Below are 70,107 nucleotides of genomic sequence, written 5' to 3' on the forward strand. Positions count from 1 at the left end.
AACTTCCCTCCCTCAAGATTTGAAAGTATCCTGTCTCCTGATTGGTTCTCTGGTCAGCTGACAGCCAGGCTTACTGAACTTGTTAACCCTTTATAGTCAAAGAGATGTAAAGTACTTCTGTGCTATTAACTTTTCTTATCTGTTTATGACAGTAGTAATCTAGTTTATTTTTATTTCTGTGACAAAAAGTAGCATTCATCTGCTTAGATTCTTCTTACCATGAAGACCTATGAAAGACCTAACAGATGACATGATTAACTTTATGTCTTCTTCCTCAATTTGCATTACCTCTCCTCTCCCCCGAACCCTTTGGTTTTTCATGATTTCAATCCCAAGTGAATCATGTGTATCTAAGTTTTGCCTTGAATATTTTTTATACCACAATGATGTATATGTTACAAACACTTAGCTAGATAGAATCCAAAAAGTATAATACGGGGCTCTCTAGCATGCAAACCCATGCAGATGGAAATAAGCAAAATAAATGAATGTTTAAATCCACTGAAAATCAGAAGTGTCAAATTTTAAACAGATCTATTATCATAGATTAGAGATTTTAAGACCAGAAGGAGTCATTGGATCATCTAGTTTAGTTTCCTATATATCACAGACCATTACATTTCCCCAGTTACTCCTATATCGAGTTCAATAGTTTGTTTGATATCTTCCAGCATGGCATCCAGTCTTATTATTTATTTGTATTACTAGAATATGCAAAAACCTTGATTTGAAGACAGCAAGAGATGTTTAATCCATCATTTCCTTTAGTACACCTCTACCCCAAAGTGGTCCGATATAATGCGAATTCGGATATAATGCAGTAAAGCAGCACTTCGAGGGACGGGGCTGCTTTACCTCGTTATATCCAAATTCATGTTACCGCAAGCGGTTCCTCTGCGCCCCCTTGTTACTTGTTGTGGCCTCCCACCCACCTCACCTCCACTCCACCTCCTTCCACAAGCGCACCACAGCTCTGCTTCTCCCTCCTCCGTCCCAGGCTTGCCTTGCAAAATAGCTGATTGGCGCAGCAAGCCTGGGAAGGAGTGGGGAGAAGTGGAGCTGCCGCGTGCTTGTGAGAGGAGGAGGAGGAGGCAGAGCGGGGTGAGGTGAGCTGGGGCAGGGAGTGGTTCCTCTGCGCCTCCCCCCTTACTTGCTGCAGCTCTCCTGTCCCAGCTCACCTCTGCCTCTGCCTCCACCTCCTCCCATGAACACGTCGTTCAGCTCCGCTTCTCCTCCCTCCCAGGCTTGCCGCACAAAACAGCTGATTGGCATGGCATGGCAAGCCTGGGAGGGAGGGGGGAGGTGGAGCTGCGGCGCACTTGTGGGAGGAGACGGAGTGGACGTGAGCTGTGGGGGAGGGCCGGGGAGGGCCACAGCAAGTAACGGGAGGATGCAGAGGAACCACTCCCCGCTCCAGCTCATCTCTGCCTCTTCCTCTGAGCGTGCCACCACTGCTCCGCATCCCCACCCCTCCTTCTAGGCTTGCTGGGCCAAACAGCTGATTGGCATGGCAAGGGAGAAGCTGGGTGGGGGAAGCAGTAAAAGCAGTTCCTCTCCCTACCCCGATGTAACATGGTCTCATCTATGACATGGTAAGATTTTTTAACTTCCAAGGACCACATTATATCAGGGTAGAGGTTCACCCACTGGTTAACCACCCTTGCAAGCTATTACTTTATTTACAATATTTTCCAAAAGTTTTCAGTTTTAAGTTCTCTGCACTGTAGATGTAACTAGGCTCTCAACCTAGTGTTAAATGGTAGCCCACTTTAGTGGTTAATGTGTGGATCAATCCAGTATATCTAGGTGCTTTAAAAGGCCCAAATTCCTGAAGCTGAAAACTTAAACTAAATTGATATGATACTCTTAAATTGAAATAAATATTCCAAACAACAGAGTTGTGCCTATTTAAAACAGTTTCTAAACCAATTTAAACAAATTGGTACAATTTTTTCATACACAATGTCTTTCCCCAGGTTTTCCTATCTGTCACAGTAATCATTGGAGTGAGTGGATACTAATCTTTGCCATTTGACCAGGAGTATAGCCTTTTGTAATCCTGACCCATATGATGGGTACCAGCTAAAGAAAATCAGTTTCTTACTAGTACTCCTGTATGTCACACTTTTACTCCAGCATACTTCTGGAACAATCCCTCATTTCAGTGCTGAAGAAAGTAGCCAACTTACCCACACAAACCACAGAATCCTGCACATTTCAGAATTTTTCACAGTGCAAAGAACAAAGTATTTATCACTGTTAGCTCTTCATATTGAAAGTGCTCTACAAATTAAATTTTGTCACACAATTACATTATTTCATGTCTTCTGATGGAGATGTTTTATCACTGATGCAAAAGGAACGCCAAATTCTGTTGGGCCTGCCTTGCAAGATACGTTTTGGAGATCCTATCAAATTAACTGGTTCATTTTAAATAAAAGGGTAAAGGAAAGATCTGTGGGTGACTGTCAACCTACTCTTTCTTTCCAGCCTTTTTTTACTATGGTTCATGCTACATCTTCACCCCATTTACCAGAAACCTGAAGATAAGCCATCACCTCCACTGTCTTCCCCTCTCAACGGCTGTAGGGCATGTTGGTAACTAAGGGTATGTCTACACTATGGAATTAGGTCGATTTTATAGAAGTCAATCTTTAGAAAGCGATTTTATATAATCGATTGTGTGTGCCCCGCTAAGCACATTAAGTCAGCGGAGTGCATCCTCAATACTGTGTCTAGCATCAACTCACAGAGCAGAGCACTGTGGGTTACTATCCCACAGTCCCCTCAGTCTCTGCTGCCCATTGGAATTATGGGTTAAGCTCCCAATGCCTGATGGGGCAAAAACATTGTCGCGGGTGGTTTTGGGTATGTCATCAGTCTCCAGAGGTGAAAGTAAGCAGGTACGGGCCGGTATAGAGGACCAGTAAGAAAAGGAGACTGGCTGAGGGAGAGAGAAGCCTACCCCCTGCATAAGAATAGTTTAAACTCAGCTATTCCCTGAGCAGTTCAGCCCTTGGGGTTAGGAGTGGTGTCTGGCATCGTTGTTAATTTCACTCACAGTAACTGGGGGGAGTGGGGAGGGTGTGTTTGACCATGGCAGGGACAGTGCTTGTCTGCCCCCAGGATGAGGGGATCTTGTCTCCAATACTAATATACACAACAAATACAAGCATTTGGCTGCACAGCTTAAATCCAGAGCTATTAAAAGCAGGTGGAAGGGGAAAACTCACTGTCACATTGGTTTCTCGTCTCCTTCCTCCCTCCCTCTCCTCCAGCCAGGCTGCAGACAAGGCTCTGCATTCCTCCCCCGCTCCCCACCCAGCAGGGGTTCTCCTCTAGGCTCTAGCTTGCAGGGTTAGAAGCCGTTTCTGGCATCCTTGTTAATTTCACTCCCAGTTTGTTGTTGTTGGGAGACTGGGGGGAAGGCTGTATATGACCATGGCAGGGGCAGTTCTTTTCTGCCCCTGGGATGAGGGGATCTCCTATACACAAAAAAACACAATCAAAATCAGGAACCATTTCCAAGTTCAAATGTATCGCATTCCCTCCCCAGCAGAGGATCCTGATTGTGGTGTCCAAACTGCTTGCAGATCTTCTTTGAAATGTTACTGAACCGTACAGGCAACAGTTGAGTTTAAACTGTTCTTATGCAGGAAGCAGGCTTCTCCCTCTCTCAGTCAGTCTCCCTGCTCCCTGCTGCAAGCTAGAGGTAGCCCCTGCAGCTGCTGCTCAGTGCCAGGCAGGGAGAAAGCATGGAGCCTAGTGTCCACAGCCTGGCTGGAGGAGGAGGGAAGACACGGAGAAAAATGTGACAGTGAGTTTTCACTTCTTCAGGCGTATTCCAATAGTAAAGTTTTATTACAGACAGTACTGATAGTAGTAATAGTAGCTTTATTTTCTCTATCTATGTCATGCAACGGGAGGGATCCATGAAGTACATAGGAGAGGTGGGTTGCTTGCGATTGGACCATATGGGTAAGAAATGTAAATTTCTTTCAGCCCTGCCCAAACCCCAGGGCTCCCAGCTGCCTCTGCAGCTGGTAGCTCTGGGGGTGATTTAAAGGGCCCAGCTCCTAGCTTCAGCTGAATCCCTGAGCCCTTTAAATCCTGAGTTAAAAGCCCTGGAATTTAAAGGCCCCACCTCTTCTGATAGAGGCCATGCCTCTTCCGGTTGAGGCCCCCTCCCCCTCTGCAGGACTCTGGAGTGCCGGCAAGTCCTTTAAGTTACTTTCACCCATTAGTCTCCCTTCCCTCCCTCTCTTCCTCCCTCCGTGAAAGCAACAGCAGACAATCATTTTGCGCCTTTTTGCCTGGCTTACCTGTGCAGATGCCATAGCACGGCAAGCGTGGAGCCTGCTCAGCTCACCGCTGCTGTTGTGAGCATTGTAAACACCTCACACATTATCCTGCAGTATGTGCAGAACCTGGCTAGGAGCCACCAGCACGAGGACAATTGTGAGGAGTACATGGACACAGAAAGCATGGGATGTGGCAAGGGGGACATCATGGTGTCAGTGGGGCAGGTTGGTACAGAGGAACGCCAATTCTAGGCTTGGCAAACAAGCATAGACTGGTGGGACCACATAGTTTTGCAGGTGTGGGACGATTCCCAGTGGCTGCGAAACTTTCGCATGCGTGAGGCCACTTTCCTGGAATTCTGTGAGTTGCTTTCCCCCACCCTGAAGCACAGGAATACCAAGATGAGAGCTGCCCTGACAGTTGAGAAGCAAGTGGCAATAGCCCTGTGGAAGTTTGCAACACCTGACTACTACTGGTCAGTCAGGAATCAATTAGGAGTGGACCAATCTACTGTGGGAACTGCTGTGATTCAAGTAGCCAATGCAATCACTGACGTTCTGCTATCAAGGGTAGTGACTCTGGGAAATGTGCAGGTCATAGGGGATGGCTTTGCTGCAATGGGGTTCCCTAACTGTGGTGGGGCGATAAACGGAATGCATATCCCTATCTTGGCACTGGAGCACCTTGCTATCCAGTATGTAAACCGCAAGGGGTATTTCTCAATGGTGCTGCAAGCACTGGTGGATCACAAGGGACATTTCACCGACATCAGTTTGAGATGGCTGGGAAAAGTGCATGACACTCACATCTTTAGGAACTCCAGGCTGTTTGAACAGCTGCAAGAAGGGACTTACTTCCCAGACCAGAAAATTACTGTTGGGGAAGTTGAAATGCCAATAGTTATCCTTGGAGACTCAGCCTACCCCTTGCTCCTATGGCTCATGAAGCCGTACACAGGCAGCCTGGACAGTAGTAAGGATCAGTTCAACTCTAGGCTGAGCAAGTGCAGAATTGTGGTAGAATGGATGTTTAAAAGCTCGCTGGCACTGTATGCTGACTAGGTTAGACCTCAGCACAACCAATATTCCCATTGATATTACTGCTCGTTGTGTGCTCCATAATATCTGTGAGAGTAAGAGGGAGATGTTTATGGCGGGGTGGGAGGTTGAGGTAAATCGCCTAGCGTCCGATTTTGAGCAGCCAGACACCAGGGCGATTAGAATAGCACAGTTAGGCATGCTGTGCATCAGAGATGGGCTTTGAAAACCAGTTTCATGACTGGCCAGGCTACGGTATGACAGTTGTGTGCATTTCTCGTTGATGCAAACCTGCCCCCTTTGTTGATTTTAATTCCCTGTAACCCAGCCACCCTCCTTCCTTCGATCACAGCTGGCAAAGGAAATGAAGTCACTACTGTTTTAAAACCATGCATTCTTTCTTTATTAATTAAAAAAAAAAAGTGAGATAACTGACAAGGTAGCCTGGGTGAGGTGGGGTGGGGGAGGAGGGAAGGACATGGCCGCATTGCTTATTGTAGCCACGCTACAAATCAAAATTGTTTGAATGACAGCCTTCTGTTGCTTGGGCCATCCTCTGGAGTCGAGTGGTGGGGTCCCTGGAGCTGCCTCCCTCCTCCTCTGCGTGTTCGTGGGCATCTGGATGAGGAGGATATGGAACTTGGGGAGAAGGGCAGGCGGTTGTACAGTGGATGCAGCAGCAGTCTGTGCTCTTGTTGGCTTTCCTGCAGCTTCACCAGACTCCTGAGCATGACCGTTTGCTCCCGCATTAGCCTCAGCATCGCCTCCTGCCTTTTCTCATGATGCTCACTGTATGCTTTCCTGGCCTCTGTCACTATATGCCTCCATGCATTCAGCTGTGCTCTATCAGTGTGGGAGGACTGCATGAGCTCGGAAAACATGTCATCGCGAGTGCATTTTTTTCACCTTCTAATCTGCGGTAACCTCAGGGACGGAGATGATAGGGGGAGCATAGAAACATTTGCACCTGCAGGGGGATAAAAGGGAGAATAAAATTTAATATGATAGATTTCTGAGAACAAAGGGGAGACTCTTTCACAGTGAATCGAGCAATTCACAGGAGACAGCACATGCTTTAGGTACAAGGTCGCATTTTGCCTTTTATATTGAGTGCCTGCCGGTATGGTGATACATCACACATGGCTGGGGAACAGAATTCGGTTTCCAGGCAGCCATGGTAAGCCAAAGGGTATGCAGGGTTGGCTTCTTCCACCTTCATAACGTGGGAATGGTTTCAAACTACGGCACCCTTCTTTCCAATAGCAGACTTTTCTAGTAGCTGTATTGGCCGCGAATGCATCCCAAGTCTTCAGGGCAAATCAAACATTAAACACTATTACTTTTAAACCCTGTAGTGTAGTTACAAATGTACACTCAACAAATATGCCTTCTCCGGCTTCAGGGTCCGGGAACCTGCCTTGAGAGGGTATTGGCTTCAGGGTGATGAAAAGATCCTGAATGCCAGGGAGGATGGATTCTCCGCTTGCCTGCTGCACATTCTTCTCCTCCTCCTCTTCCTCATCCACAAAATCCTCCTCTGTATTGTGTATGGGGCTCTGACCTGGAGCGACCGTTTGCTTCCTTTGTCTTTTGGTAGGCTTGCCTGAGCACCTTAACTTTCACACGGCACTGCTGTGTGTCACTGTTGTAGCCTTTCTCTACCATGCCCTGTGTGATTTTGACATATATATTAGCATTTCTTCTTTTTGATCGGAGCTTGGCCTGCACAGATTCTTCTCTCCATACGGAAATCAGATCCAGTGTCTCCTGTTCGGTCCATGCTGGAGCTTGTTCTCGATTCTGGGGGGGACTGCATGGTCACCTGTGCTGCTGAGCTCACCACAGTGACCAAACAGGAAATGAAATTCAAAATGTCCCGGGGCTTTTCCTGTGTACCTGGCTAGTGCATCAGAGCTGAAAGTGCCGTCCAGAGCGGTCATATTGGAGCACTCTGAGATAGATCCTGGAGGCCAATACGGTCGAATTGCATCTACATTACCTCAAATTTGACCCAGCAAGATCGATTTTAGCACTACTCCCCTCGCCGGGAGGAGTACAGCGATCAATTTTAAGAGCCCTTTAGGGCAATGGAACAGGGTTGTTTGTGAAGACGCATTGCTTATAAAATTGACCTAAATGCACGTAAATTCAACCTAACCACACAGTGTAGACTAGGGCTGAGAGTCAGATAACCAATGGCCTTAACGCTGCCAGATCAAGCCTAACTGAAGCTTCCCTATAAATTACCCACACCAATAAAACCACCAAAGACGTATGGCAATGTGGCTTTGTGACTCCAAAAAAACAGCCTTGGGGGACTGATCTGTAAATAACCAATGATTTTTAAGGAAAAATTCCAATGACAAACTTTCAATCCTAGCGATAGCCTTCAAAGTATAAATCAAACTTGCTTGTGAAAAGGGAAATGCTGATCAGCACTGACACTGCAGAGGGTAGTCCCCCCAATAATTCAGGGTTAGCCCCAAAGGTGGGCCTGCCACTTCACCTGGTATTTCTAGGTGTTGCAATCTTATCTTAAATTAGGTTCTGCATATTTTGTACCACAGCCTTTCTGCCATCCCTGTAATTGTATGGTGCACTTTGAAATACTTTATTTGTTTATATGCTACCACAGATTTAAATTCCTCTAAATTAAACTGTCACAGAGTCTTAAAATGGGATGATAAATCTTCTTTGCATGTTTTGTTTGTTCTCACTTTGTCTCCATTGATTTTACACATTAATCTATTTATTGTATGTCCTAATAAAAAAATTAATTGAAAATTGCATTTTATATCTATATTAAATACGGATTTATCCAATTTCTTGTGGACTGACTGTATGTTCCTTCAGAGAATTCTAGAAGCCATTTAATCACAATTTGATTCATTATGGGATGTCAAAGTATAGCCAGCAAGCAGGACTGCAAAACAACTTTTAAAAACATAAAGAGGTGAAGAAATGTGTTAATGTGTTGAATTTTGTTCTCATGCTGGATAGTGGGGATATGTAGCATATAGGATTGATATTTTGGTGCAAGCTTTTTTATTTCCGTATATACATTGATAATGTCAGAGTATGTATAAAAACTACTGCTCATAAAAGTATATGAGGAATGAGCAATTTTTTTAATGCTATGGGCCAAATTCTGCCTTTGGATGCTTTAAAGGATAGAATTTGGCCCTGTATTTTTAACTGTTGGTCTATTATATAAATACAGATGTCTAGAAATTTTTCAGAATATACATGATCTGGATGATATGTTTTAGTCTAGGCTCTAATTTGACAAAATGGATCCCAATTTTTTGATTGGGGGTGGGGGGCACTCCATCTATCTCAGTAGTTGGAAAATCTCTTTGTAGGGAGGAGAGAATTTCATGAATCACCTATACTCACAACCTTCCCCACCATATTTTCTATTTTTGTCCCTAGCACTGGTACTTTGAGAACCACTGGCCTATCATGTGAACCTACATTTAGAGGGTATCAACTCTTTAGTCATAAACCTCGTACACTGTAATAATACCTTCAGTTAATGAGTATCTTACTTCCATTTAATATACAGCTTGAAAGACAACTGACAATAGTCATCAAGGGTGATTGTATAGTAGTGCCTACTTTGTCTGCATTAAAAAAAAACCTGCCTATTCCATGCAACTGGGAATTGTGGTTAGTGATATGATAATAAATAGATAGACCTTGACATCCACATACAATTTGGATCACCACTTAGTGCTGTTTGGTGGATTGCCTACTGATGCTGTGGCAGTTTGATAGCACGGTGAGTTGATACTGCACTGGCTGATAGCAGTTCACATGATAGTGACAGCATGGTACTGGAACCAAAAGGTCCTGTCTACTAGAACATCTTGGTTCACAAAAGTATTGGAGATGATGGAAAAGATAATACACCAGGTACATAAGTATACAGCCAGGGAGACAAAAAGAAGACAAATATTTAGTGATGGTTTCCCTTAATTGAATATTTGGATTAATTTCACTTTCCAATGATAAGCCAAAAAGTGAGTAATTAAAAAAAAATATTAATGATGATAAATGGTCATTCAAAGAAGTACTAAATAGACATACAGGTTCAAGCAGGAGAATTAAATCCTGAGTTATCTGAAAAAGAAAATAACAGGATAAAAATATATAGGGTTGAACAATAGAGGGTTATCAGTTATATTAAACATGTTAATGTAAAGGCTTTTCTTTTTTTTTAGATGTCTACATTGAACATGCTTAATGTTTGTGCTTATGAATCTCCTGGATTTGTTACTTCTTTTCCAAATATTGAATAAATGAAAAGTTTAAGTGGGAGCTGAGGGTCCAAATTCTGAAAATCTGGCACTAGACATCTCTAGTTGGGCACCCCAAAATAAACACAGCACTTAGAATTAGTGAAAGCTTCTGACAGTTAAGCTGTTCACATGAATATACATCCATGTATACACACTCTTCCTTCCATAGGCAACAAGTGTTTAAAATAGGCTGTTAATGATTCCTGCTCTGATGGGAGTTTTAGGACGTGCTTAGTACACTGGGCACTAGGGGCCTGAATAGAAGAAACAGTAGCAAAATCAAAAATTGAAGCTCCAGGCAGTCTGAAAACCAGGGGAATATCCATTACCTGACATTATTTACCTCTTTATATGGTGATTTCAGTTCTGCCACACCCTTTATGGTGATCAACCTCTTGTGCTCCTAATGGATGCTTTCCTTCCTATCCCTGAGGATAGGGATGTAAATTTCCATTTCTAAAAGCAGGGAGAAAGGAAAGATGAGCTACCACCTATTCTCCTTCATTGGCTCCATTCTTCTAGACACCTTTTAAAGTAATAAAACCTGCACTTGATGTAATCCAAACAGATTTTCCTAGGAATGGAAAATAGTATTATTTCCCCTTTTATATCTTACCGTGAAGATCTATTTCACTTTAAGCTGAAAGGCTTGATCCCTTCACAATGCTTTTTAAAAGATAGAGCTCTTTAGCCACTAGCCTTCATTATACAGAACTCAAATGTTTTCTTCAAAGTGGTCATCTGAGAATAGAAATGACAGTTGTTAAGAAAAGGGTGCGAAAGGAAAACCAAGTCTGCTGTAATACTGTCACCAAATTATCTAAGAAAAGAGATAAAGGCAGTCCAGCCTTGTAGCATTTGGCTTTTCATTGTCTAAAAGTTACCAAATGAAACTTTAAAAAAAATGATGTGGTTTCAAAGCAGTCTGTATCTAGACTCATTATTCTACACAATTTGAAAATGATGTAACTTAAAACAGGGATGTTTTCTCTGTCAGCTGAATTGAGAATAATGTACAGGAAAAGGTGATGTAATGATCATATCACTTACATTATTCTCTCCCTAATGAATAATCTTCTACACGGTGGATGAGCTCATTTACTATTATAGGAATCGCATCTGTAAGCCACAGTACACTGCTGACTATACAAATGGTTTGGTGCTCTACAGTCAACCTATAGCTAACAGTTTTCATTAGATTTGCTAAAATTATTGTATGTACTACATATGAAGTAATTTTGTCTGGGAGATGAATGCAACAGAATGAGAGAAACCATAGCTTTTATTTGCAGGAATTATACACAGGACTCTCACCCTTTCTAAGCACAGCTATCTTGCTCTGTAAAAACCAGTGCTAGACTATTATTAGTTTGGAACATCTGAAACATGTGAGAAATGTTTCTAACCTCACTTCAGCTAGAGGTCATGTGCTCTCTCTCTGTTCCTATTCACAGCTGCCAGGCAGGCATTCCATATAGACAATTGTGAAACTGGCCTTATAACTTATCTAATATATTTTCTGTAAATGTTGAATCATAAGCTTATTTAAACCTGCTAATGAATAAGACTGGGAGTCAATTTGGGATTAAAGAAATAACATAGGTCATTGGCTAAATTTGCTAAGACAGTATTATGGATGTCTTGAATATACAAGCTTGTATTAATATTATTTAAGCATGAATAACCAGAAAAAATGTGTTTGTGTCTCTCTCTCTCAAGGGAGAGTCATTCAGTTAGAAGGGGAACATCATCTTGCTGATACCAATATGACATGCCCTTCCTGCTCATCATTTGCATTACTAGTAATTAGGTTCCTGATTCAGGAAAGGACTTAAGCATGTGCTTAAAATTAAGCATGTGCTAAGTACTTTCCTGAACATGATGCTTTCCTGAATCAGAGCCCTAATGCGTAACATATATCTAGCATACAAAAAGACTCTTTCGATACTGAAATATATCTGTAGATGGAGTAGCAGTAGAGACTCCATAGCTAAAATTATGTTGAGATTTTCATTTAAATCATTTCCTTTCACCCAGCTAAACAATCTTAGTCACCACAAAGCCACAAGTCCACACATCTGTTATCATTCTATCCCAGATGCAGGATATTTTTCCAACGTTACAGTTGATTAGGAAAAAGTGAATCCTTCTTATTCAAACTTTTTTATGTAAGCTAAGAAAAAACAATGGAGATATATGTATCCACCATCTATTCCTCTTCTCTGATGCTGTCTAGCCAGCCTTCCTACTTCCTCTATTCTGCTTCTTACATAGACAGAGGTGAAAGTAAGCCAGTACAAGGTACTGGCAAGAGCGGGTGTGCCGTACTGGGGCGGCCCAGCTTCCCCAGGTGGCAATTAAAGGGCCTGGGGCTCCCAGCAGTGGCTGGAGCCCCAGGCCCTTTAAATTGTCACCAAGCCCTGCTGCTGGAGCCCTGGGGTAGTGGCAGCGGGGCTCCGGGGGTTATTTAAAAGGCCCAGGGCTCCCGCTGCCTCTACGGCCCCTGCCCTTTAAATAGCCGCCGGAGCCCTGCTGCCAGAGTTATGGAGTAGCAGCGGCAGCCAGGGGCTCCGGCAGCAGTTTAAAAGGCTCGGGGCAATTTCGGTGGCTGAGCCCTGAGCCCTTTAAACTGCTGCTGCAGCCCCTGGGTGCTGCTGCTACCCCGGCGGGGGAGGGAGAGGGCACTTACCAGTACAGGGGGGCCAGGGCTGGCTCTGACCCCCGCATACTCACCCCTGGACCCACCCCTTCTGGGGGCCAGAGCCGGCCCCAACCCAGCCCCATAGCAGTAAGTCCCTATTTCTACTTTCACCCCTGCACATAGACCACCTTCACCCTTAGTCCTGGAGAGGCAGGGAGATAAGTTGAGATGCAGGGAGTCCTGCTGCCCAGTCCATATCCATCCTTGCTCTCTGTGCCTTTCCAGCTTCTTCTGAGACATGATATGCATTTCTTTGGTTAGCCAGCTGGCTATTACGACTACCTGCTGTTCATGATGAGATCTTCCCCCGAGCCTAGGATTCTTTTATTTTAAAAATGAGCTACAACTCACTTACATCCAGAAGTTCCCTCTCATTGTTTCTTTTGTATAGCAATAATTTAAATAGCTTTGTCACAATCCTCTAAGAACTTTGCTTTCTTCCTTGCTTGTAATATTTTGAGGTATTTTTAAGTTACACATGTCTATGTATATAATGAATGAGTAGATGATTTTATATGGCAAGTCATTGTCACTTGGTTTCTTATAATAAGAGGGCCAGATTCTGTCCCCTGCTTCAGCCCCTGTATGCCATTCTGTTGGTAAGCTGGGGCCATAAAGTGGCCATAGTGGGAGAAGTCCTTGTCATATGGATGTGCTGAGGATGGGAGCGTGAGGGGCAGGAGTGCTATGATCCAGTTATTCTGGTCTACAGAAAACCCCATTGGTAGCTGTAGAAAGGCTGCTGCAAGAGCAGCCTGTGTGGCTATTCTCACTTATCCTGAGGGCTGGACCAGCCCCGGCAGCTGGCAGAGAGGAATGATAGTCTAGTGGTTAGAGCATTAACCTGAGCTCAGTTCCCTGCTGTGCCACAAACTCCCTGTGTGACCTTGGGTAAGTCACAGCCAGATTTTCAAATATATTTAGGTGCCTAAAGATGCAGAAAGGTGCCTTAGCAGGTTAGGCACTTTTTAAAATCCCACTTGGCATCCCTCTGCGTCTTTAGATTCCTAAATAAATAACTTTGAAAACCTGGTCTCTAGTCTCTCTCCATCTGCATTCCTCATCTGTAAAATGGGGAACACAGGACTTCTCTACCTCTCAGGGTGTTGTGAGGATAAATACATTACAGATTGCCATAGTATCTGAGAGCCTCACAATGGGGGGCATGTAAATACCTCAGATAGCCCAGAACCTGGGAGACAAAAAAAGGTGGCCTAAAGCCATCTTTGCTACACTCCTTTTGAGACATGCCTTTTGTCTTGCACCTCCTGAGAGCCACAGCACTGAATCTAGCCCAGAGATGGTCTATGACAATTAAAATCACCATCAATAGGGATTCTAAACTGGCCTCAGTTAGAGATTTTAATCTGATTGCTACTTTTAGAAGTTTGACTTGCACTCAGATGCAGTAAAACTTTGCCTTCCAATCTCACCTTTAACCTAGGAGCTTTCTCCCATCCCCATCTGAATACATTTCCATCAGTAATTATTAGGATACATATGATTCTTCCAGGTGTATTAAATGAGGCACGAACAGCTGTCCTAATAAATGGCATGAAAGTTTTTGTTCTGTTTCTGTCAGCTCTGTGCTTTTTTTTCCAAGCCATGCACGGCACCTTTTCCTTTGAGAAGTCCCAAAAATTTTTCTGGTTCCCCATTTCATGGGCTCTTTAATTCCCACACATTCCAAGAGCTTAACCCATAATGATTCACTCAGCCTACTGATGTGACCCAGGAGTAGGAACAAGTCATTACAACCCTCATCACTGTTAGTCATTTAATTGCTCAATTTACCACTCAGTTTGCTTAAAGATGCATCATGTTTATCAAAATAGCAGGTGACAGGAATTCTGTTAAATGAATAGCCAAATAAAACATGTCCATTCTTGTCTATACATGGAAAATTGAAACTTAAAAATACATTAACCTCCTCAGTGTAGATTCACTGATAACTAGTGTTTCAGTGCATCCTACCATGTCTGTGTCTGCCTTTTAGATTGTAAATTCCTTGAGCAAGACCATTTAATTGCATCTTGTTCCACGCCAAGTGTATTGTCAGCCCCTAACTGACAAGCCTATGAACAACTAGGTTCTATTCTCTCTTTCAGACTGCAGACCAGTCAAAACTTTAATAAAGTCAAGTTTTATTACCACAAAATACAAAGTAGATATTTTTGAAAGGGACTGCGGTCTCTAAACAAAAGCAATTCCGGGCAATAGGTGCAGACACAACAAAACAAAAAAGTACAGCACCATTGTAATTTTCACAGTAATACAAATGGAAGTTCACTTTCCCACAGCATAAGAGAAACAACAAATGTAGTAACAGAAACCTCCTTAGTACAGAGAAATATTCTGTCTAAATGAAGCAATATTTAGCATAAAGTGTCCCAGGTATCAGGAGTTTTCCTCAGCAGACATGGATTTTAAACACTTCTTATTTTTGTTTTTAAATTGTGTTTTAACTTGGAAAAGAATAAATATTTAGACACCAAAAGAGTGCACTAGAAGGGGAGGAGGAAGTAAATTCTAAAAGCAAAGGAAATAGTAAGGAAAGAGAAGTGATTCTGAGGTATTGATCAGTTCAGTCTTGTACTGCTTACTCCCATTTTAATAGTTACGGCCATGCTGTACTCCAGTGCTGAGAACTGAACTGTGGTCTGCAGGAGTTCCTGGAAATTGTTTCTTCTTGATTTGAACTCTGAGATGTTGCCTCTTAGTAAAGGAATAGACAACAGGGAAGATGTCTCTAGATCATACATTCTGATCATATTAATGTGATTGAAGGACAAAATCCTTGTTAGTTACAAGTAACTGGAATAAATAAACTTTTAGAGGTTGTTTGCTCTTGCTCTCATCTATTTAGAGTATATAAGAAAGGACAGTACAAATATCAAGTTAAATCACAGCAGTTCTGGTATTGCTTTAATAAGGAGATAAATCTCTAACCTTAACAGATTTACAGGTTCAGCTTCCAATTAGGATCCAGAAGCTTGAATTCTTCTCTGACAGGCATCTGAACTCTTTGATTTGGAAATCAGGCTGGAGGAAACCTCAAGACAACAAACCTTTGTGTGATTTCAAATACCGGTACATTCTGATTTCATTTGGGTTGGAACTACCACTGGAATTATTCATTCTTTATCTTGGTATTTCAGTACAGTTCCCAGTCAATGTTAAAAAGAGATACGTGAATCATTGTTTAATGTTAACAATACAAATCCAGCAAATTTCTGGGATTAAATATGGTAGATGTTTATTAGTGCATAATAGTTTATAACCAGAAATAAAGAACAGTATATCAACGGAATGTAATTATCCAAATGAATTTGTTTGGTTTAGCAGAAAATAAACCCCTACTCATTCAAAAAGTACCATCAATCTTTAAAGACCACAGGTGAGCAGGAACCCAGTTTTATATCATCTTCAAAAGACAACACTTCCAGAAGCACAAAACTTTCTGAATTCAAGATATGCTCAGAGAGAACAACAAGCCGAGGATGGGTTAAGGCACTGGCATTATAAGCCCATTCCTACAGCCCCAGCTTTTAGAGTCCTATGATTACATCAGAGTCTCAGCTTTCCTTTAACAAAAGAGAGTTTCTAGTAGGGCTGTCAAGCGATTAAAAAAACTAATTGCGATTAATGGCATGATCAAAAAAATTAATCAGGATTACTCATACTGTTAAACAACAATAGAATACTATTTAATTATTTTTGGATGTTTTCTACATTTTCAAATATATTGATTTCAATTACAACACAGAATACAAAGTGTACAGTTTTCGCTTTATATTTATTTTTGATTACAGGTGTATGGACTGTAAAAAAAAATAGTATTTTTCAATGCACCTAATACAAGTACTGTAGTGCTATCTCGTTATCATGAAAGTTGAACTTACAAATATAGAATTATGCACAAAAACCTGCATTCAGAAATAAAACAATGTAAAATTTTAGAGCTTGCAAGTCCATTCAGTCCTACTTTTTGTTCAGGCCAATCGCTCAGACAAACAAGTTTGGTTACAATTTGCAGGAGATAATGCTGCCCATTTCTTGTTTACAACGTCCCCTGAAAGTGAGAACAGGCATTCTCATAGCACTGTTGTAGCCAGTGTTGCAAGATATTTACGTGCTAGATGTGCTATAGATTCATATGTCCCTTCTTGCTTTAACCACCATTACAGGAGACATGCGTCCATGATGATGACAGGTTCTGCTCGATAACAATCCAAAGCATTGTAGACCAATGCATGTTCATTTTCATTATCTGAGTCAGATGCCACCAGCAGAAGGTTGATTTTCTTTTTTGGTAGTTTGGGTTCTGTAGTTTCCGCACTGGACTGTTGCTCTTTTAAGACTTCTGAAAGCATGCTCCCTACCTTGTCCCGCTCAGATTTTGGAAGACACTTCAGATTCTTAAATCTTGGGTTGAGTGCTGTGGCTATCTTTACAAATCTCACATTGGTGCCTCCTTTGTGTTTTGTCAAATCTGCAGTGAAAGTGTTCTTAAAACGAACAGCAACATGTGCTGGGTCATCATCCAAGACTGCCAAACATGAAATATATGGCAGAATGTGGGTAAAACAGAGCAGGGGACGTACAATTCTCCCCCAAGGAATTCAGTCACAAATTTAATTAACGTATTATTTTTTAACAAGCGTCATCAGTATCACCATCCCTGTAACCAAGGAGCAATGGGAAACCACCTTTCCAAATGTGGAACCGGCCTGACCCTGTTTAGCTGGTGAGCTGTCAACTGGATCCGAGCACAGAGCAATATAACTTCAAGCTATATTTAATTGGAGTGAGGGACTGCGGTTACTGCTCACAGATAGGATAGTAAGGGCAGTCTCTCAGTTCAAAAGAGGTGCCATTGGGGACCAGATCAAGGTCAGATAGGCACAGGAGCTCCTACTGCATTTTTGATGTTATTATTTGGGTTTATTATTTACCAGGAAATTATCTACATTTTCCAGCTCTCATTTTACTGCACTTATGTGGGCTAAAAAACCACAACAAATTCCCAGGAATTAATTGTACACAAGTGGACTTTCAATCCTAAATGAAACAGACAAATCAAAACAGTTGGTCTCACACACATACAAAACCATATGCGTGAGCAAGCTGAAAGTTTTATTTTTAGTTCTATTGTTTTCAAAATGTTTAGAGACAAAACACTTGAGATAATGTATGGAGAAATCTGAGTAAAAAGAGCAGATTTTTGAATACATTCTCTGTACTTTGAATGAATTAAAATCTGAGCCTGCTTGTCTCTAGTAATCACTTGGAGGAACTGTACACCTGCTGACTGTAAGTACCAGCCCCTCCTTATATGTACTGGAAAAATAACTGCAGCTCTAATTACATGAGTGACCTGATGCCCTGAAAAAACAAAGCTTTGTAATTCTGGTAACAATTCCCTAGATAATAGAGAATTTGGTTTGAGAACTTTTGTATTTATATTATTTGTTTTGGTCTAGTGGAAGCCTAAGCATCTGAGTCTTGTTGTGTTTTCATTTTGGCCAACCTTTCCACTTTGACCTCCCACACAACTCTTTTTCTACTCACTTCCCGTTATGACTCCTGAACTCTGGGGGAGAAGAAAATATTTGGACTTCCCTATGGATTAGTTGGTAGAAAAGCACCAATATCCATGCAGCGATTGAAAACATCCTTCTCTCCCAACACAGAATCTTACTTTCTAATCACAGAGTATGAATAAATCATCTAAGAGATATGATTTAGGGAACTACCAGAGAATTTAGGAAACATTGGAGCCACTTTTCCTGGGTCTATCAGTTATCCATTGATTTTCCCTCCAGTAGTCCAACAAAATTCTCATCAGATGTGATCAGCTGGATTTTGCAGCCTAGGGGGAGGTGACACAGAGAATCCATTCATCCAAATGATCCTGCTCTAACAGGCCAGGGGAATTGTAACTCCCCAGCTGAGACCTCCAGGCTGGTTAGAACGCCATATGGTAGACATTTGGATGATGTGAACCAACTAAAATTTGGGGAGAAAAAAAAAAGTGCTTTCCTTTTCTTTCCCCTTCACTATGCAGCACCATAGTTGTAATGATGCAGTACTAGTGATGTGGAACCCAAAGCTTATTTGATATCATAGCAGTATCAACAAAGAGTTTTATGTACTTTTTCCTGCCTGCTCAGTAGTTTGTAAAGGATGAAGCTGACTGCTGGGTATGGACTGAAGTGGCAATACAGGAAACTAGCAGTAATAAACTTGTAAATAGAAACATTTTCTATAAACCAGGCTGAATATATGCAGAAGCCCTTTCACATGAATTCTTTACTAAAAGAAGCATACATATTAAACAATATAAAATTTCCAGTACACTATAATCTGACTCCCTTTTCCCTTGGATTCTTTTCCCTAGGTTTAAGCATATATGGGATAGTGTATTTAGGACTAAAATGAAATTATCCAGGAAAGATACTGGCTGATTATTATTTATTGTCCTAGTTACCATTCAATGAAAACACAGGAAAAGGATCTCTCGAGATGGAAAATAGCAAAACCACATCTCTTTATCTACCTTTTTGAGCAACAACATGCCAAAAACTGGACAGAAGGAAGACAGACACAATTGGTTGGACTCATAGGAACTTTAGTCTCTTGCTTTGTTCATTTTACAGGTAAGTGTCTCCATATAACATATGGTAAAGAGATGAAACAAATGAATGCCTTTCAGGTATTTTCCTTACCATCACTCTTTCTATGCTATGTTATATAATGTTATTTTATATCAAATTTAGGTTTCTTATATAAACTACTTATATAAAAAAGCAAAAAAATCCAGTGCAATTAATAAATCAAACAAAGAAATGTAAAGAAATAGATATGGCAGAGTGAATGTGGTATAATTAATAGAGAAACGGATTGGGGGGTGTGGTGGGGCAACGACTCACTGGTGCGGCGCCTCCTGCTGGTTGTCCAGGAAATTAGCTCTTTTCCAGCTCTGGAGCCCCCTCTGCTGGCTGATATCTTGCCTGCTGTTGGCCCTGTATCGCTCCCAGACCCCAGTGCCTTTTGCTCAGGGGTTCTGCCCACCGCAGTACCCCCTCACTCTGGGTCTCCCCTCCCTGGGGAACCCCCAACCGCCATCCTCACCTTGCCTTGGTGTCTACTGCCAGTCTCCATTTAGCCCCTGCTCACTGGGGCAGACGGCAGTCTGTAAACTACTCATCATCAGCAAGAGAGGTTGGACCAGCTGCCTCGCCTATTCCTGGGCTGCCCTTCTGCTCTTCCCTAGGTACCCTCCTCAGCTTCCTAGGCAGCCAGGTCCTTCTCTCTCTGAAGCTAGAGAGAGTGTGTCCCCCAGCCTCTGGCCCTCAGCCCTCTTATAGTGCCAGCTGTGGTCTGATTGGGGCATGGCCCCACCTGTGGCTGCTTCTCCCAACCAGACTAGTCTCCCCCCCGCCCAGCCCTCTCCAGGGCTGCTTTAACCCCTTCAGGGCTGGAGCAGGGTAACCACCCCACTACAGGGGGTCAGGATTCCTCAGTTCTGTTTGTGGCTCCAGACTGACTGTGTGTATGATCTGAGGCACAGAGATGTAACTGCTCTATGTTTCAGTGTCTCCATCTGTAGCATGGGTAGTACTATTTATCACCCTGATAGTGGCATTTTGAGGATTTGTATTTGTACAGATTCTGACATCCTTAGAAAAGAAACAGTGCAGACAAATCCTGATTTAATGAACTCAAATTTTTTCAAAATTCCCTCTTATTAGAAGTTCATCTGTGTTCCCCAGGCTTCATTCTAGACCAGGGTTCATTGTACCACAACCCCCTTCTGACAACAAAAATTATTACACCACCCCAGAAGGGGGGACCAAAGCCTGAACCAAAGCCCGAGCCCCACTGCCCCATGCAGGGAGGCCAAAGCCAAAGCCCAAGCATTTCAGGCCCAGCAGGGAGCCTGTAACCCAAGCCCCACCACTCAGGGCAAAAGTGGGTGGTGGGTCTCAGGCGTTGGCTCTGGCCTTGGGCCCCAGCAAGCCTAAGTTAGCCCTGGTGACCCCTTAAAATGGGGTCCCAACCCACTTTGGGGTCCCAACCCACAGTTTGAGAACCGCTGTCCTAGACTATTGTAATCTTCATGAATTTTTATGAAACCCAATTTTATTAATGTTGTGGGTATCCCCCAGACCTTTGTAAGATTCTTGGCTTATCTGTATAAGTACAAAGTAGAACAGGGCTGAAATCTGACCTGCCTCCATCAAATTTCACAGGATGGGGATAGGGCTTGGATTTCAACCCCTGAATCCAAACCCACAGCTATGTTTTTGAGTCTGAGACATTCAGAACTAGAATGAGCCTGTTTATCAGATCCAGTTCAGATATGTTTCAGGATGGTAGAAAGCCATCAGAATATCCACTGGTTTGAGACAAAACCTCACAGAAAGCACTTACGAAATTTCAACATAGTCAAACCCTATCTCAAATTTGACTTCAAATCCCAACATCCCATTTTACCCACAGCCTAATCCTAGTCTTGGTACAGAGCTCAACAGTGGTACCTCATCACATCTTCAGTGTAAAACGTATATGGAAGACTCTTGCAGAAATGGAGAACAGAGGAGCCAGGATGTTGAGACAAGAATCATGCAGCTCTACAAAGAGCAGCAGCACCCTACAAGCCTGAACTGCAGTTAGACTTAAAGAGAGTACAGCAGAACAGTCTTTAACACACACACATCAGACCACTAGGATGTTTGACATGGGCCTTGTAGGCCTAATGGATAGTCAGGTCCTGCCTTACACTTGCATTATTGAACTCTTAAAAATAATGATTGAACTAACCTCGTTATCTCTAGCTTGCTTGCTAGCATATATATACCTACCCCTGGAAATTTCCACTACCTGCATCTGACGAAGTGGGTATTCACCCACAAAAGCTCACGCTCCAAAACATCTGTTAGTCTATAAGGTGCCACAGGATTCTCTGCTGCTTTTAAAAATAAGAGTTATAGAAGAAACAGTGATTCTGACTTAATTATTGCAAGAACATGAGGTGCCACTATAATGCAGAACATATTGTAGATAAATCTTTTCATGCCAGATGGCAAACTGCACAATGAGGGGCATGCTAGGCTTATTGATGTATGTCTGAGACAGGATTCATGCTTTTCATTGGACTGGCAGAGTTTGATGAGCAAATCAATCTGGTTGCTATGGTTTCCCTGTTGAATGCGCTGATAAGTGAAGGGCTGGTAGCTAATGTCATGCAGATACTCACATTTGGGGAACGTCCTGATTAGCTACATTTGTGTTCTCTAAAAGGTGCTGCACCTTTAAAACTGTCAACAGGAGAGCAATAAGTATGGAGGGAAAAGTCAAAAATACGTATGGATTATGGGCACCTTCCCCTGCACCTAGTTGTGAAGTTCTGTGAAAGCATTTAATGGTGGCTCCCCTAAATAAATATATAATTGTGTTAGGGTGACGAGACAGCAAGCGAGAAAAATTGGGACAAAGGGGTTAATAGGACCCTATATAAGAAAAAGACCTCAAAATCAGGACTGCCCTATAAAATTGGGACATGTAGTCACCCTAAATTGTGTGGTCCTCATCATGATCTAAAATTTCCAGATAAATGAAAAGCTGTCTCAGAAATGAAAAATACTTCACACAAACTTCCTTGTGCATCTGTGAGTTTGCAGTCATTCACACTGCACTGTCATTAGCAGGGGCGGCTCTAGACATTTCGCCGCCCCAACCACAGCGGCATGCTGCGGGGGGTGCTCTGCCGGTCGCCAGTCCCGTGGCTCCGGTGGACCCTCCGCAGGCACGCCTGCAGGAGGTCCATCGAAGCCATGGGACCAGTGGACCCTCCGCAGACATGCCATCAAAGGCTGCCTGCCTGCCGCCCTCCCAGCGACCGGCAGAGCGCCCCCCGTGGCTTGCCACCCCAAGCACGTGCTTGGCGTGCTGGGGCCTGGAGCTGCCCCTGGTCATTAGTGAGAGTCTCAAGAACTGGTTGTTTTCTCTGAGTTGGCACAGATAGGTGTGATCTATAGTATCATTACACCTTATGGGTTACATTCTTCTCACACTTCAGTTTTATATCTGTATAACTGAGAACAGACCCAGACTAACATCCCTCAAAGTGATTTGGCATATACTGTAAATAATTGGCTAGATCTTCAGCTTGTATACATTGGTATTGCTCCAGTATCTTCAGCCTTTCAAATTAAAGACATAAGAGTTTGGTTTGGATATAAAGAAATGTCACAATTGGCTGATCCCCCTGAATTTGTTTTTGTTTAATGTTAAAAAAACCCACAAAAGCCTGACAATCTTCATGTGGCAGACACACAAACTAAAGATGTGGGCCTTTAAGAGCTCCTGCTCTTATAAATTCTTATTGCCAAAAAGGACTAGAACTGAAATATGAGTCCCCTATAGACATCATATGGCAGAAAGGGTTTCTGCGTCCTTGTGTGAGAAAGCTGCAGTGCTGAATTTGTGCCAGGGCTTGCCACGTTTGAGCCCCGGCATCTCTAGAGTTGGCAGTTCCTAGCCCTGGCACCACTGAGCTTACTGCATCAGTTATGAATGTAAAGAAATTGTTTGAGCCCTAGCACCTCTTTCATTACAAATTAAGCACTGAAAGGCTATGTTCCAGCCACCAGTTTCTCTTTTCCTGTTTTAACCTTTTATGAAGAATCCATTGGTACAAATGTAATATTTGAACATTGATGGGGAAGAAAACCTCAGCTGTCATTATTTCAATCACAGAAGGCTGTTTTGTGCCTTCTTTATACTGAATAGTATTCACCACAAGTAATTCATAAAGCTACTTGTGAAGCAAGGTACTACTCAATGTAAGTGCAGCAGTATCAGACTATGGAAGTTCATAACATACAGGACAACTATTTTACTTTCTCTAATGTAAAAATAAGCTCCTATTTTATATATAAATGAATTTATAGACTCCCTTGTCTCCATATATTCATATCACAAAAACACTACATACTTCAGCACAGTTCTGCACAATGAACAATCTCTACTCACAAGAAGCACAAGACAACAATAGTAGGAATCTTGCAAGCCAGGACTGAGAATAGATGCCTCAGCAGAGTTGTGTGGGCATGCACAGAATCTGTCTGCACTAGGCTTGGCTCAAGCCACTACTATGAGTCACTGACAAATTTAAACAAAGTGTTGCTGAAGATTAAACAGAGAATGAGTAAGGAGCATACATAATTTGCCCTGTGTATTCAAGATCCCCTGCATTTTACTTCAGACTAACAAACTAAACAAAACAAAAGGGATAATAAGCATTTAAGACAAATAAAAATATGTGGCAGTCCCCCCAAAATATTTGAAGGCAGCTAAAAAGATTTGTTTAAAATTCACTTTAAAGTATTGTCTGTTCATCGGTCAAAACCTGCTCTCCAAAAACACCCTCAAAATCTCATTGGAGAAGGGGTCTGCAATGCTGTAATTCAGAGCTGCATTTGGCCCGGTATGTTTTGAATGTTTCTTGCCAAATTTTCTGAAGCTGGACATTGCACAGTCAATATCCTTTTAATTTGGGGAGCCAAAGTATTTTAGATTTGTGGGTAGGGAGGCAAGGCAGCCAGACTCTTTACCTCCCTATGTCTTCCACCTCTAGAAAATATTGATGAATACAGAAAGAGGACATGGCAACACTGCCAGAAGCACAGATACGCCACAGGAAAGGTAAAGCATGGTTCTCCTTTCACCTACACTGGTTTTACACTCCTGTAACTCCATTGATGTCTGTGGTATACTCTATATTTGTAATGGTGGAAGACAGAGAACCAGGCCCTGAATGTTCACTTCTCATTCTTCCTAAAAAGGCTCTCTCATGATGCCTCAAAAAAAAATGTATGGAGCTGGCTGGGGTATCATGACGAGACTGTATTCTTGTTTGCATTTCTGTCTTATTCACTATGTACTTAATGTGGTAAAATGTAATTGAGACATTTATCCTCTACCCTGGTAGAAGGAATAAATGCAACATACCATTCAATTTTCTTGCAATATATGCTAGTTAACTCAGATGTGACACTGCTAATGCACTGTGGCACATTATCCCACCCCTTTTCATTTTTTCTCATCTTTGTGTGCTACTCATAAAATCCAGATGCCATTGCCAAGCTCTTCAAACATAATTCCAGCAGCAACATGAGCTAAACAACAGCCTCTCATTCCTTGCAGACTCCTCAGGCAGCTGTGTGGGTGGCTTTGGAGTTTCTTTGTGGTCTTTCATGTGGTTGAGTAGCTGATGAGCTGTTTTGGCTGCCTGGCCCTCCTGGGTATCAACTCCCTTTGATTTTGAAGAATTTACACATCTTTATCCATATGAGAATAAGGTTTTGTATAAAATTCCTCTGATCTATGCAGCATTTGCTGCTTCTTCTTTTTAATGGAAAAAATATATCTTTGCCTTGTAAGAACTAGACCAGGATTTCAATTGTTAGGCAGCAAACCTCACAACATGACATTAAAGGTTTGGTTTTGATTAATTATTTTTTTACAAGAAAAATATTTTAAAATCATCTTCTAATTATAGTTTATGGGATACTGACAAAGAAAACACTGAAAGTTGAATGCTTTCTTGTGATTTTTCTCAAGATAAATTCCATGGGTGTTGCATCCCACAAAGGTCCTACCTACATAGTAGAAATAACAGGGAGGTCTGGTAAAAATGTGGTAGTTGAAGACAGTTCAGTCTTGTTAGCCCCCTGCTAATGTCTAAAGGCCTCTAATTTTCCCTTTATTTTTATGAGATGCAACTCCTATTCTAGCACAACCTGGAAGCACAGTTAATTTCTGCCCACATTGCAAAATGTAGTCATATTTTAATTTTAATCTTGTTTTCTGCCCATCTTCTAGTTAACATGTGGTAACTAATAAGAAGTAAAATGCTAGTGAAGACCTGGTGTGATTTGAAGATGGGTTAGCAAATCATGATTAAACCCTAGGGCCCCCCCATAGTCTTTCCCTTGATATACTAACACTTGTGAAAATTACAAATTGCCATGTCTTCACTAGAATTTTACCATGTGTTAATTATATGTTTAGCTAACATAAGAACGGCCATACTGGGTCAGGCCAAAGTTTCATCAAGCCCAGTATCCTGTCTTCCAACCGTGGCCAATGCCAGATGTTTCAGAAGGAGTGAACAGAACAGGTAGTCATCAAGTGATCCATCCCCTATAGTCCATTCCAGCTTCTGGCAAACAGAGACAAAGGACACTTCAGAGCATGGTTTTGCATCTCCGCCTATCCTGGCTAATAGCCATTGATGAACCTATCCTCCAAGAATTTATCTAGTTCTTTTTTGAACCCTGTTATAGTCTTGGCCTTCACAACATCCTCTGGCAAAGAGTTCCACAGGCTGACTGTGTGTTATGTGAAGAAATGCTTCCTTTTGTGTGTTTTAAACCTTCGACCTATTAATTTCATTTGGTGACCCCTAGTTCTTGTGTTATGAGAAGGAGTAAATAATACTTACTTATTTACCTTCTTTCACACTAGTCATGATTTTATAGACCTCAATCATATCCCCCTTTTGTCGTCTCTTTTCCAAGCTGAAAAATCCCAGTCTTATAAATCTCTCCTTATATAGAAGCTGTTCCATACCCCTAACCATTTTTCGTTGCCCTTTTCTCAGAGGTGCAGGGCAGGTGCAAGGATGTTTAGCTTCCTAGGTGAAACTTCCACTTTGCGCCCCCCCCCACCAGCCCTGTGGCAGCTCTCTGCCCTAAGGCGCCCCCCTCACTGTAGCTGCCCCCCAGTCCGGGAAGCCATGCTGCAGCTCCCCACCTCAGCTCACCTCTACTCCACCTCCTCCCCAAGCACGCTGTCACCGCTCCACTTCTCCCGCCTCCCAGGCTTGCGGCACCAATCAGCTGTTTCGCGCTGCAAGCCTGGGAGGGAGAGAAGCAGAGCAGGGAGGTGTGCTCAGGGGAGGAGGCGAAGTAGAGGTGAGCTGAGGCAGGGAGCGGTTCCCCTGCATGCTGCGCCCCGCCTTACTTGCTGCAGGCGGCCCTCCCCATGCCCCCCTGCCCCAGGTCCCTCCTCCTAAATGACAACGATGACCGAGGCAGCTGAAAATTCGGCCACCATGGTCGCTGCCAAAGGACCCGAAATGCCGCCCCTCAAATGCTAGCGCCCTAGGCGACCACCTAGGTCGCCTAATGGGTTGCTCTGGCCCTGCAGAGGTGAAAGTAAGCCGGGCGGTCTGGCTTCCCCAGGTGGCAATTTAAAGGGCCTGGGGCTCCCAGCAGCAGCTGGAGCCCCAGGCCCTTTAAATTGCCACCAGAACCCCACTGCTGGAGCCCTGGGGTAGCAGCGGTGGGGCTCTGGAGGTTATCTAAAGGGCCAGGGCTCCCACTGCCTCTACTGCCCTGAGCCCTTTAAATAGCTGCCAGAGTCCTGCCCCCAGGGCTCTGGCGGCTATTTAAAGGGCCGGGGTGGTAGAAGCAGGGGAGTCCTGGGCCCTTTAAATAGCCCCAGAGCCCTGGAGTAATGGCGGGGCTCCCGTGGCTATTTAAAGTAGAAGAGTAGAAGCAGGGGAGCCCTGGGCTCTTTAAATAGCCCCCGGAGTCCTGCTGCCGGAGCCCTGGGGTAGCAGCAGCAGCCGGGGGCTCTGACAGCAGTTTAAAGGGCCCGGGGCGGTAGCAGCGGCCGAGCCCTGAGCCCTTTAAACTGCTGCTGGAGCCCCCGGCTGCCGCAGCTACCCCAGCAGGGGAGGGGAAGGGCTCTTACCAGTACAGGTGAGCAGGGGCTGACTCTGACTCCCCCATCTCCTTCCCTTCTGCCCAAGGCCCCTTCCCTTTTGGGGATCAAAGCCAGCCCCAACCCAGCCCCATACCGGTAGTCCCTATTTCTACTTCCACCCCTGCCTTTTCTCAACCTTTTCCAATTCCTGTATATCTTTTTTGAGATGGGGCGACCACATCTAAGCGCAGTATTCATGATGTAGGCGTATCGTGGATTTTTTAAATAACAGGTGTGGCCAAACTGTGGCTCATGAGCCGCTTGTGGCTCTTTTACAATTAATTAGCCAATTCCTCTCCCAGAGCTTCTGCACTGCCATGAGGAGGGTCTAAGGGCTTTAGCCCAGCAGGGGCGAGGGAATTGGGGCATAAGCTCTGCACCCCAGGAGGTGCCGCCCTACCGGGCAGGTTGTACATGTTTAGCAGCTCTCGAATGTCTGAAATTTATTATATGCAGCTCAGAGGGTTAGTAAGTTTGGCCACTCCTGATACAGAGGCAATATGATATTTTTTGTCTTATTATCTATCCCTTTCCTAATGATTCCCAACATTCTGTTCACTTTTTTGACTGCCGCACATTGAATGGATGTTTTCAGAGAACTATCCACTATGATTTCAAGATCTCTTTCTTGAGTGGTAACAGCTAATTTAGATCCCATCATTTTCTATGTATAGTTGGGATTATCTTTTCCAATGTGCATTACTTTGCTTTTATCAACATTGAATTTCATCTGCCATTTTGGTGCCCCAGTCACACCAGGTAAGAACACATCTTTTTTCCCAGTATGGACACACCTTAAGAGAGTAACTGTGTTTTAGGTGGATCCCTGACACAGAAATTAATGCAGTGTAAATGGGGCCAAATGATCACTCCTTGGAGCCTGAGATAAATATATATATCATATAAAAAGTGATGACTACAGGGAAATATGATATTTAGAAGTGATGCAGTTTAACAGAGGCAATTCAGCAAATATGCTAGAGATCAAATTCAGGCAGAATATTGGGTAATTCTTTCTGACTGAGAGATTTTATAGGTTGTGGACTAATCTCCCAATGGAAGGGGTGGAAGCCTTTATGCTGGACAAAATGTACTACAGGAATAATTCCTGCATTGTCAGAGAAATGATTAAATGACTTAATAAATCTTTCCATCTATAACTTTTATATTCCATTATTTTAAGTGTCTTTATGAGCTAAGGATACACAAGTAATCTCTGGCAGAATGAACCTCACCAGAGAAAACCTCTACCTCTACCTAACTAGGCCCCATCTTCAACTATATTAAAAAAATGGCAGTGGTAAGGTTGAGAGGAGCTTCCCATTACAGGTCCTGATTCTCTGCTACATCCAAGCACAGCTCAATATTTTCTAGATGTAAAAACATTAAACAATTTCCATGTGAGTAAAAGCTTCCTCCTTGCTCCTTCCATTTCTCTCCACGGTCAGCTACCCCAATAACACCCACACTTACCTCTCCTCTAGATGTTTTAAAGTCTGCAGGGAGGGATGGTCTCCCCTTTCCTAAATTTGTTTATATGCTAAACTGACTTTAAACTGTTGGCACTTGCTAAAAAAAAGGAAAGAATCATAAATAAATAATTAATTAATAATAATTAAAAAGTGAGGTTGAAAGTGTCCAACTAATACCCCTCTAAAATTACACTCAAATCTAGTACAAGCCATCTGTCAACTGTGGCAGGAGAGACAGGGCTGCTCTTGCTGGCCAAAAAGTCATTCATGATGGGCATTGGCTCCCCATCCCTGCAGGTGTTGTCCTGGGAAGTTTTATATGGTTCTATATTGCCTGCCTTTGTGTCTCATATGCATATGGGATTTTTGTTAGTGGGGAAGGGGGTCTGGGTTACAATGTTTCAGTATGCTGATGACACTCAGGCCTATCCCTCTCTCTCTCTCTCTCTCCTAACTCAGCCAATACTGTTGAAAATCTTGGCAAATGTCTGGATTAGGTCAGGGTATAGGTGAGGGATGGTTAGTGATAGCTCAGTCTGATAGGATTGAGGTAATATTGGTAGGTTGGGGGAAGCAAACAGGAGGTCAGGGAAGGATTGTATCTGTTCTCCTCCTTGAGGAGGTGTGTCTGCCAGTTGTGACTAGTACTCTCAGTCTGGAACTATTGGATCCCCAGCTAGGCAGTCATATAGCACCAGTTTCTAGGAAGGCTTATTTTCCATATTAATCTGGTCAGGAGATTGCTACTGTTTCTTTTGGATGCAGACCTGTTTATCTAACTTTATCATCTCAAGAGTAGATTATTGAAATGCACTTTGCATTGGTCTCTTTCTTGAAATCAACCCAGAAACTTACGTTGGTGCAAAATGTGCCCCCACCCCTTTACCCTGAACTGGATATTGGGACTTTTAATTCAGGCATGCAGGATTCAATGGGTGCTGTGTGCCCATTATCTCCTTCTCTCCCCTGCCACCAAGAGGTGGGCAGGGAGTGAACAAGGAGAAGCAGGGAAAGAGAGAAGTATTGGATCTGTCTCCCTAACAAGCCAGCCAGCACAGCTGAGCTGACAGAGGGGTGTTGTAATTGTTGCTCTATAGGCCAGCAGCAAGTGACTACCTCCTTCTTCCATGAAGCATGGGAGTTGTGCCTCGGAGTTGTATCTCTGAGTCACAGTGCCTCCCAGTCTTACCCTTGGTGCAATGCAAAATACATGCCCCTCCTTGCTTAGGGCTATGCCTGAAGCCACAATCTCAGCGTAAAACAGGCAAGACATGGATGATAACGGATTATTCTGTTACTCTGTTACAAACAAAAATGAAATAGTATAAATTGTATACTGTAATAATTCTGACTTGTCTCTACTGATGATGGTTCCACCATTTTACACACAATCTATAAGGAAAATATTGCAAATGGGTTTGGTTCCATTAATTTACTGGCCATGTAGGATTTTCAGACACACAGTTTTATGTCTCTACTTTTCACTTTGTTTTGTAATTTAGCTAGCTGTTGTAAATTAGCTGTAAAAATGTTTAAGATAGGCAAAAATCCTTCCTGGTAGTTTAAGTTTGATGTGGAATCCACACAGACATGCTCACACACACACACTGAAACTGATATGATTCAACAAAGATTCTGAATTGACTTGAAATGATTTTCTGATGGCATTTCCCCATTTCTTGGCATGCAGCATCACCTAGACATCTTATTAACTTCCAAGAAATCTGTGAGATGTTGAGTTCCAATGCTTTCCCTCAGGCACAGAAATACATGAGTGCTTTAACCCTTAGTCTTCCTTACCAGAGCCAAATGAATGTAGCAGGAGATTATTATTAAGGATCTGCAACACCATGTGACAGATAAAATTTCCAAGTGCATTTACTCGCATGCTGATTAAGTAGCTTAAAATTAGTCAGAATTTTTATTCCCCTCATTAATGTAACATTAATTTAGACTCATTTACATGGTTTGCCCTAAAAATGACCAGTGTTTAAGAATCCAATGGCTAGTCTTTAGTGAATTTTCAAATGCTGCTTAATGAATAGGTTATAGAGAACACATTCAAGACAAAAAGTTTCTTTTTCATTATGGTTAAAAATTATTCAGACTATTTTAATCAATATTGAAAGTGACTATCAAGAGGAATCTAACTGTATCTGATGATGATTTGGATGGGGTAACTATACATGAACAATGCACAGGTGGGCTTTTTCAGATCTATCACTCTTCTGTTGTGAGGCATAGGGACAGGGACAGTGGACAGATCCCTGTTTTGCCCAGTGCATCATCTTTACTTATGTATTATATAGAAAATCCTCTTTTATGCTCGGTCTGTGGAACATACTAATCACAACATCCCCTTCGCCAAATTCTTCCAATGTTTAGGAAAGGTTTTTTGAAAAAAGGCAGTTGACCTTGGTTGGGATCACAGATGCTTTCCAAAGTTAATGTTTTTCCTCCAACTGAACCCTTAATTGACATGATTCTACCATCCTTATCTATCTATCTTTTAATTAGAATGGTACATGCTTGGCAATAAAGATTACTACTCCTCTTTTTTTTGACATGCCAAGTGAGACATGTGGGATGTAGAACCAATTTCCCTTAATATGTTTGCTAAGTTCCTTCCTGAGGCATGTTCACTGAAAACACAGGTCCAAACCCTTGGTTTTCACAGCTCAAAAGGTAGTCTTTTTATATTGTTGTACAGTCCTTTAATATTTATTTTGTATAATTTAATTGTATTAGATATTGTTTATAAAGTGGAACTTACCAACCACCAGATTATTTTGTGTATACCAACAAGATTCTGTGTCAAATATAGTTTTGATTCTATTGAGTTCAGTGTTTACATGCAATTGCTGAACAATAGGTTTTTTTCTGACTATATAGTGATTTTTATACATTTTTAAATCATGTAAGTTATTTGGCTTGTATGCGCCTTTCTCATTCTTTGAAATTAATATTTTCTTGAATCTACTGTTTGAGAGCACATTTCTGCTGCAAGAAACCAGCAACAACCCACTGGGCAGATCTTGTTGCAGTTCACGTGGACAAACCGTGCTAGCTCTGCTCAAGCTAGCTTACTAAAAATAGCGGCATAGACAGGTGGCAGCTCGAACTAGCCATCCAGGTACAAAACTTTGCAGGTACATACTCAGGCCTACCTGCCGCCTGTGCGGCCCTGGCTACTCTACTATTTTTAGCATGCTAGCTTGAGCAGAGCTAGCATGGATACTTCTATACAAGCAGGCAATCACATCCCCAGGTCCAAGTGTAGACATAGCCCATATATAAGGTATAATCTTTTTAAATTGTGGGATAAGGTGAAATAAAGCTTCCATTTCTGTTAATTATACCATATAGAGGCATCCTGCTGAGTCCCTGATCTCACTCTAAAATGCCATAGTCATCAAAAATACTGCTAGGCATACTTAGCATCTTACTGTTATACATGTAGAAGTTCACTCTTTCTCTGTGAGTGTGTGTGCATATGAGAGAGAGACATTGAAAAAGAGAGAGCTATTTATTTTGTATGATCTTCTGAATTAAATGGGGGAGGGGGAAAGTGCTACACATTTCCAAAACTGCCATGTGGGCAGGAGTTGGGTAAGATATATAGGCCTGGTCTAACTGTAAAATTTTGGTTGACATAACTACTTAGGGTGACCATCCGTCCTGCTTTTAAAGGGACAGTCCCATTTTTTGGGACTTTTTCTTATATTGGTGCCTATTACCTCCCATCCCCATCCTGTTTTTTCACAGTTGCTATCTGGTAACCCTATAGCTACTGCATTCAGGGATTTGAAGAATCCACACCCCTGAGCGCTTTAGCTATGTAGACAGAGCTAAGTGGCTGGAAGAATGCTTCTGTTGAACTAGCTACCACCAGTAGGGGATGCAGTAATTCTACAGCACTTGGAAAAACTGTCACTGTAGTCTGTGTCTACACTACAAGGCCACACATTCATAACCATGGTGCCATGGTGTCCGTATAGTGCCTGTAGTGTAGACATGGTAACATGCCCTAGGCACAAAAGAGAATAAAAGAGAGGGATAAAGAATTTTGGAGTGGTTGGAAAACCCAAATGTAACTCTTGACGTCTTCTGAATGTTTTATCCCAAAGCTTTTGAATTATTTTTGAAATGTGGTGTGTTAGCCATGAGAATGCTCTGCACAATGACTCCAGTATGCATTGTTTGGCTGGGGGTTTGCTACTGGGCATGCCAAACAATTAAATACCCCTTCATTTAGCAATAGCCAAAACAATGGAAAACCACCACCCAGGAACTGGACTGCATGCAACCTGGGCAGTAGCTGGACCATATGGTACAAGGGTTTTACTGGGTGTCTGATAACAAACACAGTGGTGGGGGATTGAGTTAATTGCAGTTGTGTCTGTGTATGCGAGGGACAGGTAGGAGAGAAATACCACAGAAGCACCCAGGGAAGGCAGGAAAGAAGCCCCACAGACATCCAGCAATGCACTTGTAGTGTGACCCTGAGAAAAACCTAAGAGAGAGAGTTTGTTTGGGTAAAGTGCTGGCAGAAAGACTTGGAACTGTGACTAAAAAACTGTCTGTTGGTGTTTGATTCCTCCTGTTTTTCAGGAAAATAGGTCCGTAAGTACATTCTTTGTAAATTAACAGGATCTGAAACAAAACCAAAAACCTACAAGATCCCAAATTTTGGCTAACTGGGTCAAAAGGAATAACAACATTATCTCTGTCCTATGACTTTCACGCATAACTGTCATGGTGGATATTTCACAAATCTTGAGTTAACTGTACCTCTGACTCTTTGTGGCCTCCCACATAAGTCTCAGGTCTCTAGCCATCGTGTTTCTCATAGCAGAATCTCATGATTCACTTTCTTCAGTGGCTTCAGAGTCATTTGATTCACTGTGATTGTCTCAGCCAGGCTGACTTCAATTTAGCACGTACAGTCCTGTTTTCTAAATGTTTCAGTGACTAGCCAGCTCTCATCAAGCAAACTATTATTTATTCAGAACAAAAGCATTTCAGAGAAAACATAACTTAAAAACAAACCATTTATACGTAAGTCTGTCTTCCACACGGAGACCTGGCAGGTTTAAAATACTTCAGGTCCTCAGCAGGGCCTGTCTCTCTTGGTCACAACCTCATGCTGGTCAGTTACTGAATAGAGTGTGTGTGATTTTCTCTGGTCAGGGCTGATATTTCATACAATTCCAAGCCCTCTGCCTTCTTAGGCCTCTTGAACCAAGGTCAAACCAGTCTATGGTATTCCCCAAGGGGAATGAATCTTCAAAAGACTTGTTAACTGTATTATTTTAATATTGGGGAATTGCATTAATTAACTCCCATTGTTTTCAGATTCTGATCCATTGAACCAGGAATAAAATCACGAGCAGGCTCATAAAGATACATATAACATTTATACAATAGCCTATGAATATTCCATGGTTCTGTCAGCTTTCATAGCATCTGTCATAGAAATCACAGACTTTGATGCTACAAACCTTTGATCAGGTCCACGCATCCACCGTGCCCGTGACAGAAATCCTGGATACAACTGTGATTAAGAAGATCATGTTTATTAAACATGTTATTTACCATCTTAAAATCTGCCATTCTTGTGCATGCCCAGAATAGAAACATGTTCTGTCACCCTACTTTGATTTTTTTGGTAACCTGCATCTCTCAGATACTAATTTGCTGCTGAACTTCTTTGTTTTGTAAAGATAGCATCAGCAACCTCAACCATGTTTTCAACTTCCATAGACCTATGTCTATTCTATCTAAGAATGTAAAAGTTGCTTTGGTAGCATAATTGTTACTATAATAAGGTAATCAGAGCTTTCTCAAAAAGACAAAGTTGAATGTTACTGCTGGGTTATGTTTTCTTACCAAGACTTTTTTAAAAATAATCTCTATTGGACTCTGTAGAATGGATTGTTTAATATTATCTAATTCTAAATCATCTTTGAAGCTTGACTTGGAACTGGTTTAGCTCATGTCATGGTTTAGCAAACCAACAAATATGCCTGAGAAAAATTGGGCTGGAATGTGATTCCCTTGTTTATACTGGCCCCTTTCATCCCATCAAGCACATACATGACTTTATGCCTGTGTGTAGTCCCATTGACTTCAGTGGTGTAAGATTCTATGCGAGATAAGCAAGGGGATCACCATTAGGCCCAAAATGAGTATTCGCATGAACAAATCACTAAATAATGTATTTGCATATAACAATCTAATTCCAGCAAGGTATAGACTAGTCATGGGCAATCTTTGCAGCACAAAGGACCAAATTGCCAACTTAACAGGAGTCCATTTAAATGTGCCTAGGCAGAAGTAAATATGCACACTTTGTTTAAAGGTTACAATGGAAAATATACATACTGATTTTTTTAAAAATTGATGTGTATATTTTATAATCTGCACCGGTTATACATCTTTGAGGACTGCAGGGGTACAGGGCTATCACTGAAAAAATAGGCACTGGTTCCACTGGTTCTTACTGTGCAGTTTTATCTTTGAGGGGGCCACACATTTTATGGAACGCAGGTCTGAGTCTGTTAAGCAACTGCAGCATTTTGATGTATTCACATTCATGACAGAAAAATTCTGTTCACAAATACTTCAGATAAGATTGGCACAGATACATTTCTTATGTAGGTTTTTCACGCAGGTGAATAAATTGCCCTCATTAGACTTGGATTGGAGCATTGAAAGTCAAACAATTCTGGCTGAACTTTGGCCTCACTTTCTCTGGGTTACGGTGAAAACGAATCTGTAAAGATCCTGAATGTTTTTTGTACCTTTGAAAGTCTACGAATAGTTGATCAAACAAGTCTTAAACCCTTGATCCATTCAGTGTAGAGATAGCTGTCACAGTCATATTTCTTGAGCATTTGCTGGCCAGTTGGCAAAATGGGAAAGGTCATTCCATTGAAGCTATCCATGGAAAAAGCTTCCAGCTGCAAACAAAGGCCTTTGCTTCCCTAACAGTGGCAAACAAAGGCCTCTGCTCATCTCTGCTTCATCTGAAGATTCAGTCAAAGGTATTCAGTCCCCTACCAAGTTTCAGAGTTTTAAGTATCTGAAAATTAATATTTTGCCAGCTGTCGAGAGTCCAACAGTAACTTCAGACTTGCAGAGAATGGAGTATTGCTATGAGTGAAGAGATTTGCAGAGTTCTTCATTTCCCAGCAGGTTGCTGTTGAAACCCCACTTCTGCTCAGTTCCTCTACCATACACATGAGATTCTCTGTTCTCTTCATGGGACTGGCTTTCACCAGTATTCTGCAGCTCCAGAGATATATTAAACTTGGGGGTAGCCTGAGGCATGTGTGTTGTAGAACAGAGACATAGGTCTTTCCTAGTTCTACTTCCTGTGAAGTCCAACTGTATTAAATAAGCAGATTAACTGGATATTTCAGTTAAGATGGTCAGAAGTGGAGTAGGCAACAATTTTAAGGGTCAGTGATGAATAATAAAACTTGTTATAATATTGACACTGATGTTGTCATTAAGTTTTATAGTCAACACTCTAACTGAGATTAATTGGAAAGAGTTTACACTTCTCCAAGAACTACTCTTTCCAGCTCTGTCCACATAGTTAATAATAACTAATAATTTTATTTAAGTGTTTAAACATCAACAGTGTGTTTGGCACAAAATAAAAACAGTCCAGGACCTGAAGTGTTTATAATCTAACAAGAAAGCCACAGAGCAGACCAAATACATTGGGAGGTCCAGAAGATACAAAAGACTGATTCATATTCAAATATTTTTCTTAACAATAATAATAGCTAGAAATTTTTCTAACACTGAAGTTTTAACTCCATAGCAGGGTGGATTTGATTTAGTCAGGAAGACTCGATTTAATCATGGATTTCTACACAAAAGTGCATTCTTGTTGGTTGTTATAACCTTAATAAATATTCTTCACAACTCAGAGATAGATGTAGATTTCATTTTTAGAAGGTACACACTATACATTTTTAAAGTGATTTATTTTGAAAACTTTTCAGATTAGTTTTACAGCTATATCAGTAAATGAATGATTGCTTGGTTATTTCATTTACCAAAGGTAATTGAAGCAGATATTTATGAAGTCATTGGGAGGTTAACTATCTCCAGTTCAACAGGTTAATCATTAATATTTGGAGGATTTTCTTGCCACGTTGTATTAGGAGGAGAACATCACCAGACAGACATTTAAATTGTTTTATTTAACTAAAACACCAACATTATGTATTCTGGATTTTTTTCTTCAACAGCAAACATATAATATTTTAACAAAACAAGCATATGAATTTTTTAATTTAGTTAAACATTCAAATTTTTTAAAATCAGGTTTGTTTGTGTTAAAATTGTTTTAACTCAAATAGTTAAATGAAATATTTTTAAAAAATTGATTATGTCAGCCAGGTCAACACGAGAGACTTAAAATATTGGCTTCTGCAGCTAACTTTGCCTTAATTTTCCTGTTTGTTCATAATCTGGAAAAGAAAAACAAGCTTTCCTGCTTTTTCAGGTCCCAAACGATTTCTCAATTTGGAATGAATTAGTCTGAAGAAAGAAAATATTCTTTCTACACCGGCAGAAGATGCTACTGCTGTTAAAAGTGAGATTATCACTTCAACAGTCTCTGAATCAAAGTGTTTAAGTGACTTCCACCAGTTCACTGGTGTGACTTTCTTTAAAACATCATCAGCAAACATAGATTTCTTGAATGGTTCACCCTTAGCTCTGAAGTTTATTATAACTGGCATTATGGAGGGATGATTGCTGGATGTCCATGTCATAGTCAACTCCTCTTCTTCAGTAGTTAAGGTTTGACCCTGGTACCGAGTATTGAGAATATTTGCAAGAAAATGAGCTGGAGACAGTACTTGTCCCATCTGCTTTTTTAATGCTTGTAATTTAACTCTGTCATTGCATATTTGTCTTTTTAAGATCTCAACTTCGTTCCTTCCATATTTCAACACATCAGCAAGAAAACAGCTATTTTCCCACATTTTGTTCAAGGCTACAGAAATAGACTTCAGGGTACTCAGTGCGTGTTCAACATTTCTCTTAAGTCCAATGTTGAGAACTTTGGCTGTGACAGTGCCATCTATTTTTTCATGATTTTGTTCACAAACTGTCATCAGATTAGGTCAGCTCTTGATATAATGCTCAAAACAGTCCATTACTGAGTTCCATCACACGTCTTGTGGGAGAGTTAGCTTGGTTCAGGGTGACCAGATGTCCTGATTTTATAGGGATAGTCCCGATATTTGGGGCTTTGTGTTATATAGGTGCCTATTATCCCACATCTCCTGTCCTGATTTTTCATACTTGCTGTCTGGTAACCCTAATTTGGTTCCTCCCACTTTTTTCAGAGCAGCTGCTGCAAAGTGGTTGTTATGGAAGTATTTTGCAATTTCTTTAGCTTTTATTTCTGGAACACTGAATTCTTTGGCCAGGAGGTGCATCGAATGAGTACTGCAACCATATATTAGCAGCTTGGGACTCCCTTCATGCTCTTCTAAATTTCTTCTCATCTTGGATACATTTGCTGCAATGTCTGTGACCAAACTGCATACTAGACATTTTAATTTTTTTCCCCACAGTTTGTTATAGCTTTTGCTACTATTTCTTGTAACTATTCTCGTATGGCAACTTTAATGCTGATAGCTTAACAGGAGTATTTCTTGTCCCAATTAGTGCATTAATTTGTTCTGGAAAAATCAGAGGAGAGATTCATACAAAAACAATTTAGGAAAAGAAACCAGAAAACCAGAAATGGGGACATTTCTGGGGAATCAGCTCCCTTTCCTAAGGATAGTCAGGGTTGCTGTAAAAGGCAGTGTATTCCCTAAACTGCTTCAGCTGCTTCACAACATCCCTGTACTATGACCCCTTTAATTTAAAAAAGTTTAATGGATTAAGTATCAGAGGGGTAACCGTGTTAGTCTGGATCTGTAAAAGCAGCAAAGAGTCCTGTGGCACCTTATACACTAACAGACATTTTGGAGCATGTGAATACCCACTTCGTCGGATGCTCCAAAAGTCTATTAGTCTATAAAGTGCCACAGGACTCTTTGCTGCTTTTAATGGATTAATTAGTTTTGAAAGTAAAAGCTCCTTGTATTAAACCAGGGATCAGCAACCTGTCAGAACTAGTGTGCCGAGTCTTCATTATTCATTCTAATTTAAGGTTTCGCGTCCCTGTAATACATTTTAATGTTTTTAGGAGGCCTCTTTCTATGTCTATAATATATAACTAAACCATTGTTGTATGTAAAGTAAATAAGGTTTTTAAAATATTTAAGAAGCGTCATTTAAAATTAAAAGTAAAATGCAGAGCCCCCTGGACCAGTGGCCAGGACCCAGGCAGTGTGAGTGCCACTGAAAATCAGCTCGTGTGCCACATTCGGCACTCGTGCCATAGGTTGCCTACCCCTGTATTAAACAATCAGCATTAACGCTGCTGTACAAGCATGGTGGCGTCGGGATAGCCTGGCACTATAACACAGTGCTGGGTAAGTATAGCGTATGGGAGAGTGGTGTACGTTACACTTACCTTCCTCTTGCCCCCATAGATACAACACTATGGGTATGTCTACACTACCTGCCAGATCGGCGGGTGGCAATTGATCCAGCAGGGAGGGATAGCTCAGTGGTTTGAGCACTGGCCTGCTAAACCCAGGGTTTTGAGCTCAATCCTTGAGAGGGCCATCTGGGGCAAAAATCTGTCTGGGGACTGGTCCTGCTTTGAGCAGGGGGTTGGACTAGATGACCTCCTAAGGTCCCTTCCAACCCTGATATTCTATGATTCTATTCTGCTGCGTGTGCATTTCCTGATGTATCAATTATTTCTGTAAAGACAACATTCCTGTCTTCTGTTGTCACACAAGCACATACAATAGGATCATTGTAGACATCGCTCCACCCATCAAGACTCAGGTTAGCAATTTCACCCTCTAGACCTTTTGCACACTGCTCAGTTTCTCTTTCATACACTTTATCCAGAAATTTGCCTGTTTGGTGGACTGCATCCTGGTCTTAGTGACTGAACTATGTTAATGAAGTGTGGGTTCTCAATCATACAGGAAGGAGAGTTTGTTACATAAACAAACTAGGCAACTTTTTCATCAATTACCTCTTTTTGTAATCTGCTGGTTCTTATCGCAAACTTATCTATGGTTGTTTCTGGATGATGGAGATTTTTTTTCTTTTTACTGCTGTGACTATGTGACATACATGGTGTGACTGAAACACTGTAATTGTCAGATAACTGTGAAACTATAGAAAATGATGGTGATCTTGAGGGTGCATAGTCTTCAGAATCCTGCATGTTGAGGAGGGATTCTCCTAAACAAGATAAGTCAATGTAATTATTTAATTATTATTACCATACTGCTTATTTAGTATTACTTATTGCATTCCCTGACACTCAGTACTACTTTAAAGGTGAAATTGTAAAAGGAAGATCTGCCTATTTCAGCTATTTATTTTTTATCACAACTGCATCTAAAATGATAGTACCATAGAGTAACAACTATAATTTTTGCTCAAACGTGAGAATTCAAGAATAGTCCAGAAGGAAGACAAGCAGCCCTTAAGAAAGAAGTATGAAATAAAAAAGTTTACCAACCTGAAGATCCTGCATATTCAGACATGTTCCTTTCATTATCTTCAACACAGCTTCTTTCTGAGAAGGAACACTTCTCATGGTGTTGTTTCATTCGGGAAACCAAGCCTTGCATTTCTTTGTTGCACAGTTTGTATTTTGCACGCATTCCTGTTTTACCCACAGGTAGAGGAACTTCATTAAAATATTGCCAAACTGGGTCTCTTCTACTGCCCGTTGCCATTATAGGTTTTCCCTTCTAGTGAGAGAATGGTATGGTAAAGCTCAAATCAATGAAGGCTACGTGCAGAAAGACCTCAAGACTTCTGGAATATGCAGCTCAAACAGTTTCATTTTGTTTCTACTGCCTGTCACTCCCTGCTCACATTTATCTCCACACTTCTTCTCCTTGTCCAAATCTATTCCACTCCCAACAATCTTCTGTTCATTGAACTTTTTGAAACTTTGCACTTTTAGAGAGGGGTAAGGGATTGACTCTGTGTACACAAATTTGCAGAGGGACAATAGGGCTGAGGGCTGTTATTTCTCACCTCTATTTATTTATTTATTTGTTTAAAACATTTTTGCTGTTAACAAGCATGTTATCTCTGGAGACACAAATCCACTGTTTGAGAACTGCAAAATTAAGCATCTCTGATGGTATCTTCTAGACCGACACTGAGTCCCACTGGGTAGATAGAAAGATTAACCTAAATAACCTATACAGAAGTCCCTAGAACCCATAAATTTGTGTCCCTAATCCATAAACTATTGGAACTCATTTACAAAACTTTTCTTAAACATTACATGAATATATTGTCTTATACTATAGAATTAGAATTTATAATCCCTATTCCATGATGAGATATCTTAATTAAAACTATCTTTAGATACGTTTTTTCCTCAAAAAGCATTTTATCAAAAAAATCTAATTTAAATCAAAAAGTCCGATTTAAATAAAAAAATCAGATATTTTAAAAAAATCATTGATTTTTATCCACCCTGCTCCATAGTGACTGAGATGACATAAACTGGCTCCAAGTAAGATTAGATTAGTATAACTTTAGTGGGTCATGGGTTCTGCATGACAGGACTAAATGCCCTGATAGATATTTCTGTCTCTAAATTTCTGTTATAAAATATCTTAGTACCAGAATCCACTCCACGTGAATGTATGAATCAAAGTCAGGTTATGCTATGATTTATTCCACATGGATTAATCAGAGGTAAACTGCAGACTGGATTTGCATGCACATGAATGGTATGAATTGTGTCTTTCTTTCCTTTCCTGTAGCAGGCTCCTTTGCTATCAAGGACCCCATTCAGCAAAGCACTTCAGTGTGTCTTAAGTCCCATTGACTACAGTGGATCTTAAGCATTGACTACAGTGGATCTTAAGCATCCACTTAAGTGCTTTGCTGAATCAGGGCCAGAGTTCTCAGCTGCATTACAACTAAGCTGGTTTCCCCTAGTGCTTTCTGGGCATATTTAATCTTGTGCAGCCAACAGCTCTCTTTACCCCCTCCTTTCTCTTTGGAGTTTGTTTTTGTTTTCTTTTGGCTTGGATGTGGGAACTTGTTCAGACTCGTTTTTGAATGCATTTGTGCACATGAAAATACTGGGATATTTACTTTGCATTAGGAATTCTAGCCTCACTATTAAGGTTTAGCTGTGTATTGCTGGAATTGGAAGAGATATATGTACTATATACAGAAAATTGAGACTTACCACTTTTGAACTTGTTCCCACTTGTAGGAGGGCTTATGGCTAGTTACTGATTTCTCACCTTAAGCATCAGATATTACAAAATTACTTTTTCTCTCTGATTAATTCATTTTTCCCAACTTGATTAAGAGAAACCTATGAAAGAGGTGAAATCCTTTAGTTTTTCTTAGTATATATTCAGGTAAAAATACAGTTGTGGTCTCTGAGTGGGATATGTTGATGATTGTTTTAAATTATTATTATTTGCCCTATTCTGTCCCTTTGCTGAGCTAGCTGCCAATTTTAAAAATAAATAAATCATATGACATTGATGGTTGGGTTAAGTCCTTTAAATTAAATACTATACTGTTCAATTGTATTACATAAGCATATAAGTAATATATTTGTGTTCAAATGATCCAGCAGTAAATTAGGTAACTGTTTTCACGATCAACTAATTAACAATATTGAAATTTACATTGTCATCATTAGGATTCAGACTTAACACAAATAGTACTACATAAGCAAAATTCTCCATGTAGTCCTGCCCATGGATTTCATACTTCACATAAAGAGATCATCCCTAAAGTAGAGAATATACTTTATCTCTATGCCTATTAAAAGAGCTGGTTGAAAAATAGAGCAAAAATTCATGAAATGATTGTGAAAATTCCACCCCCCCCATACACAGACACACTTTTTTTAATGTGAAATTTTGACAAATTTTATATAAAAAATTTAATCTGATCTATAGCTAGCTAAAATATAAAGGGAAAACTTTTGCAATTTGATTTCCCTTTTTTAATATCAATATTTTGACATTTTGATAAATGATATCAACATTTCAACAAAACATATTAATATTAACCATTTTGACTCAGTCTGCTGAGACTTCCAGTGAGGCTACCAGTTATGATGGTGATTTTTGTGTTGTGGATATTTATCCATTAGGAACTGGCTGGGAGACAACTTGTTTATTTTGCATAGATCACTGAACAGTTATCAGATGTAACCACGTTCATTTCCTAGCTATCTGGACTAGATTTGAAACAATAGCCTAAGACTGGTCTACACACAGCTGCAAACTTTAGGCTTTCGACTGGCATTTGCAAACCCATCTCTGGGACTGAACCACCTCTTTCCAATTAATTTTAATATGATTTGGGCATCCATATCCCTATGTGGAGCTCACCTTTAGGGCTTGGGTACACAAGGAAATGGACCACAGTAACTATTCCAGAATAACTCCTCATGTGGACACTCTCTATTCTGAAATAAAAGTGACTTTATTCCAGAATAACTTCTCTGCTTTGGAATTATTCTGGAATACAATCGCTTTTATTCTGGAATAGAATGTCCACATGTGGAAATTATTCCAGAATAATTAAATTATACCTGAATAATTATTCCAGAATAGCTATGATGGTCAGTTTCCTCTCTGTAGACAAGCCCTTCGTCTCCATGCTTATTCGGTTGGTTTCTCTGATTAAATGGTTTTTCTGCTTGCTCATACAAACACATACTTTAAAATAAATATAAATGTAAATTAGAACTTCAAACCACATTGCACTCACAAAGAATGTTAGCTAGTTTATTAAAATCTGCTGATCATTCCTAAACACTATTAGATATCTCCTAATGTCTGTGATTCAACATGGTGACCCTACCCAACATATACAATTTTCTAATATGTACCAATTATGCATCTCAGGTTGCATATTCAATGAACAGAAGAAAGAAGACATTCCACAAGCTAGACAGATAGGATTTACTTCAATCAAAAAAATCCTGGCAAAAAGCTATAAAAATTATTTCATATTTTTAAAACTCTCAGCATTTCCATGACAGTTTACCTCAGTATAAAAAGTCTGCTTTTTATATATTGACAGAGAACAAGGAGAAGTACTTGAGGAGGCCATCACTACATAAAACCTCCAGGAGAAGCATATGGCACAGACTCCTGATGGCTCTACTAAAGTTCCATGAAGAACTATAAAATACTCTTTAAGTTAACAATCCTGTATGATCAAATGAAAAACAGACAGGAACCTCGTGTGACCTTTCCTTGCAATACTATGGTAGAGAGTTCTGAATATTTCAGCACTGTTGCTGCGTTCAAGTCAAAAGTCATCATCTGATGTGCCAGTGCAAATAGAATCATTATATATTGACTTTGGAGATTCAGGTCAGAAAATTGGAGTGTCAGGGTAGAAGGAGACCCAGTGAGATAAATCTGACCATTCAAGGCCAAAAGTCAAAAAAAGAACTAGACTATTCAAGTCAAATGCATGAGTGAAAATATTAATGAAAAATGAAAACCTGACATGCTGAGTCAGTGCGGAAGCAAGCTATAAGCTTGGTCTATTACAAATAGATATTGTCCAATCCACTGTTTGTAGTGTTGCTGTAGCCATGTTGGTCCCACCTTCTCTCTCTGTTATGAATAGACACAGACATGGGGCACAAGTAAGGAGAGACTTTATTACCAATGTTTAGTAACTTTATTAACTCCCCAGCTTTCTCTAACTCATAGTGGTACAGAAATATCTAAGCACAATTTGTTAAATAATTTTATTAAAGGAAATGTTTGAGATGAAATATACACAGGTTGAGAGGGAAGGTACTGTACATCTGGGGTCAGGCTTGGGTTATGGGGGGTTACAGATATCGTTTGGCATACCGACACAATACCTCCCACTCTTAGCTACTCTATAATGGCCGCTGTGGCAATATGGTGGTGGCACAGCCTCAGAACTAGAGCTTCATCAGTGAGGTAAAAGAAGATGATCAGATTCTCAGTTCATGCCTTGGGCTCTGTAATCACAAGTAAATTAAATACAAATTAAATACATATTATTGCTGAAGTGAGTGACAGCAGAGTCCAGCTGCTTGCTGATCTGGCATAGCTCCATCCATTATGTATCCAGTTAGTTCCATTGAAGAGGGACGCAGATTATAACCAGTCTCCCAGACTAATTTGTTTAGTCTTCTACTGAGATATGCAAATATTTTTTTTATTTTATATTGATTGTACTAATCTATAACTCTGGTTGTATGTGCTGCTTTTGGATTCAGGTGTTACAGTGACATACTGTCAGTAACACTCTGCCAGTCACAAAAACTATCATCGTAGTTAATGCCTTTGTGGGTAGTTGTAACAGAGAGAGAAAATATTGGCTGGAAACAGAGGCTGAACCCCTAGAGATGTTCCCAGAGCCAGCCTTTGAAGTTTCCCAAAGCCCAATGGCTACATAGCCGCTCTCTAATATGTGGGGCCAAGAAATATAAAAGAGAATTTTAGAATGTTTCTAACCCTTTTCCTTGTGAAAAGGACCTTGAAAATACAACATAATGCAAGCCTATCACTAAGGTTGAAAGCTTGTCGCTATTTTTTCCAGTAGCTAATGGGTTATTTACAGTTCTCTCTCTGACATCCAGGATTGGTCTCTAGTGCTGGGGGGGAAAAAAACAAAGCAAAACAAAAACACAAACAAAAAAACAACCACTCAGCTACATATCATTTGATCATTGCAAAGACTACAGATCCAGTTCATATTTTGTTGGGGGCAGTGCAACTCAGGCTGATAGCACTAGGTTACCGCAGCCTCCCTAGCGAGCAGCCAGTGCAACCTTTGGTCACAGGAAGAGATATCTCAGCTGCATGCAAGGCAGTAGGGCCTAGTGGAGTAACCAAGGGAGTAAGAAGCTCTGACAGAAATTCCCTCTCTGTGCTAAGTGACACGGGCCAGAACTTTCAAAGTTGGGTTTCTAAAGTTAGGCACCTACATCCAGTGCAGTACAGCAGTATTCAGTGTAAGTTAGGAGCCTCCAGCGAGACGCAGAAACAGCCGCGGGACAAGAACAGGATTGCCTGCTTTTATATTTTCCTTCAGCAGACAAGACATTGCTGGCAAAGTAGTTTTCTTTCTCTAGTGTGTTTGGTTAATTAATATTGACCACCTCTACACTAGCAAAAATTCTTTGTCCCAAACACAGTTACACCATGGCTACAGGTCTGGATAGCTGATGGATTTTCTTCTATTGTAGAAGAGAGTTAGGTAACAGAATATGTTTTGTTCAGTAATAACAAAGCTAACACAGACCGAGCTACCTCAAAGGTAGTTCTACATGAAGGAACAATAGTTTAGAACTGTTTTACATTTTCCCACTTTGGGGAATAACAAAAGAATAGAAGGCAGTTTGCTGCCAGTTGGCACCATATGTGGGGAACAGATATGCACTCAGTTACTATGGTGATGGAAAGCAGTATAAAATCCCTATAATAGAAGGGGTTAAATGCAGGGCCGGCTCTAGCCATTTTGCCACCCCAAGCACGGCGGCACGCCGCGGGGGGCACTCTGCCACTCGCCAGTCCTGCGGCTCCGGTGGACGTCCCGCAGGTGTGCCTGCAGATGCTCCACCTGAGCCGTGGGACCAGCAGACCGTCCACAGGGATGCCTGCGGGAGGTCCACCGGAGCCGCCTGCCACCCTCCCGGCAACCGGCAGAGTGCCCCCCGCGGCATGCCGCCCCAAGCACGCGCTTGGCGCGCTGGGGCCTGGAGCCGGCCCTGGTTAAATGGGACTCAAGCATCCTTGTGCTGGCCCTCTGCATGGTGTGAATGTTGCCATTACAGAAATAAGATGCACAGGGACAATGGAAAAATGTGAAATTTGCAGAAAATAGAATGGGTTTTGTTTTACTCTTTGCACCGTATGGTCATGGCCATGCACATATTTGCATAGTTACTAGTGGTGCATAAAATATTACTCAAAATTTGAGTTAGGCACTTACTGTTATGAAAACTGAATCATTTGGGTGGGGGGGGATAAAGTTCCATATTATGTAAATTTTTTGCTCAGAAAAATGACTCCCTTTTCTAGTGAATGGCAGCTTTAGAATTTGTTTTTGACATGTTTTCAATGTAAAACAAACATTAAATTGAATAACCTGAGAAAGCAAAATCTTAGTAGCTTGTCACCCAAAATGAAATGGCCAAAAAAGTTTTGCAAAAGTGTCTTGACCAGTTTTATACAGTTCTCCTACTTTTAGGTGCTGTTCAAGCAAAGCATGTAGGCAAGTGAGTATTTTTAAACTATAGATTTGCTTAAGTGCTTTGCTAGATCAGAAGACTTACTGTCTTTTTAAAATCGACATAATCAGCTCAGGCAGTCTGAAATTTGCCTTCTGCTGGAGTTACATGAAATGTTCACCACAAAGCTTAGAACCTTGGGAAATGAGCCTAATTTCAGAGTTTGTTACATACTCGGAGTTCGTCTTGATCAGGCTGCAAAGGTGGTTTTTAGAATGTGTTAACTAGCACATTCTAAGTGAGGGTTTGTCTACATACAATTATGTTATCACTTTAACTGTTGATGCACTTATATTGGCATGTAATCCTTCTGCCAGATGCTGTTTGCCACAATAAGGGTTTGGTTCAAATGCCTAAAAGTTCCTCTTAAAGTTAACAGACCCCACTGGTGTTAGCCCCACTCAGAATCCTGGGAAAACTAAATTCCTTCCCTGGAGGCAATACACCCCTGTTCTCAAGCACTGAGTTTGTGTATGAAACAAGGAAAACTTTATTAAGGGTGAAAGGGAACACAGCATCAGTTTGGGAAAAAACACAGCAACAATAAATCAACAATATACTTATATGAATAATAAGTAAAATGCCCATCCCCACAGTAAGTTAGGCAGTAGTCCTTTACCTCAGTTCCTCACCTGCTGGTGTGAATGTCTGATAAGCCAATGGGGGAAGGGGGGGAAGAGCATGAGGTAACTTGTTTTAGTTGGTCCAACTTCTACTGGTCCTCCCTCTGGTTGTCCAGGGAATTAGCTCTTTGCCAGTTCCAGAGTGCTCTCTGCTGGTTGATGTCTCACCTCCCACTGGCCTCCATATCCCTCCTGGACCCTGGTACCCTTTGCCAAGGGGTTCTGCTCCAGCAGTAAACCACAATCTGGGTCTTCCCCCCAGGGGAACCCACAACCCTCTATCAACACCTTGCCTCAGTGGCTACTGCCAGTCACCGTGTAGCCCCCACTCACTGGGGCAGACTGCAGCCTGTTAACAACTCATCATCAGCAAGGGGGGTTGGACCAGCTGCCTCTGTCTATTCCTGGGCTGTCCTTCTGCAGTCCTAGTACCCTTTTGAGGGCCCTTAACTCAGCCTGCATCTTAGCTAGACTGGAGCTCCCCAGCTCCCTCTGCTCTTCCCCAGCACTACTCCACCTTAGGTACCCTCCTCAGCTTCCCAGGCAGCCAGGTCCTTCTCTCTCAAGAGGCGAGAGAGAGAGTCTCTTTTTCCTTCTGGCTCACCGCCCTCTTATAAGGGCCAGCTGGGCCCGGATTGCACCGGCTACAGCTGTGGCTACTTTCCCAATCAGCCCAGCTTTTCCCCTGCCACAGCCCTCTCCCAGGGCTGTTTTAAGTCCTTCAGGACAGGAGCAGGGTAACCACTCTGCTACAGTGAGAAAGACAACCCGGAACCCAATAGGTACAATGAGAAAGACAAGCTGTCGAGCTTACCCAGAGCTCTGTGTAGCTTGAAAACTTGTCTCTCTCACCAAAAGGAGTTGGCCCATTAAAAGACATCATCTCACCCACCTTGTCTCTCTAATATCCTGGGAGTAATATGGCTATAATAACACTGCATACAACGGTGATAAGCAGATGTCCTTTACACATCATTTCCTCCCTGTCCCCCTTCACTGCATCCCATTTATGGTTTGGTATCAGTGGATAGTTATAGTCCTAAAACCTAGGAGGGCACTCTGAAAGGCCTGTCTCCAGTTATCAGAGGGGTAGCAGTGTTAGTCTGGATCTGTAAAAGCAGCAGAGAATCCTGTGGCACCTTATAGACTAACAGACATTTTGGAGCATGAGCTTTCATGAGTGAATACCCACTTCGTCGGATGCATGTAGATGAAATTTCCAGGGGCAGGTATATTTGGATTTCCACATCCCATATGGCTAAATGCATGCCTTGCATGGTGTCAATATCAGAGGGGTAGCCGTAGTTAGTCTGGATCTGTAAAGCAGCAGAGAATACTGTAGCACCTTATGAACAAGACAGACGTTGGAGCATGAGTTCGTGACGTCATGCAGTTGTTAGGGTAGTGCTGCCTGATCTGTTCTGGGCTCCACACCATAACCCAGCTGTAGGTGATTTAGCTACAATGATTGTGCCAGGAGAAGGGTGTCACCAGAGTTTCACTCTGCTCTGTTACTGACATGCGCATAGCACTTTTAGTGCTGTCTCTCAACCATGAATGGCAGCTCTGATTATCTCTTTTGCATAGCAGAGAGGATGCAAATAGACACCTACCCCTTCCTCCTCCAAACAGTTTACTACCCCCTGAAATTCGAGTTCAATGTACAGTTCCCAATGACTCCACAGTGTCACTTAGGAGGATTTTCGGGTAGGAAAGTTATGCAAATGAAGCTTTTCTGAGCTGCTTTTCTCTCTTCACCAAGAATGCGGCAGAGAGCTCCTTTCTGTATGAGCTTGTATTCTATCTGAAGTTCTGGATACAACAAACTATGAAGCTATGCTTGTGGCTGCTTTTTTCCTGTTCACTCAATCAGAGTGCAGTAAGCACGCTCCCTACCCTCTAATAAAGGGGTAAGCAACCTATGGCACATGCGTGCCAAAGCGGTCAACATAACTGATTTTCAGTGGCAACTCACACGCTGGGTTCTGGCCAACTGGTCTGGGTGGCTCTGCATTTTAATTTTAATTTAAATGAAGCTTCTTAAAACAATTAAAAACACTTAGTTACTTTGCATTACAAACAATAGTTTACTTATATGTTACAGACTTATAGAAAGAGACCTTCTAAAAACATTAAAATGTATTACTGGCACGCGAAACCTTAAATTAGAGTGAATAAATGAAGACTCGGCACACCACTTCTGAAAGGTTGCCGACCCCTGATCTATAACTTCAGGCCAAAGGGTGTACAAGTAAAGAGGTGATTATACAGGAATAAGTTATTCTCATATAAGACATGAATTATTTTGCTTTTAAAAATATCACACTCCTAATCAAAATAGTAAAATACAAAAACTGCAGTAGACCAGGCCTAACTTGTTCTAAAACTCTACTGTAGACAAGGCAAGCTGGTTGAATTAAAACCTAGGGCTCCTCTCTAGGGTTCATCTACACTAAACTCAAATTCATTGATTGCCTATTAACTCAAGTTAGCTGACAAGTTTGCACATGCTAGTCTGGACGCGTTGGTAAGCTATGAACTTGAATTAAAAACTCTAGTGTAGACATACTCCCAAGTAAAGTACAACATGCCAAGGGGAAGATTTGTTTCTGTAACCGTATATAAGCATTTTCTTTGGTTTCAAAACGTTAATCCACTGAATTTTGCCTCTGTCTTCCCTTCCCAGGGTCTCTTGGCCTACTTTGTTCCCGGTACCTTACGTTATTATCTCAGCATGTTGGAAGTGGATATAGATGTCAAAAGGGAATTGGAGTGCACTCACATCCACATCTTCTGTCATATTCACTGAGCTGAACTGCAGCTCAACAGAACATGCTGTTTTATGTTTCATATCTTTGTTTTAAAAGTAAAATAATTTTAAATTTATTTTAAACAAGGACTTCTTGCTTCTTCACAAATAATATGCTAGGCCTTATTCTCCACTGTTTCACACCTTGTGCAGTTATTTACACCTGAGCAAAATGAGAAGTAAGTGAATGCAAGATGTTATCAAATCAAGTAGCATTTTACCCCCACTTGGCACAGGAGTGAATATATACAAGGTGCCAGGCAGTGTAGAATCAGCTCTGCTACCTACACAGCCGTGTTCAAATACTTTTCCTGCTAGCCTATATTATAAAGTGGTACCTCTTTGGGAAGCCTAGCTACAACATGATAACGTTGCAACATGAGTAAAATAATATTTAGTCTTCCAGTGTAGACAGAACTATTAGCAGTGTTGCTTGTGGTGTATTTGAAAACTTGCGTTGGATTTGTAGGCTGTCACTTTAATTGTAAGGGGTTTCCTGAACCTGCTTACAGGCTAGAGGGTTCTGTAGGTAAACATGCGATCAGAGTCAGCCTGGAACAGAATGTGGTGAGTTATGCCTCTCTGCTTTGGGGAGCAGTTTGCTTTGTCTCTCTCTGTTTTTGGTTATTGTGTGTTATTGCTCCGGATTCTAAGAATATAAAAGTAGTGTTACCTAACAACTTTCCAGCAAGAATATTTGATGTTTTAGCTAACTCCTCTGTGAGTATGCTGTGAACACAACATTAATGAACCATGTTTATAGCTTAGAATTTAACAGAACTTCATCCTGGCTCAGGAGCATAGTTAAAAGGGGACTACAGCAAGAGCAAACAATATTCTATATGTGAAAGCAGACTATTGTGTTGTAACCAGCTCCACAATTACTGTGATTGCATATAGTACAGGTAGGGCAAGGCCTTTTTCAACTGATACATAGAAAAATTAATAATTGTCCTGAAAACTTGTAAACAATCTCAATAGGTTTCATGTGGTAAGACCAGACTTCTATTTAGTCATTACTTTTCATGTATTTTGAATGAAATTCTTGATTGTTTCCCAGCTCTGGTGAAATTGTTGATATGATGTATCTTGAAGCCAAAACAAAGCAGCTCAAACTTTGAATCAATAAAAAGTGCTTAAAGCAAGAATTCGAAAATGGGACTATTATTCATGTAATGCACCATGTATTTCTGAAATACACAGAACCTCTCTGAAAGCTATCTGCTTAGCTTTCTGTGGAACTCTCTGCTCTTCGCTTTCTAGAACTTTGATTCTCTAAGTCGGTGGTCTCCAAAGTGAGGTGCGTGCACCCCCGGGGGTCTGCAAGAGGATCCTTGGGGGTGCACGGCAGGAGGAGCATTATTATTATTATTATTATTATTTTATTATTTTATTATTTTCCTTTGGCAGTTTGGGTGGGAGTCCAAGCGGCTTTTTAATTTTTTTTTTATTATTTTTTTGCTTCGGCAGTTTGGGTGGGAGTCTGAGTTTTTTGTGTTTTTTTTTGCTTCGGTGCAGCAGAGGTGCACGATTAAAAAAGTTTGGAGACCACTGCTCTAAGTTACTTAAGTTCGTGCCTAACTTCAAGCATGTAGTAGTCCAGCTGAAGTATTTTGTTTCAATGGGGCTACTCCTGTGCTTAAAATTCTACCATAGACAAGGCAAATCATACTTTAGCACATGCTAGCTGGCTGGGTTGAAGCTATCTAACAGATTTTAAGGAAACCGCCTTTTAACCTAGTCTAGATAAACACTCAGAGATTGTGAGATGCCACAGACTGGTATGCCAATGCCACAAATATGTAGAGGATATTCAGTTGAATCTGGCCCTTTATTTCCTAATCTGACATAGCCTCTCTTAATACCAAGATATCCCAGTATTTGAAAGAGGTCAGCAGCAAGAAAAGCAATTGGCTCAAATTCAAAAAAGAAAGATAAGGGATGATACTAGCAAAATGAGGGATATACTTTGAGGAATTTGCAAATACTCTCATCTAACCACTGATGAAAGGCATCAAAACTTAAATCGTCAAGGTAGTGCAGAGTCTTAAAATCATAGCATCATAGAAATGTAATACTAGAAGGGACTTCAAGGGGTCATCTAGTCCAGTCCCCTGAACTGAAGCACAACAAAGTATTGTCTAAACCAGTGTTTCTCAAAGCCGGTCTGCTGCTTGTTCAGGGAAAGCCCCTGATGATCTGGGCTGGTTTGTTGACCTGCCACCTTTTTCCATCTGGGGAATCTGAGATACAGAGAATGCTTTCTTCCATTCTTAACTACCTAGAAAACATTCAGATGAGGAGTTAGCCATTGTGATCAACACCTTCACCACTTCAATCTTAGGATATGTCTACACTGGCAAGTTTCTGCGCCACAAGTTATACCACTTTTATTAAAATGCTGGATTTAAACTGCTGTGGCGAGTCCACACTGTGCTCCTTGTGACACTGGAGCGCATCCACATTAGCAGCACTTGCAACAGCAAAGTCAGCCATGCATTGTGGTAGCTATCCTACTGTGCAACTGGCCGCAGGATGCTTTGGGAAGGGTTTGCAATGCCTCATGCAGCAGGCACAGCATCACATGATGCAGGTTTCCCAATCCCATTGTTCCATGGGCATCCTACTACATTGCCAGCTGCTTTTCAACTGAAGTGGGGAGGGAGAGTGTGTGACAGGGAGTGTGTGTGTGTGTGTGTGTGTGTGTGTGTGGATGGGGGGAAGATAGTGTGTTTTGGGGGACAACAAGGAGTCCAGTGGCATCTTAAAGACTAACAGATTTATTTGGGTATAAGCTTTTGTGGGTAAAAAATCCACTTTTTCAGATGCATGGAGTGAAAATTACAGATGCAGGCATTATTATACTGACACATGAAGAGAAGGGAGTTACCTCACAAGTGGAGAACCAGTGTTGACAGGGCCAATTCAATCAGGGTGGATGTAGTCCACTCCCAATAATTGATGAGGAGGTGTCAGAGGCAAAGTTGCTTTTGCAGTGAGCCAGCTACTCCCAGTCCTATTCAAGCCCAAATTAATGGTGTTAAATTTGAAAATGAATTTTAGTTCTGCAGTTTCTCTTTGAAGTCTGTTCCTGAAGTTTTTTTGTTCAAATATGTCTACTTTTAAATCTGTTATAGAATGTCAAGGAAGATTGAAGTGTTTTCCTACTGGCTTTTGTATGTTACCATTCCTGATGTCCAATTTTTGTCCATTTATTCTTTTATGTAGAGTCTGTCTGGTTTGGCCAATGTACATGGCAGAGAGGGATTGCTGGCACATGATGGCATATATAACATTAGTAGATGTGCAGGTGAATGAGTCCCTGATGGTGTGGCTGGTGTGGTTGGGTCCTCTGATGATGTTGCTAAAGTAGATATGGGGACAGCGGAGGCAATGAGGTTTGTTACAGGGATTGGTTCCTGGGTTAGTGTTTCTGTGGTGTGTAGTTGCTGATGAGTATTTGCTTCGAGTTGGAGGGTTGTCTGTAAGCAAGGACTGGCCTGCCTCCCAAGGTCTGTGAGGGTGAGGGATCGTTTTCCAGGATAGGTTGTAGATTGTTGATGATGTGCTGGAGAGACTTTAACTGGGGGCTGTATGTGATGGCCAGTGGTGTTCTGTTATTTTCCTTGTTGGGCCTGTCCTGGTGTAGGTGACCCATCTCGCTCTGTCAGTCTGTTTCCTCACTTCCCCAGGTGGGGAGCCCTGGGCCCTTTAAATCACCACCGGAGCTCTGGCAGCTGGGCTCCCACGGTGATTTAAAGGGCGCCTGGAGCTTCGCAGTGGCCGGAGCCCCGGGCCCTTTAATTTTCTCCTGAGCCTTGGGGCTCCCAGCCACCTCTGCAGCTGGGAGCTCTGGGATGATTTAAAGGCCCTGGGGCTTCCTGCCACAGCTGGAGCCCCAGGGCCTTTAAATCTTGAAAGGCCCCACCTCTTCCAGTTGAGGCCACACCTCTTCCAGTTGAGGCTACGCCCCTACTCAGGACTCCAGTGTACTGGGAAGTCCTTTAAATTACTTTCACCCCTGAATCTATCTCTCTCTCACACATACACACACACACACACACATACACACACACACGGACACCTACCTCTGTGTTCAATAGCACAAGCATTCCACATTAATGGTTTGCTTTGTGTCCCAGAGCAGATCAGCACAGCATGCAAGGGCTGTCAGAAATGGTGCTTTTAAAGGGGAGGAGTGCATGTCTCCAGGGCAGCCAAGTTCAAAACAATGAGCGGAGTGGTCACTTGAGGCGTTATGGGACAGCTCCGGAGGCCAGTTACAATGCAGAAAGCAATCAAATGTCTACACTGGCAATAGAGTGCTGGAGCCTCTGCGCAAATAGCCTTATGACTCTCGTTGAGGTGGTTTTTTTTCAGTGCTGCAACTGAGGAGTTTCTGTGCACAAAGTGGCTTGGCAGTATGTACATGGCTGCAGTTTGAGCACAAAAAGCTGCTTTACTGCACAGAAACTTTCCAGTGTAGACAAGCCCGTAGACTACTGCAACTTTCACTCTAGCAGGTGTTGAATGCAGGAGATTTAAGTAGGCTGAAGCTTATGCAGCATGCAGTTGTATTGCAACTATAGTCTATTCTCTGTATTTTCTATATAGACTATATCTAGTTAGCTTTCATAGTCCATTTTCATACTGTACATTTATCTTAAGATATATTTCATTTTGCTAGACATTTTTAGTGTCTAGCAAAGCACAGCGATCACTCTATATCTGACTTATCAGTCCTCGTTCTCAAAGGAAACCTGCACAACACTTTGAAAAGATGAGCCTGAGAGCTTAAATCCATTACTTTGCTAGACACTAAAAATCATGTACTGAGTAGAGACACAGGTTTTATGGCTTATTACAACAATCTATAACCCATTAACCACCCCCTCCCAGCTGTCTTTCCCCCCTGGAGGGTTGTTAATGGACCACTTCACCTTGAAAAGTCCCTTGAAATATGTGTTAACTACTTATGCCAAACAATCTGTTCTGACTTGTATGTAGCTGTGACACTCTGTGTACAGTCAGATATACACTATATATTTACATTGGTGTAACTATGTCACTCAGGGTCAGAGGTGTGAAAAATCCACACCTCTGAGCAACAGGTTTATACTGATCTAAGCCTTGGTGTAGACAGCACTATGTGGTGAGAGGCCTCCTCCTGCCTCTTGCAGGGGAGAATTAACCTCCCACACAGGAGAAGCATTCCTGTCCCATCCAGTCCCAGGGCTGCCCGGAGGGGGGGGGGCAAGAGGGGCAATTTGCCCCAGGCCCTGGGCCTCGCAGGGGCCCCCACAAGAGTTTTTCAGGGCCCCTGGAGCGGGGTCCTTCACTTGCTCCGGGGGCCCCAGAAAACTCTCATAGGGGCTGGACCCCCAGAGCTTCTTCTGCTCTGGGACCCGCCGCCAAAGTGCCCTGAAGACCCATGACGAGGGGTCCTTCTGGCACTTCAGCAGTGGGTCCCAGGGCGGGTCTTCAGTGGCAATTAGGCGGCGAGGGGTCCTTCCACCCCAGGACCCGCCACCAAAGTGCTGGGTCTTTGGTGGCAATTCAGCTGTGAGGGCCCCCCGCCACCAAAGATCCCAGGCCCCCTGAATCTTCTGGGCGGCCCTATCCAGTCCGTGCAGTAGCATCTTCACTGGAGCTCTACAGCAGCACAGCTGCTCTGCTGCAGCATTTTAAGTGTAGACCTGCCCTACTTTTCTCAGGCCTGCAGGAGAGCTCTGGGTTAGCTCCAGAGCTTCTCTCTCTCACCAACAGAAGTTTGTCCACCATGTCTCTTTAGATTTACCAGTATTTCATCTCACTTTATGCGTTTTACCTCCTTGTCACGTCACAGTCTGATTCTGTCCCCTAGGAGTTAGCTACCTTAGTATGTTTAAATGTCTCTGGCATACTTTTCTCCTGATTTCAGGTATATTTTCCTGTAGAACATTAATAAAGAGTCCTGCTTTCCCTGAGAACATTGTTAAGAGGTACAGTTATTCATGATAATTATGAGATGGCTTGAGTGTTTGCTTTAACTAGGATTAACTAAGAAACATTTGAAAAACCACAGGGTATGCCAGCTGCAATGATGATGGTGTGTAATTAAAGGGTATAGGATTAGCACAGTAAATATGTAAAACCTGCATAAATCAGTAGGGGAAATGGGAATATTTGAATCTAAATGCAGGAGAATTATGAATATAATTCTGGTGAGTGTTGATGGCATTAACTGCAAAAATCCCTGTGAATCAAAATGCTCCTATATGCCTCAGGGGTATATTTTCTATGTGTAACATTTATCAGCAGGGCTGCCATTAGCATTCATGGAAACTGTGTGACCGAATTATGCATCCTATTGAAAATTATCTTCTTAGGGCCAAATTTGCTTCTTTTATTCATACATGTCATTGGTCTCATTGACATGAAATAAAATAGTAAGACAAGCACAATTTGGCCCTCATTGCCTTCTTTTTAAAAAATAGAACCAGATTGTAAACCCATTCCTCTCATTGGTGAACCCATTACTCTCACTGGTTACTCGCAGGAGTAGTGCCATTGATTTAAAGGTTCACAAACTGGCTCACAACGACTTGCTTGTGACAGTTACCTGACATGAACTTCAACTCTGTGCCATGGAACAAGATAACACGCCCAACAAACTCAGATGCAGCTGAAACAATATTAGGCTTTATTTACTCCTGGGGACATTCTGCTCCAAAAAATTAAAAGTTCTGTGCACAATATTTTAAAATTCTGCAACATTTTGCAAATATTGCACTACGTAATCACAATAGTTTCAATTATTTTGGTAATTTATTTCAAAATACCTATCAGCAAGTATATCTGTAACAATACAGACACACACAAAAATTTCCCCAAGAGTAGAGCATTAAAGAAACCCCTATGACAACCCAGTTCCTGTTCCTCTGCCTTCTTCACCTCCCCAGAGCCCTGGGGGGGCGGGGGGGGAGGGAGCAGACACCCACAACCCTTCTCTCCCAGATCCCCAGCCAATATACCCAACCCCTCCTCCCCAGAGCCCAGAACAGAAAGTATTTTAATTTCTTGCTTTTCCCTTTCACTGAGTGTCCCATTTTTCTGTCATTATGAGAAAAGGTAAGTAGGCCTTTTCAATGTACCTCCTCTGTGTCATTCATTATGTTGTATACCTCTATCATGCATTCATTCCCTCTTTAAACTGAACTGTCCTAGACCTTGTCTACAATATGTGTGGTATAGCAGCACCGCTATGGCACTGCAGGTATGATGCTGTAGTGCCATAGTGTAGCCCTTCCTACAGTGATGGAAAAGTTTTTTCTGTCATTGTAAATAAGGAGCCTCTCCAAGCGGTGGTAGCTGGGTCAATGGAAGTTACCTATATCTACACTAGGGGTTAGGTCTTGAATTTTTTACACCCTAAGCAACATAGTTAGGTCAATCTAAATTTTAAGTATAGACCAGGCCCCAGACTTTTCAGTCTCTCATACAGAAGTCTCTCCATACCCCTTTCTGAATTCCTCCTATTCCTGCTATGGCTTTCTGACATAGGGTGACCAGAAGAACTGAACACAGGATTCCAGTGATTTATATAATGACATGCCAATATAAGCTTAATAATTAAACATAGTAAGAAGGACTGAACTGGAATTTATTTTTATTTGATAGCTTGTACCTAAACTAGATTTGACCAGTCTTCACAAAAGCACTGAATAGTGTGAAATTTTATTTGCACCTATTTGTTAAATACTTAACCTACACCTGCATCAGAACAAAGACAGGAGGCTGAACATTTTGCATAGAAGGTGACTTTTCACGTAGTGTAACAGTAATCCTTGTGGCTTTTGCAGGTAAATACAAAGCTCCAGAGCTATAAATGTGCATTACATTAGGTGCCTTTCAGAAAGTGGAAACTATAAATCTGCAAACAATGAACAATGGCTAATCAATTTACAGGAGTGCAAAGGAAACCTGCAATGAGTTTATTTCAAAGGAAGAAAGAAACTTGGGTTGTGAATAGTACTACTTTGCTAATCTGATCAACATTTTAGTGACAGCAAATCACAGAATAATTTCTTCTGACTTTTCCTTTCATTACCACACAAATCTCTCTAGAACTGGTGAGGAAAAATATTGTTAAAAATATAACTGCTGATTTGTATAAATTCAGATTGAAACTGAATTCTTAATCCTATTTTCCTCTGTGGAATATGAATAACTCACACTGAAGTCAATAAGACTTTGTCCACACAGAGATTTTTTGGACACATAATTCCAAATGAGTACAGCTATACTCATGGTAGTACCTGTGCAAGATGTAATGTAGACAAGCTCAGATGGAGTTGTTTCTTTGCAACTGTTGCCTAAAGAAAACCCTACTGTAAACACAGCCAGAGAATGAGTGGGGGAAATAGTGCATTTTCTAAACTAGGGAAATATCTCCAAAAAAATTGAATCCATTTTTAAAAGCAATTGGACCCATAGGGTGGGTTCAGGCCTCTGGAGTCTGCTCAACACTGCAGCTCCAGTTAGCTTTAAAAGCCTTTCAGTCAAACAGGTTCATCAATGCTTAGAATCCATTGGGAATTTTTTCCCAGTGTAGACCAGATTTTAGTGTTACTCATGCCCTTGTAAATGGGGCCCTTGGAGTTTAGCTGATCTACTGAGTGCTCTGTCAATGATGCATCACTATGGCTAGCAGGTTTTTGGCTCACTGAACAGTATGGCGTAGTTGCTGGCATTTGCAATGTTTTCAAGGCACAATTCTCCCAACCCCCCCCAACAAAAAACTGGGGTCCGAGCTCCTTGCGACCAGAGGACTTACACGATTTTTAATATAAATCACAATTGTCAGTAATTATGGTGCCCCCCACACACACACACACGATCCTCTGTCCCACAGCAGCCCACTCCCTTGACAGATGTACCATACTTACAGCTGCTGTCTTGGATGCAGGAGGCCTATTCACTTGCTGCACTCTCCTCCCTCCAGTTGACTTCAGTGGGCTTTAAGTCAGGCCCCAGATGATGCCTTCAGTGCAGCCTCCATTTGTAGTTTTAAAATATTTATTTTACACAGGCAGTACCATTGCTACTGCTTTGGTTAATGTCAGTCAGTCACCAGCAGAGCAACTGTTCAGCTTGAACTCCATGTTGCTGTATAGCTTTCTGGTCCTAAGGCAGGCAGCAATACATACCCGGCTGCCATGTTAACAGTAAAATGGCTTCCCCGAGAATGACTGACAGAGTCACAACAAAAATGATCCATAATGGCATACAGATGTCAAATAAATAACAAGAAATGGCCAGGAAGGGAAAATTGCCAGCAGCATAAAATAGCTGGGCTGGGATAAGCTATGAGCGCTACAAGAGCCCTCATGGTTGGTAAGAAGGCTTGCGGTGAAATCCTGGTCTCTACTGAAGTCATTGGCCAAACTCCCATAGACTTCAGTGGGGTCAGGATTTCACCTGTGGACTAGATTTCACAGCCTCCATTTTTTTTAAAGTGTCTATTAATTTTAGATGCCTCAGTCTTTGGCTGCCCAACCTCAGAGACTCAGATACCACCACAATTAGAGGAACACCATTTTGGAGATACAGCCAGGAGAGCAAAGACTGTGGCAGCAAAGGAGCCAGGTGGGCAGGAGGATCCTGAGGACTGGATAACCAGACAACATATATTTAACAGCTGCAGTAGTACCAGCTTAGGAAAGAAACTGCAGCTGCCTATCAGCTGTGTCGAGCTGAAGAGTGGCATAACAGCCAACAGGGAGCTTCTAGGAGAGGCATGCCTGGAGTGGAGGAACTGTAGAGTTGCGGGGTACAGACATCTGTCTGGAAAAGAAGGGCTGCAGCACAAGTGGGATGTGTGAGCTGTTCTTGTCATATACCTTTAAATGAGGTTCCAAAATTCAAGCACTGTACAGAAAGCCATTACGAAAGTATTGCCACATTGCCAGAGATAAGATGCAGCTATGGTAAATCCACCACGGTTCTTCCGCCAGTAGAGAATTCCAAGGATGAAAGTGTAGAAGAAAAAAAAAGACAGTGTCCTAGTCTGGAGCTCAGTTTAACAATGGTTTGGCCTTATCCACACTGAGCAGATATCATGTGAGAAACAGTTTAAAGATCCTTCCCTATACTTAGGGCCCTGCCAAATTCATGGTCCTTTTTGGTCAATTTCAAGGTCATAGGATTTTAAAAATCGTAAATTTCATGATTTCAGCTATTTAAATCTGATATTTCACAGTGTTGTAACTGTAGGAGTCCTGACTCAAAAAGGAGTTGTGTGGGGGAGGTCGCAAGGCTGTTGTAGGGGGGTTTGCTGGGCAGCTGGAGAGTGGCAGTTGCTGGCCAAGAGCCCAGCTCAGAAGTCAAAGCTGCCACCAGCAGCAGTGCAGAAGTAAGAATGGAATGGTATGGTATTGCCACCCTTACTTCTGCTGGTGGGGTGCTGCCTTCAGAGCGGGGCACCCAGCTACGAGCCATTGCTCTCCAGCCACCCAGCTCTGAAGGCAGCACAGAAGTATGGGTGGCAATACCATGATCATGCCTAAAATAACCTTGTAACCCCACCCCTGCAACTCCCTTTTGGGGTCAGGACCCCCAGTCTGAGAAATGCTGGTCTCCCCCCATGAAATCTGTATAGTATAGGGTAAAAGCACATAAAAGAGCAGATTTCACAGGAGAAGACCAGATTTCATGATCCAGGTGCATTTTTCATGGCCCTACAGATAAATCATGTGATATAGTTTGTGTGTTCTGATTCAATGAACATCCCAGCACTTCTATGTCAGAAATACGCTTGAGCATGAAAATAAAAATCAATTTCTGTGAATATTCATGCAGATGTGACTGAAATTTAGTTTTTGAACATCTGTGCCAAAACAACTTTAATGGATATATGTTCATGGAAAACAAACGCAAAAGGGGCATGAACAAGGATGAATAAATTCTGTTAAGAATCTTAATTAACATTAGTAGGTTTTCTTTAATGGTTGTGGGTAGCGTTTTGTGTTTGTTTGTTTGTTTGTTTTGTTTGACTTTGTTCCCATATTCACCTACCTCTGGTCTGATTTACTTCAAGTTACCTGCCTCACTAAAGACAGACTTTTGAAATATTCGATTTCCAACCTGATGCCTGGGACCACCGACTAGATGAGCACAGGACATCCCACTGATACATGTTTTATAAGGAGGACTGTCATAGATTTACCTCTAGCTTTGTGTAAAAAATCATAGCAGGCAGAGCATTTTGGGGGGTGCTGTGCCTCAAGACCCTTTGACCAAATGGCCCAAAATTTGCATTGCTAATTATATCCCAGGCCCTCAACCATCACGGCAATTTTCAGTGCAATCTGACTATGTATATGGGTTTCAAAGCACTTTGAAAAATAAGAAACAAAAATATCCACTCAACTTTAGGTAAGGGGACCACCCTATACTAATAAGTAAGAGTGAAGCAAGAAGAGAGGAGAGCAAGGAGCTTCCTCACAAATGAAAGTCTTAGACTCCCATCCCTCCTATTACCAGATATTACAACCATTTGGAGAGCACATCTTCAGTGAAAATGCAAAAACCAGGAATGCTAAAGTAAACTAAAGCCCTGTCTACACTAAAGAACTCAACTGTACCATTACAGTTTGTACCAGTGTGCCCACACTAGCCCTCCTCTTTTGGTTTCACGCATTACACCATATCCACACTGCAGCACTCCGTACCGATACTGCAACTCCCTGCAGTAGTTGCCATCATGTCAAAGGTATATAAAATCTTATTAGCGCCTCTTCCTATATTTGATTTGTTCCATTACCTCGCCTGAGCATTCACACATTGTGGGGGCTAGTGCTATGGTCTTCACTCTGTAGTGCCTACACACTATCCATACACTTGCCAAGGTGGAGTGTCACTAGCCTACCCCTGAGCTATAATCAGACCACCTGGAGCTCGTAGGCTTGTGGTGTAGTACAGTGAACACCACCGCCTTTGGGAGATGGCAGTCAAGGAGGTGCGGATATTGCACATTATCTAAGCTATCTGACCTAATGTACCCAGAAGTATTTACATCATTTCTCACACACCTGACATCTATACCTCTGCCTACCCTGTTTCTACCCTCTGCTTATCTTCTTCCAACCCTCTATCTCCTTTCGCATCTCTCTTAGCCCTGGTCTACACTATAGGATTAGATGGAATTTAGCTGCGTTAGGTTGATTTTACAATGAATTCATCTACACAAGCAACCCCGTTCTGTTGACCTAAAAGGCTCTTAAAATTGACTTCTGTACTCCTCCCTGGTGAGGGGAGTAGCATTAAAATCGATCCTGTTGGATTGAACTTGGGGTAGTGTGGACGCAAACCAACGTTATTGGTCTCTGGGAGCTATCCCAGAGTGCTCCGGTGTGACTGCTCTGGACAGCACTCTCAACTCCGATGCACTAGCCAGGTGCACAGGAAAAGCCCCGGGAACTTTGGAATTTCATTTCCTGTTTGGTCAGCGTGGCAAGCTCAGCAGCACAGGTGACCACGCAGTCTCCCCAGAATCACAAACAAGCTCCAGCATGGAGCGAACGGGAGACACAGGATCTGATTGCTGTATGGGGAGAAGAATCTGTGCAGGCCAAGCTCCGATCAAAAAGAAGAAATGGTGAAATATATGTCAAAATCGCACAGGGTATCCTGGACAGAGGCTACAACAGTGACACACAGCAGTGCCGCATGAAAGTTAAGATGCTCAGGCAAGCCTACCAAAAGACAAAGGAGGCAAATGGTCGCTCCGGGTCAGAGCCCCATACATGCCGCTTCTATGATCAGTTGCATGGCACTCTAGGAGGGGACCCTACCTTACCCCACCACTGTCTGTGGACTCCTGCAAGAGGGGAGTTTCACACAACACGGAGAAGGATTTTGTGGATGAGGAAGAGGAGGAGGAGAATGCGCAGTAGGCAAGCAGTGAATCTGTTCTCCCTGGCAGCCAGGACCTTTTCATCACCCTGGAGCCAATACCCTTCCAAGGCGGGATTCCCAACCCTGAAGGCGGAGGAGGCGCCTGAGGTAAATGCACATTTGTTACAACAGTACAGTGTTTAAAAGCAATAGAGTTTAATGTTTGATTTATTCTGAAGAATTGGGATGCATTTGTGGCTAGTACAGCTACTGGAAAAGTCAGTTAACGTATCTGGGGATGGAGCAGGAATCCTCCAGGGACAGCTCCATGAAGCTCTCCTTGAGGTACTCTGAAAGCCTTTGCAGAAGGTTTCTGGGGAAGGGTGCCTTATTTCATCCTCCACAGTAGGACACTTTACCACACCAAGCCAGTAGCAAGTGGTCTGGAATCATTGCAGCACAAAGCAGGACAGCGAATGGTCCGGGGTTTTGGTCACATTCAAGCAACATTTGGTCTTTATCTTTCTGTGTAAGCCTCAGGAGAGTGATCTCATTCATGGTCACCTGGTTGAAATAGGGAAAGTTTTGTAAGGGAACAGTAAAAGGACACTGTTCATGCTGGGCTGTTTGCGCTTGGCTAAAAGGGATCATCCCTGATAATAGCTATGCGATGGGAGGAGGGGTGAAGGGATTATCCCAAATAGCCACGCGGAGGAGTAGGGGGACGTGTGCTGCACATCCACCCAAAATCTGCAGCCCCTCCTTTTAAATGGCAAACCCAACCGGCATTGGTTGCTATGGGAAAGGAGGGTGCTGCAGTTTGAAACCATTCCCACAAGTTATGAAGGTAGAAGAAGCTAACCCCGCACACTCTTTGGCTTACCATGTCCACCTGAAAACCAAATTCTGTTGCCCAGCCGTGTATGATGTGTCACCATACTGGCAGGAACTCAATATAAAAGGCAAAATGCAACCTTGTACCTAAAGTACACGTGCTGTCTCCTGTGAATTGCCTGATTCACTGTGAAAGAGTCTCCCTTTTGTTCTCAGAAATCTACCATCTTAAATTTTACTCTCCCTTTTTATCCCCCCGCAGGTGCAAATGTTTCTACGCTCCCCCATCATCTCCATCCCTGAGGTTATCGCAGATTAGAAGACCAAAAAAAAGTACTCCCGATGTCATGTTTTCCTAGCTCATGCAGTCCTCCTGCACTGATAGGGCACAGCTGAATGCATGGAGGCATTCAGTGGCAGAGTCCAGGAAAGCATTAAGTGAGCACGATGAGAAGAGGCAGAATGCAATGCTGAGGCTAATGGGGGAGCAAACGGAAATGCTCAGGCATCTGGTGGAACTGCAGGAAAGCCAACAAGAGCACAGACCACCACTGCATCCGCCTGCCCTCCTCCCCAAGTTCCATATCCTCCTCATCCAGACGCCCAAGAACGCCGTGGGGGGCAGACTCTGGGCACCCAGCCAATCCACTCCAGAGGATGGCCCAAGTAACAGAAGGCTGTCATTCAAACAGTTTTGATTTGTAGCGTGGCTACAATAAGCAATGTGGCCTTGTCCTTCCCTCCTCTCCCCCCGCCCCACCCCAGCTACCTTGTCAATTATCTCACTTTTTTTTTAATTAATAAAGAAAGAATGTATGGTTTCAAAACAATAGTGACTTTATTTCCTTTGCCAGCTGTGATTGAAGGTGGGAGGGTGATTGGCTTACAGAGAATTAAAATCAACAAAGGGGGCATGTAACTGGGGCGAGACTCACCCCTGCGGCGCCTGCTGTCGGTCGCCCTGGGAATTAGCTCTTTTGACCCGGAGCACCCTCTGCAGGCCGGTGTCCCGCTTGCGGCTGGCCCCCTTGTCCTTCCCGGACCAGGTGCCTCTTCTCCTTGGGTGCTGCCCCTCAGCAGTACACCCACTCTCAGGGTCTCCCCACCCATGGGAACCCCCACCCACTGTCCCCACCTCGCCTCAGTCTTGGGCTACTGCCAGTCACCATCTAGCCCCTGCTCACTGGGGCAGACTACAATGTGAAAACCACTCAGCATAGGCAAGGGGGGTTTGGATCTGCTGCCTCTGAGTACCCTGGGCTGCACCCTTGCACCCTAGTACCTTTCTGGCCTTTGACAAGGCCAGAGCAGGGCTTTTCTGGGTGGGAGCTCCTCAGCTTCCTTGCCCTATTCCCCAGACCTGCCCCACTCAGGTACCCCGTTCAGTTCCCAGAAGCCAGGCCATCTCCTTCTAGAGACAGAGACTGACTCTGCTCCTGGCCCACTGCCCTCTTATAACGGCCAGCTAAGCCTTGATTGGGGCAGCTGAGCCTGCTTCCCCAATCAGCCTGGGAACTGCTTGCTCCCAGCCACAGCCCTCTCCTGGCTGTTTTAAGCCCTTTAAGGCCGGACCAGCTGACCACCCCACTACAGGGTGGGTTTGCATCAAGGAAAAACACACACAACTGTCACACCATAGCTTGGCCAGTCATGAAACTGGTTTTCAAAGCCTCTCAGATGCGCAGTGTGCCTAGCTGTGCTCTTCTAATCGCCTTGGTGTCTGGCTGTTCAAAACTGGCAGCCAGGTGATTTGCCTCAACCTCCCACCCTGCCATAAACGTCTCCCCCTTACTCTCACAGATATAGTGAAGCACACAGCAAGCAGTAATAACAATGGGAATATTGGTTGTGCTGAGGTCTAACCTAGTCAGCATACAGTGCCAGCGAGCTTTTAAACATCTATTCTACCACAATTCTGCACTTGCTCAGCCTAGAGTTGAACTGATCCTTACTACTGTCCAGGCTGCCTGTGTAAGTCTTCATGAGCCATGGGAGCAAGGGGTAGGCTGGGTTTCCAAGGATAACTATTGGCATTTCAACATCCCCAGCAGTAATTTTCTGGTCTGGGAAGTAAGTCCCTTCTTGCAGCTGCTCAAAAAGCCCAGAGTTCCTAAAGATGTGAACATCATGCATCTTTCTTGGCCATCCCATGCTGATGTCGGTGAAACGTCGCTTATGATCCACCAGTGCTTGCAGCACCATTGAGAAGTACCCCTTGTGGTTTACATACTGGTTGGCCAGGTGCTCCAGTGCCAAGATAGGAATATGCATTCCGTCTATTGCCCCACCACAGTTGGGGAATCCCATTACAGCAAAGCCATCCAGTATGACCTGCACATTTTCCAGAGTCACTACCCTTGATAGCAGAATGTCAGTGATTGCATTGGCTACTTGAATCACAGCAGTTCCCACAATAGATTTGCCTACTCCAAATTGATTCCTGACTGACTGGTAGCAGTCAGGTGTTGCAAGCTTTCACAGGGCTATTGCCACTTCCTTCTCAACTGTCAAGGCAGCTCTCATCTTGGTATTCCTGTGCTTCAGGGTGGGGGAAAGCAACTCACAGAATTCCAGGAAAGTGGCCTTATGCATGCGAAAGTTTCGCAGCCACTGGGAATCATCCCATGCCCTCAACACTATGCGGTCCCACCAGTCTGCTCTTGTTTGCCGGGCCCAGAATTGGCGTTCCACTGTATCAACCAGCCCCACTGCCGCCATGATGTTCCAATTGCCACATTCCGTGCTATCAAGAACATCTGTGTCCATGTCCTCCTCACAATCGTCCTCGTGCTGTCGTCTCTTAGCCAGGTTCTACATATAGTGCAAGATAATGTGTGAAATGTTTACAATGCTTGCAACAGCAGCAGTGAGCTGAGCAGGCTCCATGCTCGCCGTGCTACGGCATCTGCATGGGTAACCCAGGCAAAAAGGCACAAAATGATTGTCTGCCATTTCTTTCACGGAGGGAGGGAGATAGGGAGGGAAGAGAGACTGATGACATGTGCCCAAAACCACCCACAACAATGTTTTTGCCCATCAGGCATTGGGAGCTTAACCCAAAATTCCAGTGGGCAGCGGAGGCTGGGAGAACTGTGGGATAGCTACCCACAGTGCACCGCTCCATGAGTTGATGCTAGCCACAGTAGTGAGAATGCACTCTGCCAGTTTAATCCGCTTAGTGGGGACATACACAATCGACTGTATAAAAGCGATTTCTAAAAAATTGTCTTCTATAAAATCGACCAAATTTCATAGTGTAGACATACCCTTTAAGTAACACACCAAGTCACAACAATGAACATACAGAGATAATAGTGTGCAAATAACAATGTTACTTTATTGCCTATGTACATAATGTTTTTAGTCATTGTAGATTAATTAAAATTTTGTTGGCTTGCAATTACCTTTGTAACTCCACCTGTATGTTCTTTATCTAAAATATAGTTTGAGAAGAGGTTCCTATGCAATTTTTTATTTTAATTAAAAGTTCACATAACAGGATTACATGTGGGGGGCAGATAAGTTGTTTTTTTAGAGAAATCTCAGTATGTAATTTTGAAGGTATGTTTAATAATATTTAGAAAACGTCATCTTCTGCAATTATGGACCAACAATATATCACACTCTACCAAAGGCTGCATAAAATTAAGAACAGCATTGCACAAGGCAATATTATACATTAAGGATATCAGCATTTTTGAGCATATGTTCCACTGAAGTAGAGGCATCTCACACACAACACTGAGGCTATAGTTACCCTGTCATCTAGACCAGTGGCTCTCAACCTTACCAGATTACTGTACCCCTTTCAGGGTCTGATCTGTCTTAAGTACGCCCAAGTTTCACCTCACTTAAAAACTACTTGCTTAAAAAATCAGACATAAAAATACAGAAGTGTCACAGCACATGACTACTGATAAATTGCTTGCTTTCTCATTTTTACCACATAATTATTAAATAAATCAATTAGAATATAAATATTGAACTTATATTTCAGTGTAGAGTATATAGAGCAGTATAAATAAGTCATTGTCTTTATGAAATTTTAGTTGGTACTGACTTCACTGGTGCTTTTTATGTAGCCTGCTGTAAAACTAGGCAAATATCTAGATGAGTTGATATACTCCCTGGAAGACCTTTTCCCCTGCCTTGTCCTCTCCTCCTCTCCCCCAGGGGTACATGTGCCCCTGGGTGAGGACCACTGATCTAGACTATACCATGACACATGCTAACTTGTGGCAATGTACATCTTAAGTGCAGACAAAAACAAATGTGACATATCTCACTTCACTGACATGCATGCCACGTTACAAAATGTTGCCACTCCTTTTGCATAACCTTACCATGTGTGCTTATCAAGAATAGTATATCGCTAGGCTATAAAATTCAGTATGTGGAAGCAACCTATCCATCTGATGTTGAAAATGATAAAGAGTCACTAGACTGCTATATAAACAACATCTGGAAAAGTCTCTTATAACACCGTTGCAATCTGTTCCCTTTCCATTGTGTTTGCTCACACATGGTATTGTAAGGCAATTAAAACAAAAATTTACTCATTTGCTCATCCCATAAGTATGAAGTTTCAAAAATGTGTGCCAAACTTATTGTCTCATATGCTGTAGCTCTGTTTACCCGTGTTTGGGATTTTCAGGGAGCTGACCAAAGGATATCATTTTCCATTACATTCTGTGACATGCAGACTTTTGGAGCAATATTGTAACTATCACAGATGAGAATATTATGGTGTTTTGTTGTAATCTGTTAGTTTAAAGATTCTAAATCCTTCAGGGAGTGTCACAAATCCACATAGTGTCCCTGAGTGCTAGATTTTTGCAGTAAAATTGTGTCTCTGATTGAGCTGACAGATGTGAAAAAGCATATGGAGCCAGAGAACTCTCTAGTAACTACACAGCTGCAGACACTGCAGAGAGCAAGTTACCCTGGCTAAGGTCAGCATTAATTTATGCTCAGAACTTTCCTTCCAGACCTGCATTTTCTGATGATAGAATACATCTTGGTGTTATTTTGGGCTGATTCCATCCATTTTGATCAAACTTCATCCCCATTTGTGGCCTCTTCCACCACAAAGGCATAAGGCATTTGGATTTCAAGCGCTGCCTTTCCTGGAGGAGTGGCACATGCTAGCAAATCCTCATGTAGGTGCAGAAGTAACAGCAAGTCACTAAATGTATTAATAAAACCAAACTTTAGGGATCCACAATATCACATGGTTGCAAGGCAACTTTTAGCTTCTGTCCCATCCTCTTAATGCCTTTCTAGGAAGAAATAACACAGTGCTCTGTTGTTCGTCTGAAAAATATTTCATTTAGCTCCTGTTGTTGGCCAGACAGTCAGTTTTCACAAAAGCCTGAAGACCTCTCCTCTTCTTCTCCACACCATCTGTCCCTGTTCTGCTTGAAACTCTGACCAGATTTTTCCTGTCTTATGAACACAGGTTTTGCAGAGCCCAAAGGTCAGTTCTGTGTAACATAATCAGATAGTGTAAAATGCACACACAGTAGTATTGCTTGGTAGTTTGATTGGTGTGTGCTCATTCACTGTGGGGTTCCATGTTCTTGCGTAATGCTTTCAACTTTTTGCAAATACTTGAGGGTCCCAGGTACAGCTGGAAGTTTAAAAAGCCATTTTTTCACTATACATTGACCTGATTTGCACTGCCTTGCTCACACCCTCCCCACTTATTTGGGAAAACTAAAAGTGAAAAGCAGCTGGCCTAAAGAGTCCTCTCAGCGTGCATGCTTTAATGTAAAATGAGTCCATTATATCAGGGGTATGTCCCTGCCAGAAGATATATGGGATCTTGGGGAGCAATTACCACACAGGTGGGGTGCCAATTAATTTATTTATTAAAGGAAAAAGGAAGTGGTGGGAATTTAACAATAAAATACGAAGGGATGGGGTGTATAGGGTGTTTACAATAGACAATGATGGGGGGGTTTCTTAT

At 42.2% G+C, this 70,107-nt stretch overlaps 1 long non-coding RNA gene across 1 annotated transcript; it reads left to right on the top strand.

The window, feature by feature from the left end:
• Positions 1-17,031: 17,031 nt before the first annotated feature.
• Positions 17,032-44,681, top strand: LOC142046887 (uncharacterized). The gene is made up of 3 exons (XR_012655960.1): positions 17,032-17,088; positions 18,910-19,000; positions 43,796-44,681. It is a non-coding gene; the product is annotated as an uncharacterized LOC142046887 (long non-coding RNA).
• Positions 44,682-70,107: the final 25,426 nt, after the last annotated feature.

Source organism: Chelonoidis abingdonii, chromosome 5 (assembly GCF_003597395.2).
Source record: "Chelonoidis abingdonii isolate Lonesome George chromosome 5, CheloAbing_2.0, whole genome shotgun sequence".
Classification (NCBI taxonomy): domain Eukaryota; kingdom Metazoa; phylum Chordata; order Testudines; family Testudinidae; genus Chelonoidis; species Chelonoidis abingdonii.